Below are 60,948 nucleotides of genomic sequence, written 5' to 3' on the forward strand. Positions count from 1 at the left end.
CTTTATAAAACAAACATAGACAAGAAGAAATCAAGCTTCCTGAGTCTTTGTCAAATAACATAGCATCTGCAAAATATTATTGCCAAACGATATTAAATGCATGAATCTATAACCATAAATACTTCAGTGGTTACAAAACGCCAACCGTTTGGATTATACAAATAGGTCAACGTGTTTTCTTATTTACCTATTATAATTTTTCTGAAAAGGTGCTTTATAAATGTTATAGTAGGCCTATTATTTTGTAGCCTAGATTTACGAGTATAATCATGAGTAATTTCAATACCCTGGTATGTAAGATAACAGATGTGATAGAGGTAGAACGTCTTAAATTGAAGTTTCTAAGCAGACATGAATTTCTGCAATATTCCTCATATACCCCATACCTAACTTTCTTTCTGTGCAATGTTGCTCAATAAAAGAATTGAAAAAAACAACTCAAATATTTATCTTGAGATTCCGTGGGTTTTGAAATGGTCCTCAAGAGATTGTTTGTTGTTTTTCCAGGAATCATCTCCAATGCCATCCAAACACTTGTCATCATGTACTTTCTGTCAAACAAAATTCAAATGACATACGACCTACATTGTAGTTGCATAAAATAATATGCTTTCCTGAATTCCGGTAAAATATTAACCTACCTGTTTTGTCAGTCATCATCTTACAGAATGGCCTATTCCAGTTGAATTTCATACACCCCCTTATAGAAGACATGACCTTAATCTTCCACACAGGGAGTGTGAATTTCAAATGGGGTTACCTGAATGGGTGACTCCATTTGAATTACACACCCCCTGTGTGGAAGATTAAGGTCATGTCTTCCATAGGGGGTGTAAGGATTTCAACAGGAATAGCCCAATGAACTCAGCAAAGCAAAGAAGACGCTGTAGTCAAGATATAGTATAAACAATATTGTTGACATAATGTTTATTACTTATTGTAAAAAGTATATTCACAAAATTACAAAATATAAAACTTGACAAAAGTTTCTAGATACATAAATATTTGTTCTGTGTACAGCTTTGGTTATAATGAAATTTCAGAATTTTATATGGACGGATATTTTGCAGCTTTGGTCCTCTAACATTATGTGCCCGGCCTGTAACTTGGAACATGGCATCATTTCACCTTTTTGGATTTGATCTAGCTGTAAAGAATAGACAATAAACTAAAAAATGATACCAAATTTGTTTTTACACCACATTTTAGACCTACTTTTAAAGATAAGGAAAATATCTTTAGAAAACCCTCCAACTGTAGGTTTTCAGTGTAGTTCTTAAAGAATGATGCATACACATACACAGTAAACAGAATAACTGGTGGAGTATATTAAAGAATAGCACTGTTTGCAAACTGTGACGAATAGAGAGCGAAGCCCTGTGGATCAGATTGGGTCACACATCTTTAAATATTGAGCCTAAATTGGTGCATAATATAGTGAAAAAATTCTGCAAAAATAACAAGTCGTCGGTAACAATCATTTTGATACAGTTTGTATATAAACTTGAGTTATTGTTCTGTGTACAACTTTGGCAGCAATGACATTTCAGAACCTTTTGTTGTCAAGGTCAGGGAAGATATCTTGCACTCCCCACAATGCACTGCTTCCATTTCTATTTTCTGTACTGATTTGCTATCCACTGCAACATGGGTTGATAGTGCCAATAGTACCTCAATGAACAGAGCACAACCAGAGCTTGCAAATCATATTTATTCCATAACTGTCGACCTATGTTTAGCCAGTCTATGCTCAACTTGAAAGCATTATGGGACATGTACAGTATAATAGAAGTGTGAGGTGTCATTTGATAAAATGAGGTGATGTATCATGTTGCAAAGGATTTTGGGAAGGGTAAGATATCCACTCTGAACCAAGGTTATTTTATAAATGGAAATAAAGTGCTTTTCACAATTGCAGAAATCTATAATGAAAATGCTTCACAAATCATTGTACAATGTGATATATAAATATAACACAGAAGAAAGTCCTCACTTAACCCATAACCTATCAGAAATCTAAACTTGCTTATGCAATTTGGTTGACACAAAAGTATGCAGCATCTTGTTAGCTCCAAATTGATACCATAATTGTTACCAAAAGTGCTAAATTGACAAAGATTGATATTCACTGATGATGGTTTACATAATTGAGGACTTTCTTTTTGTATTTAATAGATGAAAATTATCCTAGTTTGGCCTAAAAAAATTGTTTGATTGGCGTAACCCATTTGACCCTAAAGGTAGGCCCGACCCTGACTTTTTTTTGCAAAATTTTTTTTTAAATTTAATAAATAAATTTTAAAAAAAAGAAGAAAAAAGTTCCAAGGGCTTTATCAAACACAAAAATCATGCAATTTACAGCTTTAAAAGTAAAAAAATCACTACCTACCTACCCTATTTTTTTTTTTTTATTCCATTCAAACAATTTTTAGGCCTTATCAACTGAAAATAATAAAAAATAAAATAAAATTTAAATGCTCCTCCTATCTAACCAACTTTTCACATAATTTTAAGCATAATTTTATTAATTCCAATGTGCACTGTGATTTGTCCAAATGCATCATGTGCATTATCCTGCAATAATATGCCCCGATTGCATCTGACATGTAGTCAAGTGCTACACATTCTATGCAGATCATTACATGTGGTTACGCATACCATTTTTCCAAGATATGCAGCCATCACTTAAGCTGTGGATATGCCGATTTGAGCAAAAAAGTTATATCTGCTCTTCAAATTGCACTATTTTTGCAATAATATGATAAATATAGAGAGTGCAGCAGTATCCTTTACACATACATGTAAATAATGTGTCCTTGGCAGTAACAATATTTAAATACATACCTTGCCCATTACAGTGTACAGCATTATCTTCTATTTCTTAAATAAATCCTTACCAAAAAATAAGAAAATAGTAACACCAATAGGAGAAAAACATTTTGATACAATATGATTGAAACTACACTCAACCTATTCAAACTATACAGCAAATAAAACAATTCATGCCAAATAAACCAAACAGAAGGTGTGCCAAAATAACCAGTACAAAGTTAGATATAAACCACAATTTTCAAGCATCATTTGGGTCTGAAAAGCTACAAATCTATGTGCCTTTGTATACTTTTTACTGCTAAAATGGGCCATAATAAGGCCAATTGTGGCTTAAACCAAGCCACAGAAAGATGCACATTACAACTTTTGGTCAATTTTGTCCCAGTATTTCCAGACAATTTCGAAATTTAGGATAGTTTGCAGTTTTTACAATACAACATCATTATTTCTGGCTTATTTACTGCAGGGTGAATTTGACCATAATAACTCATGTCATTTGATTCAACAGCTCAAGTAAATGCTTTTCTAAGTTGATCATCATTGGCCAATTATTGTGATGTCTGCGAGCATACATAAATTTCTAAATTTGGCTGTGTTGCATGCCCAGAGGTTTTAAAGTTCTGTTATTAAAACACAAAACATTATTTCTGTATTCACTGCAGAGTAACTCATGTCATTTAATAACACAGCTGAATTAAGTAAATGCATTTGTACTGTAATTTGATTGCCATCAGACATGCAATTATTGTGTTGCTTGGCTGTTTTGTATGCCAAGAGTTTTGAAGATCTGTTCTTAAAAAACAAAACATTAATTCTAGCTTATTCACTGGAGAGATGAGAAGCTATATGGATAAACAATATAAACATGCACGTATAAGGAAAGTGTTTTCCGCAGCGTTCAGACATTTCAATCATCACACAACTTGTAAACAAAACAACTGCGACTTTGAATGACAGGGGATGTCAGATACAAATTCCGACTTTTATCAAAGTTGTGAAACAACAAAATATACAAGTCAAATTATGTCTTATTTGTTATATAGGCTTAGCTTTTTAATCATGGCTTAAGGAATTGTGTGGGTATGAGTGACACAAAATCCTGCAGGGTTTCATATTAGTAAAATGTTTTAACCATTTATCATTCTAACTGGCAATTTCCAAGCCTGTGTGGGTGGATATTCATCATTGATACCCGAGCATCGACAAGGTCATATTTTGAACATATTCAGAACATGAACAAACACAGATACTGCAGTACCGGTACATATTTGTATGCATACGTCTATGAACTTGACAATATTGAACCGCAAATCTAATGTAGATTGTCTTTTTGCACAATATAATACAGTCTTTGGTTGGGAATGAAATACCCAACACTCACATAGAGACAGTGCTTGAAAGAGGATGGGCCCTCAGACCAAAAGTCTGTGAAAATTACTGTGGGCCCACCAATACACTACCTACATGTTGCTGATTTACGAGTCTGAACACTGAAGTCCTATAAACTGTCAGAATATGGAACAGTGTAATATTAAAATTTTACAATTTGAGTTCAGCACCTTGAAAATTGAAGGGCCCATAATAGATCGGGTTATTCAAGTAGAAATTCATACACCCCAATGGAAGACATGACCTTAATCTTCCACACAGGGAGTATGAATTTCAAATGAGGTTAGCTGAATGGGTGACTCCATTTGAAATCTACACCCCATGTGTGAGAGCTGAAAGTCATGTCTTTCATAAGAGGTGTACGGATTTCAAGGGCCAAAATGGCCCTTGAAGATTTTGGGTTAGATAATGAAGCCACCTTAATCTTTTTGGCTTATTTCAAGGACTGTATAGAGATACATAGCTCTTATATTAATCAGAGCCCTCATGAGCTATTGTAGTTTTTCTTCAATCTGATTTCTTTCTAAACATCCCTACAGTACAATGATATCATATTACCCACTATATGCACAACCTGTATGGTGCATTCTCTTTTTTACACACTACATATCACTCCATTGTAGGATTTCAGAACCATTGGACCGCTACACTACTTTGATCCTCATTGGTTAAATCCAACATGGTCAATTGCCATAGTATTTCTCAAGAGGCTACATCAAACTCTTGAACTCCTTTTCAATTCTTTGATACCTGGATCAGTGACATCGGTTCCTCTCTCCTCATTTTACTTAGTATAGTCAATGACCTTTTCCTAAGTAGCAGCAGTACTATTTGTTGAATTTTTACTAGACTTTTTCTTGACTTTTCTTTTCTTTCCCTTTTTTCTTTTCTTTTTCTTGGCATTTTCAAGAGCTTGTTTAGCATCCATTTCAGACTGCTCCATCATTCTAATGTTAGCATGATCTGAAAAATATTTGTTTAAAAAAGGTTATGAGTTAAATGACTGAATGTTAATTCAGAAAAGGTTATGATGTTTGAAGAAAAATCACTTCAGTTAAGGGCTCGGATAGCGATGTTTTCACATTTTTTTGTGGGACCTGACAGCACATCAGACATATCGAATTGCATTTTGAATACGAAGAATGTTATTCTGAAAAGTCCTAAAAAAAATTTAGGTCTTTTTGGAAAAAACTGTGCATCTTCAATACGAAAGGTCAAATTTTTCAAATGATCGTCAGCTTTTCCTCCTAGCTACATAGGCCTACACTTTGATTAAATATCATAAGATTTATAAATTTTACTTTGAGGACTGTTAAATATCAAAAATATCAATTTTTAATAATTTGCCATAAAATTTGTATTATATCGCGAATTTCAAAAAAAAATCAGAATGCAAGTCGATATCTCTGTTGTGCTCTCGGGCCCCAACAAAAAATACTGTGCAAAGGTGGGTGACCGACCCCTTAAGAGGAAAATGGGTTCTCAGAACAAATAGAGGTTGTGCATATGACGTATCATACCATAAATTTGGCGGACTACTCAAATGCATTCAACAAAAGCATGATTGCAATCTACCGCAACAGTTCGTCTCACACACATAACAAGTCCACCACAATCAAATAGGTTGATGACAACATTTGATTGAATAGACTGCATTGCGCCATGATTACAGTGAAGAACACCAGTTCAAATCCTTTGTTTGGAGCCAATCGATAAAAACATACAGGGCCTCTATAAAATGATAACAATATAAATGGTGCAGTTTGGGCAAAATTATGCAACATGATTTGATCCACCAAGACAAAGGTTACAATATATGATAATCAAGTTACTACCATCATCAAGGCATATCATACTAGGCAATCGCTAGGAGCATAGAATTTTTGTGTGACGTAACTCCTGTCGCTTATCAGAAAAGCCATTGCCGATATCTAATCGAGAAGTCAAAAGCAGTCACTTGAAGGCAACTTTATTGCTACGTTGCTAGCCATGACTGGATGCTGGTAGCAATTGTGAGAAAGCTACCAGCGTTTGATAACTAGGGATTTTTAAATTGCACGCTCTTAATGCTAGTATGATGCCTTTAATTAAGCATAATAATGCTGAAATCCATATATCCCTAGCATACTAAGCTGCAAAGATATCAGCTTTTACATTGCCAATTTCCTTTCGTATTCTATTGTTTTTACATTTTGCTCCCTATTTTTGCATTTATGCCAATTTGACATTAGACACATTTGGCTTGGTTGTTAATTACATCGCAAATAATGGTTAATTAAAAGTTAATCTTAAATCCATTTACTTCTGTATTTAAGGAAAACAAATATATGTGTACTTACGTAATGCTCTTTCTGCCATTTTATACTTCTTAAAAACATCTCCTAGCCATGCTTCTGGGTGATTTAAAAGCCTGAAATTGATAGTATATCATAACAGAATATTAGGCTAAACAAAAATTAGTTTTGGGGAGAAAATTTACTCCATTTAAAAATTATTATTTGAGAAAACAAAAATATTTCATGCATTTAATGCAAAAGTTGAGTTCATTTAGAAACAAGATGAAATTAATAACTTAATATGTGTTTTGACCTAGCCAACCAAAAAAACTGGTGGTGTCACATCACACTATTTTGCATCACTTTTAAGTTTTCATAACATAAGAACAACACAAGCTACAAATGTGAACACGGCCTCAATTTAAAGCTTGGTTTCATTTAGGGGCGTGTTTGAAAAACGGCACAGCGCATTAGTAAAAAGAATAAAAAATACTAAAATTTTCACCAGGGTTCGAACCACTGCCAAGGCACTATGAATGCTAAAGATGCATAGGCTACTGTGCCACGGTGACTGTGTTTAACATTCGGCAAAGATATACATATCAACACGTTTCTAGTGTATTGAAAATCAGATTTTGGTAGGAATACAGTCATAGAAAGACATATGACTTTACTTGTCTGTTTGTTTTTCATTTAAAACAAATTAATTTTGATGAATTGAACTGGTACGACTCTTAGGACTCGTGATAAACGACGATTAATTTTGTAATAATAAAATGAAAACGCTGGGTCATTCACGACGTCATTTGTACTTCATGTCAAAACCTGGGGAGGACCACACACATCCGTGTACGTGCGCAATTGATACTCAATGATCCACAGCTTATAATAGATACCCCACCGTAAATAGCTCTCTTTGTTACCTCGCTGTGCTAGTATATACCAGGGCCGTAGCAAGGTATGAAATAGTGGGGCGGCCATATGGCGGGGGTCTGGGGGCCGAAGCTCCCTGAAGCTCTCGCATTTTGAGGTACACAATGTGCGTAAAACCCGGTATGTTACGCACATTTCTAGAGAAATAAAACACAGACATGAAGTTAACAAATAAACCAAACTTGGCCCATAGACTTATGCATCATTAAGGGCTCAGTGCAGTGTTGACACATAATTATATAGGCCCCCCTATATAAAAAAAAAAACAAAAACAAAACAAAAAAACAGTAACATTTCACAATTTTTGAGAGAAATATTCTTCTTTCGACGATGAAAGTGGTTTTCTTTCAATTGTGGCAACAACATTCTCATTCATGTCATTGGCGATCACTTTAAACTTCTATTTGAGAAAATAAAGTACAGGTTAAAATCCTTGTAATATTTTATACTTGTGGTAAATGTCTTGTACAGCTCTCCGTAATTGAGTTTTCTCCAAGGGGGAACTTTAACTTAGAAGGACATTCAAAAAATATCTTGGTAATGTCAAATTTGACAGCTTCATCTTATGGTCTGACCCATCAGGGTCAAAGACGTAAAAAAATGTCCACTTGGGTTTCATAGACCATGCTTGCTTCAGGTCTAACATTTACGAAAGTGACAACAACATTTCTTATTATTCTTGAACTTATTACATTATTAAAATAAAATTAATGAACTAAAAAAAATTACCTTAAGCTTTTATCAATTTATTTGAATACTGAGAAATAAAAACTTTCAAACTTGCCCTTCAAATGCTAATTTTGGACAATCTTTACGTGGCTGACGTGAAAGCATTACATGTCTGTTGAGATGAAAATGCCTCTCTTCTTGATAATTAGGCCTACAGCTTGTCATACATGATGTCATTTATATGGAAACTTATATTGGACACAGCGTACCTACATTTCAGAAACCATTACAAGTAGGTCTACATGTATAATATTTATAAGACCATGTATTGTATTTGAAATTTAAACAGGTTTGCATTTTTAAAAATATGTTGACGGATTTTATAGGCCTATGTACTAAAGTAGGCCTCTACAGCCTTAATAGGGCTTATTAAATATGCTTACATTGAACTGGGTAAGTATACACCAATTAATTAATAAATATTCATTCAGTGTTTATTACGAATTTTTATTGTTAGTCTATTTTAGTGACATTAACAAAATATTGAAATAAATGTAAAAAGAAAGATAAAATACTTACCTTTTCAGAGTACATACATACATACATATACATATACGAATTTATATTGCGCCTTATCATCAAATATCAAGGCGCATTACAATATACTTAAACTACAAAAGACTTACGCTACAAAAAAAACATGGAATATAAACAAAAACAATATTATGCAACAGGAAATAAATGTGATTTGAGGAGTTCTTTGAACCGGTTTAGGGTGGGGGCCTCACGGATATGCTGTGGAAGAGTATTCCATACCCGTGGGCCAGCAACATGGAAAGCCTGATCCCCTAGGCAGCGGTTTGTATATGGAATGTGGAGTTTGGTTGTATCAAGAGAAGAACGAAGCAAATGATGTCTGGTGTTAACAGATGAATAAAGGTGAACATAATCCTGCAAATAAGTTGGAGCTAACCCATGCACACACTGAAATATGATGGTGAGAAGTTTAAACTTTATGCGTTCTTTAACTGGAAGCCAAGTTTTGTAGGACAAAACACTACAAGAACCCAACCACATTTTTAAATGTTGTCACAAATAGAAAGTTATTGTAAAATTTGTGTTTTTGCCAACATAGGCCTACTGCACAATATTTTGTCAACACTTCAGATATCATTATTTTAGTCTAAGAATGTTTCCGTTTAATGTTTTCAATTTTTTTGAATGCTATTAAAACGTTTTGTACTCTCATACCCTTTATATAACCTAACGTTTGAACGTATTGAGAATCCATATACATTTCAACATGAAATAGCGCCTATACTTTTAAATAACAGATTTTTACATTTAGAAATTTTTATTTTGGACAAACAAAGGATTGTTTGAAAGTATGTTTGTTAACATCAGTGAAAATGTGAAATGATTTTTTTCTTAAACCCACTTTTTTAATGCGCAAATACAATAAAGTTCAAATGCACTAAACAATAAAATATTACTGTCTGATATTGCGATTATTGTTAGCATAAACATAATCATACCGTTATAGAATGTTGGAATGATGTGGTGAAAATCGTTCATGTTTAAATATTTTTCTTGCCTGCAAGAGCTTTTTTCTTGCATGTAAGAAATTTGAAAGTAGGTCATCATACACAAAATGTATTGTGTTTAGTTTTCAAACACACAAGATAAAGCTTTTGCATGCAAGTACAAAATGCAAACACACAATAAAATTATTCTTGCATGAAAGATTTTTGTTGTATTTCCAAAATTCTTTGGAAGGTTTCTCCTTTATTTTATTAGCAATATAAATCGGGTAATTTCAATGAAATGAGGCTGAAGAAATTAATTAAAACACAAATTGCATATTCATGCATAATAACACTAAAAATAGGTTAGCCAAAGTTTTTATATTAGGGGAAATTAATTTTTCTTCCAATGATTATTTACCTGGGGGGGGGGGTTCTGGGTGAGGGTCAAGGATTTGTATAGTTCAGGGTTAAGCCTGTACGGTTTTTTTTTAATGAATGGTTAGGACAAAAAATAAAACAATTATAATTATTGATAGGAGCGGCACGGGCCAGCCTGAAAATGAAGAAATCGACTAGACATGGAGTCTAGTGAGGTGTCCCTAAACTATAATAGTCTATGATCTGATGACTATTTCTCATTGATATTTGGTTGCATAATATTTTCTTCTCGGTGGCAAGGATGAGAGGCTGGTACCGTGCAGTGCACCCTCACCAAAAAAAAAAATCAAAAAATAAAATTAAAATAAATCAATTTTTTTTTTTTTTTTTTTTTTTTTTTTGCAAAAGTGGGGCGCCCGCCTGCCATTCTTGCGGCGGCCCTGGTATATACGTGTAGTGTACACACTTTTGAACCATATTTTGTTCAAAAATAATAGGAAGGGACTATTTTCAGACAAATTGTTGGCTCTCAGCAGATGCTCAATGATACCCGGAAGTGTTGCAGAAAGGCAAGCGTACTCTTTATTTATTCAAAATATTACATATCAATGAATATAAATTGGAAATCCAAAAAGGAAATGTCAGATCAAAATTCTCACCTTAGAATTATTGTGAAATAAAATCAAACCAAATTTAGGCTCCGCAAACAACATCCAATTATTCCCATTGGTGTTTGCTACACGTGCATTATAAATTATGATTTGGGGCTAATTTGAGAAGAGTTAATGCCTCAAGTTTCAAAATACACCGAGTGATGTTTTTTGATCAAAAACATCGACAATTCAAGACGCTGTAAAAACAAATCAAGAATTATCTGGGATAATTGCAACTAAGTATAATGAAAGTTATGATCTAAGCTACCAGATGCATCATTAATTTCCTGACTATGATATTTAGTTGTGGGAAACGATTACTTTAATGTTTTGGCGGGAATATTTCCCGCCAAAAATTTCAACCAAAAAGAGCATGTAGCCTTAAACCTGCTTTTATTTGCTGGGTAAAATTCACGAATTTATGTTGTTACCAATGGTTGAGATATTATTAATTGTATCTGAATCATTGAAAATAACAGAAATGGTGTGGCGGAAGTGTGGCTGGTATGTATAACTCCTATCTGTATTATAATATGCTCCAACCTAGACTACCCCGTAGTCCACTTGCCCATTGTGCATACTCTGGATATTTAATTTAAGCTTAAAACTATGATTTAATTAATTTGTGCACAATTGATAGATTTTCACAACTGATCATCTTTTCAGTCACCGTACTCCCTCTGTTTGTTAGCTTCCCAAGTGGACTACTGACTTTGGATTGTGGTTTACATGCTTAACACGGCTGTCTATGAGCTTCTATGGATGAGATTGTCGGATTCCTGGCCTACTAAAATTGGCCATGATGTAATGCATCTTTAAATGGATCTGGCTTGTGATTGGTCGCACAGATCTCGTTATGGTGTAAATACTCTGGGTACCTGCCATTACCATAAATAACTACATGGTACATAACCATGCGGCCTTTGTGTCGGCGGAACATGAGCGCGCTTGGACCATGGTTGTATTTCCAGGCTTTGTGCGTCGTGTTAAATTGGTTGATAAACAAGTATGATTGACAGTGTTTGTGTTAGGGATCGAAGTCCCATTTAAAATTGAAAGTCCATAGTCTATTTTTAACTGGGACTTATGCGATTAATAAACTGGTAGATTCTAAAATCAGAATTGTTCAGTATTGAAGTGCTTATATAATGACATTATGATGTTGCATTCAATAATATAAGACTACGTATACTTTACTTTTACTGTCACTAATTATAATTATATAAACTTTTTCATAAACATTTTATACTTACTATTATTTTGATGTAATAAATATCAGTATAATTTCGAATTCAACTGAATGCTTTCATCGTGATTAATAACATGTTTTATTTATCAAAAATCGACTATGGCATAGTCTAGCTCCAACCCTGTGCAAGTATACATTTTCTGAAAGGAAAATTCATGGAGAGCTCAAATCAAATGTAGGGGTAGAAGTGTAAAACATTTGGCAATAAAGACAGATAAAGAAAAGGCTGCCGCAGCCTTGACAACTTAACATTACCCTCTACACTTCTTAAAATGGAATATTTGGATTATTCATGCAATTTCTTTCAGAAAATGTATACTTTTCATATGGTAGAGTCAATAATTATATATTAGTGTTGACTTCACCCAAAGGGCAAGTAAACTAGGCACATGACACACAAGGTGGAAAGTTCAAAATGCATGGCCATATTGAAAACTAATCTACAGATTTCTAAAAAGTTCTATTAATCACTTGACAGCTACTCCTACAATAAATATATGGAATTGAGTCAAATTTTGCCACAAATCTTGACACATAGAAAAAAGCTAATTGCTTGGTGGCATTCTATAGACTTCTACTGCAGTGGATGATCAAAATATATTTACACACGCTCTGCAAACACTGTTGTGTTGTTTGCTTGTCACATTTCTAGTGTATAATAATTTTCAAAATGTTACAAAATCTAAATATAGAGTGCTGGTCATGCTATATCTCCATTTGAGATCCACATTCCCCTTGTGGAAGGTTTAGCTGAAGTCTTCCACACAGGGAGCATGTGTTTGAAATAGAATAGAATTTGATAACTTCCATTTGAAATAATCAATCCAGTTGTTGAACACAGGGGTAACACTATAAACCCATAATGTTTTTCAAATTAATTAACCTTAACCAATTCTGTTTGAAAAAACAAAGTCCCTCTATGGAAGGCTTTTTTTTAAATCTTCCAAAGGAAATGTGGTGATTTCAATTGGAATAGCTAGCCCAATCCTGGCACACAGTCACAATGGTTTTGTGCAGCAGGTTAAACCAGATTAAACTCGGCAGTTTATAATGTTTCATTACTTGTATGGTTGACTTACGTCATTGAAGCCTTCTCAGGTAACTGTCCACTGCATTCATCATATCCCCTGTTAGCAGGTGGCAATAAACCCCTAAAAATGAATACAGATGATATCAATTTAATATGAAGATGATTGACAATACTAGAGATTCAAATAAATATATTGTTATTTGAGGTTCCACTCTGCTACTGGCACATGGTAATTGCTTAAAAGCATTTTGAAGTTATCACTGAATTGATCATAAATCCATGTAAACCCGGGGGGGGGGGGCACTCACATGTTAAGGTGGTACGGGTATGTGCGGCGGTCAAGGGTCCCTTTTTCAGGCTCTCCGGCAGTTCCTTAAGCCCCACGTTTGGATCTGCTCCAGTTCTTTGAGCCTCAAACTCTGACAATTATAGCTCTTTAAGCTCAAATTTGGAAATAATTTAGAAATTTTTAGCTCAACAGCCTATCATTTGGCCCTAATTTCAGTTCTTCAAGCCCCTATTTTGCCAGAAAATCAGTTCTTAGTTCCCAAAGCTACCAAAATTTAAGTTGAGTGCCCCGGATGTAAACATGCAGAGGTAATGTGTGGGCTGCAAATCTGCTTAGACCTCATCCTATGAAGGGAGGGGGTACACCCCTCTTGTGCCCCTCCCTCTCAAGTAACTGTCCACTACATTCATCATATCCCATGTTAGCATGTGAAATATATATAAAGATGGTGGTATTATAGTGAGGACACTTGATGATATTTGAGATCATATATTGATATTTGAGGTTCAAATTTGCTACTGGCAGGTGTGAAAACCAAACAACCTCTTGAAAACGAATAAAGGGAGTACCAATGTGAAGGTGATTGACAATATTTGAGATTCAAATAAATATATTGATATTTGAGGTTCAAATTTGCTACTGGTGTTTCAGTGTGAATTGCTTAAAAGCATTTGAAGTTAACAGTGAATTGATCATCGAAGAGCTTGAACAAGAGGTAAAATGTGGGCTGCAAGATTTTGTAGTTAACCCTCATAGGGAATACAACCTTCTCTGGTTTCCAATCCAACACACTAAATTGTACAAATAAATCAGCAAATGATTTGGCATATTTGTAGAATCCTCCTTCATTGTGCTCATTTTAGTGACACAAAGTTTGACCCAACACCTTAACCTTGATAGACTATACATCAAACTTCCAAGGGTTGGAGAGTTGTTAAGTCACAAGATTTTTATTTTTGAATTTGTCAAAATATTCCAATTGGCTATTGTAGATTCTTATTCTATTTTGCATACAATCTGACAGAAATGGCATGTTTTTTCAACCAAAAACCCAAATTTTGGCCAATATAGTTTGTGTATATGGGATTTTGTGAGGGTGCATTCACCTCACTGAATGTCTGTACGAAACACAGAACATCCAGAGGGGTTCCAACAACCTATCCCTTCTTCTTTGGAGGATGTGTTACCAAATTTGCCTCAGCTGTAGGAGGGTTACTAGACAGTACTGCTCACATGTTGATATTTGAGTTTCAAATTTGTCAAGATCTAATTGACTTAACAGTATTTGCTTCAGTTATTTATGTCACAAGCAAATAGACTGTCTTTCTATTTTAGTTGTGCTTTCTGCAGTTTGGTTCATATTATTGAACAAATTTGTGCTTCTATTTCGAGTCTTCATGTACTGAAGCATGGGTCATAAGTTCTTCAGAAGAAGTTAAAAGTTACGAAGTTACAACTTTTTCTTGTATAAGTCAGTACCAACAGATATTAACTGCACTACTACACCATTTCTTGACACTCCCAACATATATACAATGTACAACACACACTATTCCTGATCAAAGTAAGATTCTCGCACCTTCAATTGTTTCAAGCATAAATTTTATAATTCAAAGGACAAGGTCTTATTTGTAAAATAATGCATCACATACATGTACCTGTGTTTGAAAAACAAAATGTGCAATTTTCTTTTAAAAAAATGGTTGTCTTAAATTTTTAAACAGACAGACTTTTGAACTTTCAACATATTTTTGCAATATTTCCCCTCGCTTTGCTCATGTTTTTTTTCAGTCAAAATAAATCTTTTGCAACAACTTATCTTATATGCATACAAGAATTAACAATTTCAATCAAACTCAATCCACTTTTGGCCAAAATAAAACAAACAAAAAAAACGTCTGATTTTACATGTACAATATTCACCAAATGGTTTTTTTAATCCCAAAACAGAAAATATGTGTAGGTCAGCCTGTAGAACAAGGTTTTTTGTCGCCTTATCAATGTTTTGTCATTGATAATTCATGAAATCTATTTTTCAGAATACAATAAATATTGTTAAATTATACATTCAATTTTCAATGTCAAAGTAACATTTTTGGTGTTCCTAAAGATTATTTCCAAATACATGTTTATATGTAAAGTATAATATACATGTGCATAATTTCAAATCAGGAAGGCCAACATTTAATTGTCCCTTTTAGAACAAGATTTACACACACAAAAAAACAACTGAGCACTTTATGTAAACTAGGACCAAATTTTGTTGGCTGCCTTATACTTTGATCAGCTCATAATCGGCGGGATTAGGCTTTTACCATTGTTGATCTGCCTGGACTATATTTTGCGTTAAAGAAAGGAGACGAAATATCCCAGTGGGCACACCCGACGTTGAAATCACGTTGAAATCAGGTTGACGTATCGACGTTGAAATCACGTTGTATTTGCAAATCGACTCTAACCTGATTTCAACCCGATTTCAACGTTGATTCAACGTCGAAATTTCAACCTAATTTCAACCTGAATCCCACGTTGTATTGACGTCGAAATTTCAACCTAATTTCAACCTGAATTCAATCCGATTTTAACCTGATATTTATTTAAATAATTATAATTATTATAGGCCTATAGTAATAAATTTATACGTACCTGTGTAGAACCTCGCCGCTGTGGTCCGTCTGGGAGAATATTATCATGAATTCATGATTATAGGCTAGGCCTGGCATCGCCCCTGGGTAACTGGTATCGCCGTCGTTGTCGGTGCAGAGGGCCGGTGCAGTCGGCACACATACGCGGGATGCAACCGGGTGTGGAGTCGTGGTGAGCCGCGCGCAGTGGTCACGCCGTCGTTGTCGGTGCAGAGGGACGGTACAGTCGGCATCCATACGCGGATGCAACCGGGTGTGGAGTCGTGGTGAGCTGCGCGCAGTGGTCACGCCTCGTTGTCGGTGCAGAGGGCTGGTGCAGTCGGCATCCATATGCTGGAGTCAACCGGGTATGGAGTCGGAGGGCGTGAACGGCGGTCATGTTTTTGACCAAAAATCACATTTTGACCAAAAAAAATCACATTTTTGACCAAAAATCACATTTTTGACCAAAAAATCACATTTTTGACCAAAATCACATTTTGACCAAAAATCACGCTTTGACCAAAAATCACGCTTTTGACCAAAAATCACATTTTGGACCAAAATCATATTTTGACTAAAAATAACATTTTGACCAAAAATCACTTTTTTGACCAAAAATTACATTTTGACTAAAATTAAATTTTGACCAAGATTCACATTTTGACCATAAATCACATTTTTGACCCCTGACCAAAATAACATATTTTGAAATAAAAACACATTTTGGACCAAAAATCACATTCATGACCAAAAATCACATTATTACCTAAAAACATTTTGTCAAAATCTAATTTTTGACCAAAAATCACATTTTTGTTTCAAGATGGCCACCACTGAGTAAACATGCAACTTTTGGAATCTTCTTGGTATCCGATTTTGCTAATTTCTCACCTTTTCATATCAGTTTATCGTAATAGCCTCAATTTGATGATTTGACCTATTTTTACCCTTCAAATCCTAAATAGCTTTCCATAGATTTTAGGTGCAAAAGCGTCGCGTTTTAGGCCATAAGTCGAGTTATTGTCGGTATATATAAAGTTATAAAACGTTATAATAACGTTCTAAAACACTTTTGAAAAATAGATGCACGATTTTAACATAATGTTATTAAAGAGTTGACAAAGCATTTTGTTTACCTTTATAATGCGAGTAATACAGCAATAAATACTAAACAATTCTGGTTTATTTTTTCAAGATGTGCCGCCATTTTTAAAATGGCCGCTGCCTTAACAACTGCCTGAAAACAACAACAACAAACACATGTACATATACAGGACACCTCTTTCACCTATTATTGGTATAAAATCAACCAGAAATATTATAGTGCTCTAGCTGTAGAACAATTATTTTGGATATGAGGTAATCCATTATTTTTTCAAGATGGTATAGCCAATTTCAAAGTGGCTGCCGCCTTTATTTTTAGCTGGAAAACACACACGAAAAAACTGCATATTTATGTTCTAAAGATTCAAAACTAGAAACAGTTCTCTCAACAATTTTTGAATAATTAAAATATGGGTTAAAAAGGATCAAAATTGGGATATTTTAAGGTCCTTATTCAAAAAAAAATTCTGTCTTTAGAACATAGATATGCGATTTCAATAGATTTTGAAATTCAGTGTAAGTTGTTATGATTTCATATTATAAAACATATTATCATACACATCGCAAATCCAAAATAAAATCAGCTCCGTCCTTTTGATTTTCAAGTTACTTTACATGTGTCATACTTTGATACAATTTGTATCAAAACGCATCCTAAACACTTATCTTCAACACTCTAAATGCTAACGTTTAGCTATTAAAGCGACATGTTTAGATAAGTAACAACATCATAGGACTTCTTCTGATGACGATGTGTGTCACACATCGACAATTCAAGGTTACTTGGATATTTGTGCTGAAAGTCAGTTTAAACTTTTAGAAATTAGATATGTAAGCTTTTTATTTGTGATTTGTGATGTTTAGGAGTTGGTGTTGCCAGAAATACCAATCGTTTCGTGAAAATGTGGAAAACAATATTTTCTTTTATTCCTAAGCACTTTAATGAGTCTCCGGCAATTATAATATCATGCCTTATAAATGTTAGAAAGACAATAATCAAGCCCGAATCACATGGTCGCCATGAGTTTGTTTTAGATAAAACCACGTGATTCGTGCTTGATAATTATTTTTCTTACATAGGGCATATTGTTGTGATAGGCGGAGCCTTCCTTTAAAAAGTGTGTATTTGTTTAAAAAGTGTTACGAGCTGGACATTTAGAACTTAAACACATTAGATTTGTGATGGTTCTCAAAAGAACTCGTTAATTTTCAAGAAGTATTTTATGTTAAAGTGTGAGGGTTATCCATAGGCCTATGTACTAGGAGGACACTTTAGAACTTGACCCTTTGGAACCTTTAAGAATGTACTGGATGCAACGTGCCCATTATACTTAACTAGATTTCGTGTTCTCGGTCGGGCGCTTCTCGTGATAGGCCTATTTCTAATTACCCAAACCCGTTACCCATATACCTGCCCTGACTTTTAAACTACTATGAAATGCATCTCTCAATGATCAAGACCCAACTTTACACAACTTAATCAACTCTGTTTGTTTTTATAGGTGTGATGCTTACTTCGGTAGTTCGGTAGGCCTACCCATAATCTGGAAACCCATCATTCGCCTCTTCCAAGCCCTGCCCTGTTACCACATTTAGAGAAACCGAAATTAGTATCTGGACGTGGATATACCCAGCAAACACAAAAACGTTTTAAAATGTTTTAAATAAGTTATATTTTGGCTTTTGGTTTAAGTGAAAACGTTTTAATAACATTAAAATGTCGGGTTATATAAACGTCATGATAACGTTTAACACGTTTGTTATGAAATCACACTACAACAATATTTTTGTCAATACTTAAATAACATTATGTTAAAATATTTGAACCCAGCAAAGACAGAAATGTTCTTGTTGAAAAAAAAACACATTTTAATAACATTTAAATGTCGGGTTACATGAAGGTCATAAAAACGTTTGAAAACGTTATTGCAAATATTTTGGGGAAAATTTTTCCCAAAATAAGATTCTGTTTAGAATGTTTTGTATCGAGTTTTCAAGAATGTTTTTGGAATGTTATCAAAACGTTTTTATACCCTTTATATAACCCGACATTTAGGCCCTACACGCTTTCTGTAAAACATTTTTGTTTGCTGAGCAGTAGATTATCAAATTTTTTTAAGGTTATGAAACCGTTTTATACTCTTAATATTCCTTTTATATAACCCGACATTTAAACGTTTTCTGACAACCTTTTGCGAATGATGTCGAAAATGTTTTGTGTTTGCTGGGTAGGCCGTTACTAAAGTAATGAAATCAATCGCGAGAAACGTGAACGCAAAAACGGTTCATATGCCTTCCGGAAATAGTCATGTTCTGCTGAAATAGGCCTATAATTATTGGTCCGATGAGATGCACGTGTTTGGTGTGTGCACGTGTTCGGTATTGAAATATGTGTTGAAAATAAGGCCTATAATTATTGGTCCGATGAGATGCACCTGTTAGTCACACTGCTTTTCCGATCGCGTGATTGTACTCGCGACACTCCCGTTGATACTCCGCGATAGCGCTATATAGACATGGGATAGCGCATCATGAAAGCACGCTGATAGTGCATCGCGTGAACGCTGAACCGCGCTGGACGCTAACGCCAAAGCGAGCGGACAGAGGGACGGATTTGACGGACGGACACGCCAGTATATAAATTAGTATTAAGATGTTAATATACTTAACGTAAAAATCCTGAGTAAAAATGTCAAGTTTTTCTTCTTTTCACGTTACAACTAACTTAAAACTTCTGATACCATGTAAGGTATCTTTAACATAATTATGGTTTCTAATTCCTGACTTTTGATACACTAACATATAACTAAACTGGAAATTGTTGATAGATTATATAACTGAATACTTCTATTTTTCTCATGGAAGAACTTCACAGAACTTTCTTAGACTGATATACAGATAGTGTGATCAATAGCTTTGGAATTGTTCTGCGTTGCTTCTGCTTCTGCTTTGATACTCCTCAACGCTACATTTGTAACCAGACGAGGAGAACTCTGGAACCTAGAGTTAATGAGTGTATTTTTGAAGTACAGTCAACAGTACCGGGTGATCCCCTGCAATCCACCCTTCAATGTATTTAAAGGATCCTTGTGCTCAGTTTTAGCTGAAGGAGATAAGCATCAAAACGTCAACCCTACCAGTAGGCTTATATCGCATTGATGTCATCAATACCAATATTACTTGAAGAAAATCTAGACCAGAATGTGTATTTGCTTGCTTAGTTGTTCAACTTGTTTCTTTCTATGTTAAGACACATATCATAGAGCTGATGGGTTTGCACATTTTTGACCAAAAATCACATTTTTGACCAAAACACTTTTTGAAGTTGGTCCGTTTCACAGTTCCTGGAATGTGAGGCGTGAGTACATTCCATCTGCGGGCTATATGGAATGAATGATGACTAACAACTTGAGTTAGATCTGATGTACGTGGCAGCAACTGCTTTACGATGGACCCAAAGGCAGAATTTGAAGGAGGGTCGATCTGTGATGTGAATGACCCGCCTCTGGACTGTATCTAGCTTTATTCAGTGTCGGAGTTGTTCCATGTCATGCCGTGTCAGTTTACTCCCATCTTTGATTTGACCATGCTCTTGTATTAAAATTATGGCTCTCTCAATTGGCCAGTTCATCCAAAATCTTTGGCTGCATCTAAACTTTCTTAAGTTAAAAGTCAATTTTTTTGATGCTTTATACATTGTACATTGTCATGGACTATAGTCTATTGCATGGCCAATCTTGTTTTGATTCCATTGTCACGTGGCACAACAACACGTCAGCTGTAACGACAAAAATAACAATTTCGGGATTATCATTTGAAAATACATTTCCATAATTTACACATGTACAGAAAATTCGTATTTGACATAGACATGCAGTACGATTAATATGCTTAATGTAAGATAGTTACTCCTGACTGTTTAGGGTCATTCTGCTGAACAATTCTTAGGGCCATTATTCGGAAAAAAAAGAGGGAAATTGTAAAGTATTTTTGCTCTAGTTTCTTTACATAACTAGAGCGATTACCGTACCATAGCTGAACAATGGAGCTTTGGCAGTATATTGTGGTACATATATATCAACCCTTTATGACCCCTTAATGACCTTAAATGAATTTTAAAATATTTTAAACATGTTTAGAATGTCATAAGGATCATTGCATTTAAATATCAGCTCAATTGGAGCATTTTTGAAAACATGACCTTTGACCCCCTTTATGACCTTAAATGAATATTAAATTATTTTAAACATGTTTAGAATGTCAGAATGATCATTGCATTTAAATTTCAGCTCCATTGGAGCATTTTCGGTTCAAATGACCTTTTTTGACCCCTGTGACTCCTTTATGTCCTCTGATGTTAGGAAATATTTTATTATATTCTTTACTCCTTCCTCTTTCATTTGACATCACTGGGGGTTCATGATTTGATTCATACCTTCGTGGCATTTAAAGTTATGTCCATTTCAGACCAAAAGGTTAGTTAGTAACCTAGTAACATACACTGTTATAGGGCAAAATATAGGCTGATACCATTTCATGGTTCAGCAAAAAGCAAAAACAAAAACTGAGTTCGCTGAGCTGATTTAGGCTTTATACATTGAATGGCAAGACAGACTAATCAAGAAAAATTCCAAACGTCTTTAGTTTCGAACCGGGGTGCAAGAAAGAAAGAAAAAGAACTGACCAAAAACACTAGTACAATGACCTAGCACATGAGCATGACTAGACCTGTAGTCTAGGGGTTCACCTATGCTCCCAGCAGTACAATCCAAGCTAGACCTTGCTGCACGATATGACTAGTCTAGGGCTAGGCCTAGGGCCTAAGTTTGTAAATTATAAAATAAACATTTGCCACCCCCCTCAAATGCCAAAGGCCCAAAAAGTCTTCTTTTTTAACCCCAAAAGTCCCCCTTTTTAACCACAAAATTCTCCCCTTTTAACCCCTGAAGTCCCATTTATGAGCGCATGCTTTCTTGGTCCAAAATGTCCAAATCCGCCCAGTCCAAAAAGGTCTAAATTTTTTTAAAAAAAGGTCCACTTTTTCAAAATCAGCACCCCCCTCCCAAATAAATCCAGACTACGGGCCTGATTGCCCCCAGCAAATATTCCAAACTGGCATGACTGGGTCTTCTACAAAGTACAAGTCATGTCACAAGCATGTCAACTTCAAAGCACTGTTTCGTGTTTCTCGAATGGTGCATTCATGATTGTATATACAGCATGCATGTCATGTGCAGCAGGCATGTAATTTTAAACTGCTCAGTAAGCTTAACTAATTTAACATATCCTGATGATACAAAATGGAAAACCAAGTTGAAATATACATCCAGCAATGTGTCCAAAAGTCAAGTAGACCTTTAAAGAAAATTTAAATGTTTACTAACCTGTTTTATTTGCAAATTTAGGCCTCAAGTTTATGTACGTCATAATGACGCGTGCAACTCCTTTTGCTTGCTGCTGTACATTGGGCAATATCCACTCTGGAAAAGTGTTGGGCGGCGATATCGCACTACTACAATTTTAATCCAAAAATATAATTTTCGAATGTCCAAACATTTATGGTGGATCTAGGATTAAAACCTGTTTTTAAAGGTCAAAATGCGAATATCCAAAAATTTGAAATTGTTTTTCAACATGTTTCTGATATAGGCCTAGGCCGACTAGCCCTGAGACAAGATGATCCAGATCCAGATCCTAAATCAAGTTCAAACAAACGGACACATTCAAGGCATTTGTCATTGGCTGATGCGCCATCCCGCTCGCGGCAGTGGCATAAGTTTTGCACTTTCGCATGTGCGTAGGGCCTACTCACAAACACTTGTGCACGCGTATGCATTTCCTACAATAATTTGCAAATGCGCGTCGTAGGGCCTACCTGTACACACTTGTGAACGCGAGAGCATAGGCCTATACTTGCAAACACTTGCGAATTCGCATGCGTACCCGTAACAACTTTCGCGTACCCATAAACACTTGCGAACTCGCATGCGTACCCGTAATAACTTTCGGCGTGCCCATAAACACTTGCGAATGCGCATGCGTACTCGAAAACACTTGAAAACTCGACTGCGTAACGCAATGTCTTGTGCACGCACGCGAGTGCGTTCTAGCAATAACTTTCGAACACAAGTGCGTACCCATAAACACTTGCGCACCCGCGTTGCGTATTTGCAAACACTTGCGAACGTGCATGCGTGCGCATAAACACTTGACATGTTGAGAACGAGTGCATACACGTAAAAACTTGCGAACGTGCGTGCGTGCATCGCAAACACTTGGGAACGGGCATGCGTACCGCAATAACCTGCGCACGCACGCTAGTACTCATAAACACTTGCAAACTCGCGTGCCTACCTGCAATATCTTGCCCGCAAGCATGCGTGCACATAAACACTTGCGAACGTGCGTTTGTACTTGCAAACACTTGTGTATGCACATGTGTACTTGCAAACACTTGCGAAACGCGCAGCGTGCGCACCCGCAATAACTTGCAAACACATGTGCGTACCCATAAAGACTTGAACATGTACATGCGTACCCATAAAGACTTGAGCCTGCGCAGCGTGCGTATTCGCATATACTTGTGAATGTGTGTACCGGCAATGTACGCAATCGTACCCATGAACACTTGTAAACATGAGTGCGTGCTCGCAAACATTTGCGAACGCATGTGTGTACCGGCGATTTAACACTTGTGCACGCGTAATGCACTGCACCCACCCACAATATCACAATATTTAGAGAGGGCATGCCCACCGACCTCGATCTGCACCTACTGACGCCCGGCTACGCCGCGGCGCACACCACGGCGATATCCGGGCAATACCCAGGCGACATCACATAATCGGGTTAGTAAAATAGAAGATATGCGAAGTTCCAATAGGCCTATTAGGGACCACTCACAAACACTTGTGGGGGGGGGTGATGCACAAACAAATCATCGCGAAAGTTTTTCGCCCCCCCCCCCTTTCAGTTCTCACAAAATTCAAGGCCGCCCTTTTTGACAAGAAAATTATGAGTCAATCCCATAGAAAATCATATAGGCCTAAACTCAATTTTCCTGGGAAAATTTTAGTCATTTTTTCAAGGCCCCTGCCGTAGGCCTACCCATAAGAGGGTCAAAACTAAAGCCCCACCCCACCCTTTTGCCTCACCCCCCCCCCCCCCACAAGTGTTCACCATGTTGTAGGAATTCCCATAATTATCAACATCAGCCCGCCAATTGAGCGGCGACGAGGTCAGAGTAGCATAGCATACCCCGTACCACCCGGTGTTTTCGGGTAAGTCATTGGAGGTAGTGCACGCCAAGCGCCACTTGAAGAAGGAAAACGGAAGTCCGGTTTAAATCGTTAGATCATGCGGCCTGGATATATAAAATGAAATTTGGTAAAATCTCAATGCTCTCGACCTTTAAACATGTTAATATACTTGGCATAGGCATATTTCGTCCTAATAATATTTTATGTAAGGTCATTAAGTTGTGCATTGAAACATTGGTTGAAATCAGGTTGCAATTTCAACGTTGTATCAGCGTTGAAGTTTCAACCTGATTTCAACCTCCTAATTTTGCATTGAAAGTTGGTTCAAACATGGTTGAAATCAGGTTGAAATTTCAACGTTGAAACGACGTTGAAATTTCAACCTGATTTCAACCAATCTCTAGGTTGAAATCGGGTTGAAATCAGGTTAGGTTCGATTTCGACGTTGTATCAACGTTGATACAACGTCGAAATCCTAACCTGTGCCCACTGGGATAGGACTTCAATTAATAATTTGTAATACATCTGGCAAGATGTCACAACACAATTTTCCAAATAAAATAAAATATATTGATATCAATCCGCGATGTTATATGGTTTGCCAATTACGAGCTGATCAAACTATAGATGTAATTATAATTAATTTCCTCTTTTGTTCCCACCAATATTAAAAAGAAACAAAACCTGTTGTACTGATAATGCCCTATTGTAAAAAGCTTCAAATCTAAGATCTCAAATGGTCAAATGTACTCTTTACAATAATAAAAGTCAAGTGTAATTTACACCATAGCAAGTGTCTATTTGTGTTGGCCAATCACAGAAATTTTTACATTCCATATTTACGTAAACCAATCACAGACACTTTTACAGATTCAGTGTTTCTATAATATAAATAAAACATTGAGTTATTCTGTAAAGCTTTAAATCACAACCCTGCCAGCTCATCCCTCGCCGAAGTACCAGGTTCAATTCTTGGCCAGTCTGGTCTATTTTGCAAACTAATTGCTCTTTTTAAGTAAAAAAGTGTAAGTTCAAGATATTGGCATCATGGCAGAGCAACCTAATGCGATTGGTTTGCTTGGAATTAATGACATTAGCCATTGCTTTGATGTGCATGTCAAGATCAGAATTGCTGGAATTAGCTGTGGGATGACCATCTTACCTGGCTAGTGTCTTTGCAGATACATTGACTCCTTTGGCTAGCAATCTCTCATGAATTTCTTGCATCTGTTTCTCTTGTTCACTCATTGGAATCTACAGGCAATCATATCAACCAAATTAAGTCATATATACCCAAACCATCAACCCAAATATCAATAACATGTTTACCACATTGTTGTCATTAACCACCCATGCCTCTTTAAGTGCCCACCCAGTGACTTTTCAACTTGCAAAACAAGATATGATTAAGCACCCAATCAATTAATTTCATTAAGGGGGTACTATACCCCTGCCCAATTTTGTGCCTATTTTTGCATTTTTTCTCAAAAATTATAACGCATTGGTGACAAGTAAGATGTGTATATTATAGGGGCAAGGACTACAACTACTACACTGGAAATTTTATTTCAGCACAGACAACAGTTGTGGAGTTACAGTCAAAAATGAGGGAAAACCAAAATTTGATCAATAAATCAATAACTACTTGCCTTGAGTTGCTGAATTTTTAGTGTAGTAGTTGTAGTCCTTGCCCCTATAATATACATATCTTACTTACCACCAATGCGCTATAATTTTTGAGAAAAATGCAAAAATAGGCACAAAATTGGCCAGGAGTGTAGTACCCTATAAGCTTATGTATTACATTACCTTCAGAGTAAAGTTATGGTCATTCAGCATATATACGAAAACTCTCTGCTAAAAATAATGCTATTTTGTAGTGTTGAAAACTTTTCATGAATGAGAGGATCAAATATATGTTCATGAATTTTTGCACATAAAAATACAAATTTCATGTTGATTTTGGCATCCTTCATCAGTAGTTTTTATGCTATTTTCATCTGTGGTCAACATGCAAGTATTTCCTAGTGTTTCCACTGATGCCAACATTGCCTTGTTTTGGCAGCATTTACTTGTCAGCAAGGCTTATATTAACCAGGCACCCAGGCTTTTTTTACCCCATGGTTGCCCAGTTTTGGCTCCTGGTGTATCCAATATTTTACACTACAAACTATAGGACCAAGAGCCATCTTTGGGACAATGAGCTCTTGGCTCCTGGTCCAGGCATACTTAATTAATATAAGGCCTGCTTTTCAGCCCTATACTTACTTCAATTTCTTCTTCAGATGATGACTCTGATGACTCTTGTCTCCTTGGAGTATATTCAATAACTTGTTTGGTTTCCTCATATGCAACTAAAATGAAACCACCAACACGGTCAATAATTATTGCTCAATAATGAGACAATGGAAATACATAGTATTCCATCTTTAAGGATTTAAAGCAATGATATCTATCATTCATTGCACAAGAGAAATGACATATTCAAACTTTAGTCACACATTAGGTTTCTGTAATTTGGTTGTAAATAAATTATGCACAAAGGTGCAGGTTACAGATCAATTGTCTGAAGGGTCATTAGTCCAAAAACCCAATAACTTAGTTATAAACCCTAACACTTACTCTAACCCAAAATGTTACCCTAAACTTAACCTATAACCTAAGCCCAAATCCTAACCCTGAACATAATAGTTTTAATCATAAAAACTTTGGCGTAAAACAACTCAGCTTCTCCTTGTCTTACTTAAATAATGATGTTGCCCATGTTATATGAGACAATAGATGCACAAGCTGTAAACAGCACCAAATCGGCAGACCACTGAGGAACCTTGCCGACAACTATAATTGTTCAGAGATTATGATCATCAAGTGCATTGAAGAGGCAAAGTCTTCACCCCTTCTATGTGCTCGATGACCAATGGCTCAACCATCTTGTTGTTATGATTGTTGATCAGCCAATCTGTGCGATTGTTTGTCACTTCTCTGCTCGACACACAGCAGATCACTCTAAACAATTAGAAAATTTACTGTGGGGCACCTCCATTTCACATACCAAGAGGAGGGGCCTACTTGGTTGAACACTTACTTTGACCAGTGTATTTCTTCTCTTTGTTCAGTGTCCCTTCTCTCAAGGCTTTCACTGCCGCTCTGCTTCTCTCTTTTTCTTGTGCACTACAACAAATAAAACACCACAATAATGATAAAAGTCACATACTGTCCAGGAAAATGCCTCATATAGAACACGAGTATTGCAAAAGTTTTTTCTTGTTTTGTATGACTGAGTGATATATCATATTCTCTCTTATGAAAGCTCCCATCTAATATAAATGCCCCACCATATTTTTCAACCAAACGATTCCATAAATGCTGAAAATACCATATATGATCACTAATTTCACAATATCCATGTATGCATCCTTCGATATCAACAGTTTTACAGTATAATGTATTTGTAGAAATTTGGTATTGTTTGTGGAGCATCGCAGCACTGCCAGATGGTATTAGCGATGTGTTTAATGTGAATTATCACTGTTGCATGAGGGAGGGGCAACGACACACATTACAGTGTTATGTAAGATTCAAAATTGTTGTGATTTTATTTCAAGTTGTACCTTTTCTTTGCTGGTGGTGTAACTCCTTTCATTGATTGGCTGCCTGGTTGCAAGGCAACATGAGGCTTATCAAGGTAGCTCTGAAAAAACAATTCACATATTTCAAATGGTTGTTTTGTTGCACAAACACAGGCCTTGTCTTTTGAGGTGAGTGAGAGTGATCACTCGCCTTAAATAAAGCTGAGGAGAGCTTTTTATCCCTCGCCTACATTTAGTGTAATAATAATACAAGTAATTAAAATCACTCGCCTACATCTCACCTGGAGAGTTTTGAGGCTAATCAACCTGCGATCGCCATCCACCTGCAATCGCACACGCACAGTCGCACACACAAAATCATCACACTGCGTTCATTCAAATGGAATTCCCACTATAAGTGATACACTCCGGTGTTCACTATGTGATACACATTGAGAATTATTCACATATTCAGTTATTCCCAGAATCATTTGCAAAGAAATTGAGTCATCACTGGGCAAATTGCATAGTAACTGTGTGCGCATCAATTGATGTATTCTTTATCAAACAAAATTTCACTAATGTTGTGCATATTTTGCATGGTGACTTACAAATCCACAAATTTAAGTTTATTTCCAAACTTGTCGAAACACAATTTATTTGAATTCTTTTTTATTTTAATTCAAAAATTTGGGCTTTACACAAAATTATATACTCTGCAATTTTAAGTAGTTTAACAATATACACCTTCACTTTTCACTGTACTGTAAAACTGGAAATTTTCACAGAACATTTACTTTAGCACTTTTCACTTTGTTGTTTGTTTATGATTGTCAGACGATTGAATCAGCCAATCAGAACCCTGTGTTTACTCTGTGTATGCTCTCAGACTTTAAGCAAGTGCTGTTCTTCTCTGCCAGTAAGTGTAATTGGGAGGATGAGACTTACTTGTTTACGTGAAACAACAGCAGACTTAGGTCGTCTTGAAGATACCTTGGATGGGCTTTTTCTTCCACATGAAATACCTCTTCTCTTTACTGGAGCTGACACAGGTCTGGACACCTGCAATGAAAGTAACTGTCAAAGTTAACTTAACAAAATCTTGGTAAAACACATACAATCTAATTAATCCAGACTAGACTAATCTATATTAATCTGATCTAATTTAATCTAATGAGAGCATTATATTACAGCCCCTTGCAAAATGGTACCACAACATTTTAGACAAAAATATGTCTTAAAATAAGTGAGTCTTACTGTCTTAATAATATCCTTTAATTCTATTCTCAATTAATTATGTGATGTAGAATGGCAAATATAGAAAGGAAGATTATTACAAAGTTTCAAATTTTGAAGAATTGTGTATATAAGATTCTTAAAAAGTTCTTTGCTTCATGCCCATGTCCAGTTGCATAGATTTCTTTTTGACATTGGGGGGATGGAGTTGGAAAAAATTTCTTGAAGTATAGTGAATCAAGCACCTTTTGGCGACAGAATATGTTGATGGTACAAATGTGCGGGAAGCGCTAATTTTGCCATATTGAAGCTAAATTGATAAATATGGTGTACAGGCATAACATAACAACATAACATAACAGAAAACTTTTGGTGCGCTGTTCCTTATGACAAGCTCGTAGCGCTTACAAAGTAAAATAAAACATCTTAAGGGCTGGGGTATGAACGTTTGGACAGTATTTATTGTGGGACATGAGAGCACATCAGACCTATCGAATTGCATTCTGAATAGGAAGAATGTCCTTCTGATATCAAATAATTTTGATTTTTTGAAATTCGCAACGTAATACACATTTTATGGCAAATCATTAAAAATTGATATTTTTGATATTTTACAGTACTCGAAATCTGATGATTTATACTTAATGTGTATGTAGGTGGGATGAAAAGCCGACGATCAATTTAAAATTTTGACCTTTCGTGTTGAAGATATGGATTTTTTTCCCAAAACACACAAAAAAAATTAGGTCTTTTTGGGAAAAAATCCATATCTTCAATATGAAAGGTCAAAATTTTCAATTGATCGTCGGCTTTTCCTCCCAGCTACATACACTTTAAGAATATATCATTAGATTTATGAAATTTACTTTGAGGACTGTTATATATCAAAAATGTGAAAAATATCAAATTTTAATAATTGGTCATAAAATTTGTATTATATCGTGAATTTCAAAAATGAAAAATATTTGATATCAGAAAGACATGCTTCGTATTCAGAATGCAATTCGATAGGTCTGAGGTGCTCTCATGTCCCACAAAAAATAATGTCGAAACGCCATAAACGCTCATTTTAGATCCCTTAAGTACACAAACAAAAGCCTTAAATAAATAATGTTATAGAGTACAAACCTTAAATTTACATTATACAAGACATAAAAATATACAGGTCAACAAAGGGAATCAACGGAAACATATCATGGGAAAAAGATGGGTCTTAATCGACTTTTTAAAACTCAAGAGGATTGTCTTATTGTGATGGGAAGTTTATTCCATTCCCGTGAAGCACATAGAGTAAAAGTCCTGTCGCCTGCTCTAAGGTGAGCCTTAGGGTAATCCAAACGAAGAAAATCATTGACGGATCTGAGATTACGGGTTGGATGATAAATATGGAGACAAGTGTTCAGATAATCTGGTGCTAAGTGGTTTAGAGTCTTGTAGACGTAGAGGAGCAGTTTGTAAATAATACGCTGTTGGACAGGAAGCCAATGAAGAGCAGATAACAATGGTTGCGAATCGTGCTTGCGAGGTACATTAAAAACAAGTCGAGCTGCCCAGTTTTGAAGATGAAGGACATGTTTATGTGGAATTGAAGACAAGAGACCATTACAGTAAGGCCAAAAAAAAAAATGTTGTGTTGCCCTCCATGCGCCGGGTCAAAATCGCGAAAATCTGGGCCTGGGTTTTTTTTGGGTTTTTTTCCCAAAAAAGAAAAAAATTATAAAAAAAAATTTAAAAAAATGTTTTTTTTTTTTAATAATTTTTTAACAAATGTTTTTTTTATATCATACATGTACCCCAAGCCTATTCCCGATCCCTGATGTTCACTAAAAGATTGTGCCCCAAGCCAGCACTTTAATTGGATAGTAGGACTTACTCATTGAATCCCAACAACATGGATGTTAGGCCCTTCACAATTGATTTTGAGTTTCCTATTTCCCGCCCGAATCAAAAATTGAGAATTGCCAAATATTTAATTATTTTATTTTTATCTGTCATTTTCTCTGTTAAATTTTTGTTACATTAATTTGCTACTTTCTTACTTTGATCATGAATCCTGAACAAACAAATAACACATATTATTATCAATGTATAAAATCAACCCGTTTGCAATATGATCTGCAGTGCCAAAATGTACCATGCAAGATGTTGATATTGGGCTGTGACCACTTGTTTCAAAATGAAGAAAATAATAAGTAATAAATAACTAATAATTAAGTTACCTCATGCCTTTTTTAAAATCTTTAAATAGTAAACTAAGAATTAATTGTGAAGGGTCTTAATATTAATATTTACTTCAATAAAATATTCAACATTGGGTAGAAAATACAGCCAATATTATGCATATGCCTCTCTTCACTCATGTTACTGTGAAATAGTAGGCATCAAATGGTTGAGTTGGTAAAAAAAAAAAAAAATCCGGCCGGCTGTACTACCAGATTTTAGGCTTGGGAGGGCAACACAACAATTTTTTTTTTGGCCTAATCCTAAGTAATATTGGGGGATTTATCCCCATCATGTCATATAATAGAGTACAGCTGGCGTATTGAACTGCACGGAATGCAAGCAGTGATCTCGCACATTGATGCAGTGAGATATTTTGCATCCACATGTAAATGACTCAATTATCTGGTTAACTGGTAAATTGACTGGTTAAAACTTAAATAAATGGCCATAAAGAGTGGATTTACATGTAAACATGACTTTTTGACTGATCTGTTGAAGAATGATATGTTGCACTAAGAATACTGCTATCTTCCCTGTTATATCAGGTAATAGAGACACAGCCGGGGTTCAAAACAATATTTGATTCTCTAAAAGTTTTGAAAGTTTGAGCATTTTGACAGAGTTTGGAGTTTAAAAAAGAAACATTCCGCATTAGGTTTTAAAATCTTCCCAAGCTCTGAGACATACTTTTTTCTGTCAAGTGAGACCATTTTTTAAGGGGTAAAAACTTATATGAGATGATAGATACATGATACATTCATTCTCTAAGTAAGCCAAATCACTCTACCTTTTTAAGTGTGCTATTACAATCAGACTGCACCTTGTCATTATTATCACTCAAGTTATCATCATCTAGTCTGCATCCCATCCTGGATGACGGCCTTTCCTGAGGCTTGTTAGGAAGCTACAGACAAAACAAAAGTATTCATAAAGAATGTCACAAAACTAATGTTTTGTAGACCTCTATACCAGGCCAGACTTACCTTTCTGATGTTGATAAGACTTCTTGCATGAAGTATCTTATCAACATTGGATAGGCAGTCCGGTGTAGGCCTAAGTTTTGCCAAAAAACTTACTGGAAAATTGCCTATTGGAAAACAATTGATCCTACATTCATTTTTTATGCTCTTGATACTCTTCTTAGCTCGTGAACAAGTCTTGGAATTTGAAATCAGCAAAATTAAAAGCAAGTAAAACTATTTAAATTTATTACATGCAAAAACTAGTCAAATCAGAATTACTACTTTTAAAAGTCTGCTGTGTGTTTCAATTATAAATATGACAGACTCAGTAATCAAAATAAGGCAGGCCCTTGGGCCAAACGCCTGTTTGTTTTAGTTGTTCTTAAGTTTGAGCCGATGAAAATTGAGCTTTCTGAAGATTTTGGCTTATTTGGAGCACAGGGCAAACTACATTGATATGAGGTTTCATAGAGAAAATAACCAACAGCTAAAACCAAAGAAGAAATAGAACTTTCTTGGTCCACGGTTCACCTTTGTTCTGTTCTTGTGAGAATTCAGAGATGCATGTCAGTCTTGTCAGGTAAAGTATCCTAAATCTTAAAATCACATAAATGACAAGTGATAGGTGAGGAAACAGTTACACCCCTCTATAAGGGTAAACAATATATTACATAAACTGAGCATTTGGTTGATTTTATCAATGTAAATTAAGTACTAGTACAACTTATGAAGTAAACTTACAGTTGAATTAGTTCGCATAGGCCTTGTTATCGCACTGTGTGTTCTCTGTATTCCCCGAGTCTGTTCTTGCTTATTCCCTCCAATCCACCTTCCTACATGTGGTTTGTCTGTTACCTGAACCTGGCCTATCTTTGACACAGATTTACTCTCCTGGATACCAGCATCTGTGAAGGCTATAGTCTTTGTGGTTAAAGTAGCTTGAGAAGGTGCTGTTGCAGCTTTGTAATAATTTGTTTTGGAAGACGATTTTGAGTATTGTACATTGTGTTCTTTAGGCTTGTTCGTTTTGCTATCTTTTAGATCGTTCTCTTCATCAGATAAAGAAATTCTAGACATCATCGTCTCTATTTCATGTTTCTTCTTGATTCTGCTTTCTTTGGTTTCAACATGTCCATCAAGTTCTTTGACATCACTTTGTGTACCATAATCAAGTGCAACAGTTGCTACCTTCAGATTCTTAACTCTGGCTGATTTTGGTCTTTGTTTCACTCCATCTGTTGATTTCACATCACTGTGATGAGTTCTTATACTGGTTACTGCACTTCTTGGTCTTGCTTTAGCAGATGGTGGATGTGGCTTCAATGGTTCCTTGCCAACTTCACATCCATTACTGACATCTGTGACATAATATGTATTGGCTATATGTACAGAATGCCTTGCTTTGTTTCCTTCTCCCTCTTCATTAATTTGGTAATTTTCAGTATCTCCTGCAGCGGTGGTGACATCTCTGTTGCTAGGGGTGATGTTGCCAGGTGTGACAGGAGTGGTGGGATGTCTGGAAGTCATGGTGATAGATCTTATCCCACCTGACCATTCGTCTTCATTGGTGAAAGCGCCCTCTACATCAATATTACCAGAGACGTCGCTTGTTACACTTTGCAGTTCCATATCCAAAGCTGATGGGCTTTCATCATACCTGTCAAAGTGAAACAAAATCTTGAATGAATAATGATAATACTTATATTAGGAATGACACATGCTGTCAACTCATGCTGTCGACTTATCACTGGAAGCCTCCGATCAACACCAACGGAGAGTCTCTACACCTTAGCTGCTATAGCCCCTCCAGATGTACGCCGACAAGTGACCAGCATGCAAGAGCGTGAGCATCAGACCACTGATATGAAGCACCCCATGTTCAACCAGACTGCTGCAACCAAACGCCTTAGATCCAGAGGAAGCTTCCTAAGCAAAGTTCATCCTCTTGGGACAGTCTCCAAGGAAGCGGAAAGACTCACCCGGTGGAAAGAGAGATCTCCCAATTCACCACCTATGGGACTGCAACCCAGTGAGCAACTACCACCTGGAGCTGATTCCACATGGCCTGAGTGGTGGTGTCTCAACAGACTAAGATCAGGGGTCGGAAGGTGCAAGGTCGCTTTGCAGAAATGGGGATACATACCAGAAGGACAAAAAACTACCTGTGAGTGTGGAACGGTTCCACAGACTATGGAACACCTGTTGGCTGTCCACAGATGGGGCAACATTGCACACATGAGGACCTAGCTGAATTCAACGATTCTGCTCGTCACTGCGTCAGCTATTGGCTCGGGCGCATTTGACCCTGCGCTTGGACACGCTAAGAAGAAGAAGTAATGACACCATAGCTGATGTCACATTGATAAACTTTCAGGGCCAGCTTCAGCTTTTATCCCATTGAGACTAATGCTGGTTCATACTTTCTGACACTTGCCGCTGAGCGGTGTGACACTTGATCATTCTGCTTGTACTTTTCTGCAAGCAGAGTAGCACTCCACTGAGTGGCAGCGGCATGACTATAAAAGCCAATGTTTCCGCTCAGCACAGCCAAAAATTGTTTCCTGTTCTCATACGTCAGAACGTTGCCGCTCCCGAGTTGACTTGAATTCAACTCGTAGTGATCTGGCATTTTGGAGAAAGCGGTGGAGTGATTGATATATCAGCTTGCCGATGGCAGAGCTGCCAACATTTGAATCTTGAAAAAAGGGAGATTTCCTGTTGCAATAGATTTGTCAAAATGTGTACATCTTAATGGATGAAATCATTTCCTTTTTAGGGAGATGACCAAAAATTAAGGGTTCTGAAGGTTTAAAAGTAGGGAGTCTCCTGCGAAAAGAGGGAGAGTTGGCAGCTCTGCGATGGTCACCGTTAGCATTACTGGTGCAACTGAGCAATGAAGCAAAATTGTTGTCAGAGCGGCAAAGCGACAGGAAAGTATGAAACCAGCATTAAATGATAAATGATAGCACCTGGCAAAAGTTCCAAGTTGGAAGCAAAATGGTATGTGTGACTGGTATAATTTCTTCAACTTTTATTCCCACCTGGGAATCCAAAGGTTATAGCAAAATAGAGTCATATCTTACTCCGGCCAAAAGTTGTTTTACTTTTCCACTAACTGACCAATTAAATATTAGAATAGCACAGCCTGAGGGAAAATATGGAATGCTCGCAGGGACTGCAAAGTTTCTTTATTTGTAAACTAGTTTCCACTAACATAAAACACTTTCATCATAGGCATAATGCCCAAAATGATAAACAAAAATGGATTTTATGGACAAATTTGAATGGTTTAACATGAAAAAGTAGACCTTTGCTTATTTTTCTTTATAATAATTTGGGCCTTCTTGGGTACATTTTCACAATTTTTTCCATTTGAAATGTGGAACTTTTGGTCATATTTTTTTTTGGGGGAGTGTCACACTTCCACACCACTGACTATGGATATGCCCCCATCTTTTCATTGCTAGCGACCCTATGAATTCTCCTGATCACAACTAAAGTCATATCTCTTGAGATTATTGTATCGTATCTTACCTCTCATATAACATGTCATCTTCTTCATCACTGACATTGCCCATCATTGGTATAGTCATGGATAACCTCACTGGCTCTGGTGTAGGTCTGCGTAGTAACTGAAATGCTGATGACTGATGGATAAATGAATGTTCAATATTATCAAAAACAAATAAGGCTATAAAACATGTTTGTTTCCTGTTTGTGGCCTGATAACCAAAATGTGGTAAGCATTGTTATTCTTTTTATTTTAGAGTCTTGATCTATGGCAACATACAGGGTGTATCAAAATGATTGGTACCCATCACCTTTGTCGTCTAATGAAATCATCAGCTGCCAATTCTCCCAAATTCAACATCCGATCCTCTTTAAATGACTGAAATTTAAAGTTGTATGACCTTTTATTACATAAATCTATAAATAAGGTAGATTTTAAACTGCATTTTGATGGGGCATTCTTGTCAATACTCACTGGATATTGATAGTCTATTTATTGATGGGTACCAATCATTTTGATACAACCTGTAGGCCTCAAATCACAAATATCTAATGTTAAATCAGTGCAGAGTTCAAAGAATTTACTGATTTTATATTACTTCTCAAACAAAATGTACAAGAAAAAAACCTTTTGACAAATTCTGTCATTAATTTTTTCTTGCTTAAAAATAAATATTTTATGGATTTCTCAAATATAAAAACAAAATGTGTTAAAATTGTGCCAAAACCAAATTGCATGAGGCCAACAGGTATTGGAACATTGTTTGTCAGTGCATATTACTGTGAACTTGACTAGTTGACATAGGGTGTATGGATTTCAACTGGAATAGCCCAGTATCAGACTAAATCAAATCCAAACCACTGACCTGTTTCACCACATCCTTGCTTCTAGCCATCCTGATCCATAGGGTGTATGGATTTCAACTGGAATAGCCCTGATCAGACTAATCAAATCCAAACCACTGACCTGTTTCACCACATCCTTGCTTCTAGCCATCCTGATCCATAGGGTGTATGGATTTCAACTGGAATAGCCCTGATCAGACTAATCAAATCCAAACCACTGACCTGTTTCACCACATCCTTGCTTCTAGCCATCCTGATCCATAGGGTGTATGGATTTCAACAGGAATAGCCCTGATCAGACTAATCAAATCCAAACCACTGACCTGTTTCACCACATCCTTGCTTCTACCCATCCGTATCCTTTCAGCCTTCTCTTCTTCATCTGATATATCCCCTGTCTCCTCCCCATATAGCATGTGATGGATATCCTCCACTGTGTCTCCATCTAGCATCTCCTGGATATCTGGTGATGTACGGGGAACTGGAGGAGGTGGGGTCAAGGCATCCTCTGGAGCATAGGCTGCTGATAACTTGGCTGTGGGTTCAGATAAAGTCAGGAATCATAAATACTTCTGGTACAAACAAGTGAAATAACTTTCTTCCTCCGTACCTCCGTCAGAAAATTTATTTATTTTCTATATCTACCTCTTGGATATAAAAACATACACAAAATAATAAAAGTTTAGGAAACAGAAATGGTGAACATGTTGCAGGCGGTCGAGCACGCTGCACTCGCTCGCTTGAGTGCTGCAATGCTCAACCGAGAATGAACGAGAGACACGACGAGGCGAGCGAAGCGAGCCACGCACAGTGATGTTACGTAATGGCTCAATGCCTGGGCTCAATGAGCGTACATTCGTTCGATAACGAAAATAAATTGCACGTTCTGTGGTGACTAGGAGATCTTTAGCCTTAAAATGCTATAAGTTTCAAACAGAAACATTAGCTACCCATGGCTCCGGAAGTGGAGTAACTACATAACTCCATGGCTTATAACCAATCAGTATACAATCTTTCTGAAGCTTGTAACACTGATTCTCATGACCAAGGTTGATGAGAATAAGAATTCTTGACAATTGACAAATTCTATAAGACTTATAAAAGTGGAGATTTCCCACTTTTCATACATCGTGCTAACAGCAGTCAAGTTAGCTCAATCGATAAGGCATTCGACTATGGTGCGAGAGGTTGCAGGTTCAAACCCTGGCGGCGTCTCTTGTGGTAAAAATTGAGTTAGCTTGAAATTCCCTTGGACAATGAACTTACTGCTAATTTGTCTCGTTGTAACCCGAACGAAACTCGGGGAGCTGATCCTGGTTGCGAAGGTTATTTGTGGAATGTCTAGGGTGTGCGCTCTTGAAGCAGCAAAGTCCCTGGATTGTGGTTAAAAATGGTTTATGGAATGATGTGGGTCCGTTAGTGGTCAGTGACAACCTGCAAAGTGTGCTGAGGCTTGTGGATCAACGACTAGGCGTTGTGCCTGTGCGTAGCGCACTATAAATCACTGCGCTTGTGCAAAATTTTTAAATGGCAAAACTGTTTACTTTACTAGTGCGTACATGTAGAACATTTCTGACTATTACTATGTATTGTTTCCTGAAATAGCAACCCAACTGGCAACACTTACCTAGGTCATGTGTTTCACCATCAGCAGCTCTGTAGGAGTTCAAGAAATCTTCTAATGTACTATTCGCAACTCTCTTTGTTATGCTATCATCTACTCTGCCAGGGGGTGCAACACCAGATGTAGGTCTCCCACTTGTGGGTCTCCCACTTGGTGGTCTTGATTTGGGGTCATACTTGGAACCTGTCACTGCAATGAAAAATTTAAACATCAACAAAAGTTTTAGATTTTTATAAACTGGTTGCAAAATGACATGACTGACCATCTTACCAAAAGTTTATACTAGTCCTACTATCGATCCTATCAAAGCAAGTTGCTCATGCTCACCACTACACCCTACCTTGCCTGCCACAATAGAATAAAGATATTAATTAAGGCTGTTCCATAATTCTGAGTATATTCATCTCAGATCAATGAGAAATATTATTATTAATTTATGACCAAAGCATTGCACTTTTAATTCCACATCTGCAGAAAACAATCAAGTTCAAAGTTAAGGTCAAACTGGGGTATTTCAGTAAAAATCAATACACCCCCTATGAAAGATATTGTTTTAATCTCCTATACAGGGGGTGTAGATTTCAACTGGAGTCACCCATTCAGGTAACTCCATTTGAAAATCACACTCCTTGTGTGGAAGATTTAGGTCATGTTTTCCATAGGGGGTGTATGGATTTCAACTGGAATAGCCCATTATTTCAATGACTCATTGCTAGACTGGAGACCATCTAGAATACCGGTTTAGCACTGACACAAGCGGTCTTGGCATTCTGATTCCCTGTGCTATATTTTGCCTTTAAACTTTAAAGTCCCCTTCAAAACAAGTAGGCAAGTGGGCAAGGGACAACCTCCACTTGTTGCCCCTTGCCCACGCCTTCAGCGCATATTTTGTGGATGAGGATTGGGATAAGGATTTAGATTTAAGGTTATTAGGCAAGGATTCTGGAGTATTAAGTAATATATGAACTACATGTACTATTTAAGATGAAACACTCGTTCGTGCAAATGAAGTCAGTCACCAATCTCGGCAACACCATTGCTAGACTTGGATAAGACTGAGTGTCATAGAGCATGGGAGCCTACATTAGCGAGAAACGCAACAAAAGTAAGTCAAATATAGGTTGTTTTAAAAAGTTCCCAAATGCCAATGAAGTGACATAAGTAATTATGGACCAGCTAACCTGCAATAAATGCCTTGAATTTCTTATCATCTTGTTCTTGTTGTTTGTCAAGCTTCTGTCTAGTAGGACTAGGTGGCACTTTGCGGCCACTCCATGGTCTCCTTGGACCTTTTGCACTGGCCACTCTTTGCTGTCTCTCTCCCTGTTGCTTTATAAGATTTGGTACAGAAGGGTTGTTGTTCCTGTATATGAATATGTAAGAGCACTGACTGTGTTAAATATACAATTGATAAATAATGAGTACAATAAGGTAAAAAAGTAGGCGGTATTATAAAAAGTTCATTTAAATGTACATTTCCTAAATAGTCATTAATCTTAATATTTCTGCAAAGGTTGATGCAGAAATCTCCAACACTGCTGTATTCAGAGGATTTTTTCTCAGTGTTTTATCATGATTGTGTAATAATGGTTAAAAAAGCAGCTGAAAATGATGTAGGGCCTAATTGTTTTCATCATACTGCGAAAGGTAAGCATGTTGCTTATGGGGGACGACGATAAGTAAGGGGTGCATTAACCAAAGTCTTGGCCTTGTTCATAATCTTACCATGATGACTGCTGTATATTCACAGTTGACAATGGAGGTTCTGTTTGTAGATTTGTGTATAGCGCTCTCTGGCCTCTACCTCCAACAGAAACAGCCGAGGCTGGTCTTAGTACAGGCTGATGGGTCTGGTTTGGACTGATGTTGTATACTGCTGCTTTAACTTGATCAAGCTTGGCCAGAGACACACTGCTAGCATTAAACCAATCCTGAAGATAATTGTTAAATTGAATATACGCTTCAAATTAAAAACATGTGGAAGTAGCATACCGTACTATTATTATACTGGCATTTTAACAATGTGTTCTCTGTTTTAACAATCAAAGACTTGGTGAACTAGAACAATGATCAAAAATTAGTAGGGCCTACTTATGCACCTCATAAATTCAAATTATTATTTGATTTTGTGATTTTGAGTCCTCTTTGTTGGAAAATATGTATTCTAAGGACTGAATCCAACAGATCCTACACATTTTGGGCACCAAATTTATTTTGATCTCTGCAGAAGTCAGTGTTTTTGTGTATGATTTTAATGTGGTCCATGTATCACTATCACTCAGGCATTTTTTTTAAATACACTTCATACAATCATATTCCAAATGTTCACCCGTCATTTTGGACATGCAGTTTGCTCTTGGGACAGGCAATATTAATGCCAATGATACTAGAGACTGAATTATAAAAAATAATGCCTAGGAATAAGTTCTGTGAACTCAAAACAAGACCAGACTACCATCAAAGCTATACCAATAGCTATTTGAACTGATTGAACCCAAGGTACAGAGGTCTAGTTTGTGTTTTCAGTGTAACATTTTGGAGGCAGTCTTGGTGAAGATGGCTGGCTCTTGTCAAATCCAAACTAAGACCCTATACTATGATCAGCTCTTAATAGGCGGGAATTATTCGGTTTTTGTTACTGCGAGAGTTATTAAAGTTCCAACTTACGCACGCGTAAATTCACAAAAGCACGCATCATTCACGCAATACGCAAAGCGCAGTTTGCGTAGTTACTGCGCCCAGTTGTGTGTACGCCATTCTATATCAATCCACGATGTGATGAGTCCCTCCGATTACGAGCTGATCAGAGTACATGTATATATTAAGCAACCCAGTGGGCACACCTGACATTGAAATCATGTTAAATTTTCGATGTGGAAATCAATTTCGATGTTGAAATCAGGTTGAAATCACGTTGTATTTGCAAATGGACTTCAACCTGATAGAGTTCAACCTGATTTCAACCCGATTTCAACCTACATGTAGAGGTTAGTTGAAATCAGGTTGAAAATTCAACGTTGCATCAACATTGAAATTTCAACCTGATTTCAACTAACCTCTACGTTGAAATCAGGTTGAAATCAGGTTAGTTCGAACGTCGAAATCCTAACCTGTACCCACTGGGATTACATGTGTTGTATGTTGACCTTACTTCCTCAGCTTTGAATAGCTAGGTCCACCTATCATTTTGGATTCATGGGCAGTTTGCTCCAGGACAGGCAAAATTAATGCAAGTGGCATATGGTAATTTAAAAACAATGCTTGAATAAGTTCTGTGAACACAAAACAAGACCAGACTAATATAACAAGGCTAGAGCAAAAGCTTTTTGATCTGACTAAACCCTAGAAGGGACAGGGGTCTGCTTTTTGTTTTCAGAGTCAAATTTTGGACAGGCAGTTTTGGTGAAAATGATGGGCACTTGTCATGGGCCATAGGCCTACTCTACACCCATCTTATGTGTAATGTGAGTCACAGCTTTTGACAATTGGACAAGCCTATATGGTTATACTGGCTCCATACATTTGATGTACATATAAAAACATGCTCTAGCATCGAATGTGCAAATTTGAAGCTACAGTTTGTCCACTCTGAAGTACCGACGCGGACACACACAATGTGCCGACTTTGAAGGCACGCATACTTGCAGCAGAGACGCAGCACTTTCGCACTGTTAACGCTGTATACGCTGCGTTGTCACTTTGTACTTCAGAGTGGACAAACTGTAGAGTTCTTGAGTAAAGCTGCAGGCATAGCTGTTGAGTGTTGTCAAGGCAATTGCAAAGTCAGATTTTGTCAATTGGTGTGCATTGTTCTTAGTTGAACATTGGGAAGTACGCCGTCATCAAATCAAAGGTTTAACTTATTAAAAACTAAGTTTTTTTATTTAATTTAAAGCAAAATAAAATGATTTGATTATATTGTAAATGTGTACATCCATATCAAAACAATGCACTTGTCGGTTGCTACATGTGTCTTATTTTATAATAGCTAGGAATAATTTATCCGACTCATCTCCGAAGTTGAGGTCACTTCAAATCATCCCAAGTCACATGATTTTGGAATACAGAGAACATTCCTAAACCATGTGACTTGGGATGATATGAAGTGACCTCCACTTCGGAGATGAGTTTGGTATTTTATTCCTAGCTATTAATATGTGAAATGAGACACATGTAGCAGCCGACAAGTGTATCGTTTTGATATGGACGTAATGGACGACATTGGACGTACGGTACACAAATATATATAGTACCGGGGTACCAGTAATTAAAATAATGAAATTGTTACAGTTACATTAACATGTTAAACTGAATAGTCCTGCAACCAAGACTTCAATCGACTTTATCATAAACATATAAATGACATCCATCACATGTCTGCATGTCTGACTCTGAGATACTGAGTTTATACAATTACTGGCACCGGCAGCCATTGACTGGAACTATTAAACAATTAAAAACTGACCCTGCTTGCAATCTCATGAAGTTGCTCGTAGTTTTCCATATCAATCATTCATTCAATGCTGCAATCTTTGTCGACATCATTATCCCCTCTGGCTGCTCAGCTGAGATGAGACCTGACCTGACACACACACCTGCAATACTGTTTTACAGATGTTTTAAAAGCATGATTGATAAGCTTATACAATTTACATCCTGCATATTGTCCCGAGCGAAGTCGAAACGGTAAGCTTCCTTCAAGTCACATGTCGGAAATGTTCAGAAATGCTTCATTTATTTTGATCGAATCAAATATAAATACTAATGAAATAAAATAATTCTACGCCTCTTCTTTTTCAGATCTGTCAAATTTGAGTGAAATCATGAAATACTAAAAATCATGAGCAGGAAAACATCGGCGGAATTCCCAAATATTGATTAATCAGTGATTCCAGAACGTGTTCAAAATTTCCCTAAGTTGTTAAAGAAAAAGCTAATCTGACTTTTGTTTTATATCAAAATTGAATTAGAATAGCTTTACATTATTGAATTTAGTTGAAGATTAACATATTCAATGTATGATGTCAAATTAGTACTTTAAACGGTACTTTAAATGAAATATTTAAAAGGTGACAAAAAACCTATTTTATAAACGCCAGTAACCTGTGTACATTGGTTACGCTGATGAACTGACACTTCAATCGCCAGCGACGATTTGACAGTCGCTATTCTTTTAGCGACCAATCATGCAATACTTATTACAGCACAAAACACATAGCATGATTGGGTCCTGCACCAAGGTCAAGCAAGTTGTTCATGGAAATTGTTCATTTTAAAAAAGCATATACCTTGGTGATCGTGCATAATTGGGGGGGCTGTGTAATAATTATGAGCCATGGGGGAGAGTAAAATTGGGGGGGGACAAGAAATTTTTGGCGAGCCGAAAGGGTGGGGGCAAGCAATTTTGGCAAGCCGAGTGGGGAGGGACAATTTATTTTTGGCACACATTCTTGGGGCGCCTTTAAAATAAAACGCTCTAAAAAGGCTTAGGAAAACCGTATGGAAACACTAATATGCAAATTTTCATGCTCGATGCGCTCGCAACATGTATAGACCATTTAAGGTTTGCAAATTGGGATCCCAAAAATTTGGCATGTACAATTGGGGGCAAAGATTTTTTGGCGGGCCGAGAGGGGGGCAAGCGATTTTTGGCAGGGCCGAGAGGGGGGGGGCAAGCGATTTTGATGAGCCGTTTTTTTTTGGGGGGGCTCATAATCATTGCACAGCCCCTGGAATGTTTATGCCCGGGGTTTATGCCAAAAATAAGGGGTGGGGGTCATAATTTTTTACACCCAAAACAGAGGGGAGGTAGCCCGAGGTACTCACACCTCCGTCACTACGATTACCACTGGCCTTCTCCTTACTAATCGTATAGTGACGAAGGAACAACGTAGGGACATGATGTGTCGGACTAGAGTGGAGGGGGCTGGTGACTCAAAATTTTCACACGCTATGTGTGCATTATTTTACACTTAGGCCTACAATCAAAAGTTCTTTACACTTACAATCAAAGTTTTTAACGCACTCTGGGTCATGCTAAAGTCGTTTTGGAGTTCTGAATAGGGGGGATTAAAAAGTTTTGGGTGTATGAAGAGCTATGAAGCTTGGGTAGAATAAAGTGCATTGGGGGGTCATAGAATGTTTATACCAAAAATATTGGGGGTCATAATTTTTTACACCAAAAATAAGTGAAAAGGGGCTGGTGACTCACACGCTGCGCGTGCATTCTCTTACACTTACAATCAACATTTCTGAGTGTTCCATGCCCTTTCTTTACACTTCAATGCAATCAAAGTTTTTGCACACTCTATGAGCTGGGTTCCAACAAAGGATTGAATCTGTGACAAATTTTCAGCCTGAGATAGGGGGTTAATTAAAAAAAATGCCAGTCACCGACATATTCAATGAATAATATTCATGACCCCCCATTCCAAAGAAAATGACATCCTTACAATCAAAATGCGTGCATAATCTTTTGTTATGTAATAATAAAAAAAATTGAGGGGGTCATATCAATGACACATTCATGACCCCATTCTGAAGAAAATTAGTTATTTTAAAATGCCAAAACACAGATTCTCAACCCCAAAATCCAGAGGAGGCTTAAAGGCATTCCTACAATGCACTATGATTGGGAAATTTGATCAATATAACCTAATTTTAAAGGCAAAGTCCCCATTGCCACACACACAAAATGGTAAATGAAAATTACCTGTGGAAGTTTTCGTTCTTTTTTTTTCAATTTTATTTATTTTTCTAATTTTTTTGGCAAAAAAAAAAAAGAAAAAGTCTAGGGTCGGGCCTATTTTTAGGGTCGGTCGGGTTACGCCAATCAAACAATTTTTTTTGTAGGCCCTAAATCAAAAAAGTTAATTGCCTACGAGCTTTGCCGTGGTACAAGAGTAGGGCTGTAAATAACAGCTGAAAATTAAAAATGGCGACAGCAGAAGAAATCGCTAAGGTAAGCTTAAGTTTTAATTGCATTTCCGTGGGTAATATCAAGGTTGTATACCAATAGAGGCCGTCAGCCTTTCGCCATCTTGTGGGTACAAATGATCTGTGTGTTCATGCGTCGGATACTACGCGTAGGGCGCAACGTGCCACGCAGCTGTAATCGCGCCTCAACGCGGTGATTTTGCTGCTCACGCATGGAGATCGAACGACCATCTATATGCAGGCCGCTCACTATTGACGGGTAAATTTGGTGTTCAAAAGTACCAGCATCCTTTGCCACAATTCGTTGTAAACGATGATGTCAGTCACCGAGCCGGGGGCCACAAAATATATGGGTCAACAATTCAGTACATCATTACATGAGTAAAATTGACACAAAAATATATGGGTCAACAATTCAGTAAAATTGACCCACACGTTGTTAAAATTTAAAAAATACCCTCTAAGCAATGTTTTAAACCCCTTTTAGATGAAAAAATCACAATTGAAAGGGTAGAAAAAGTTAGACTTGCTTTCCAGTCCTATATACGCCGTACCTAATATGTACATGATGTATATTAAGGACTGGCTTACGCCATTTTGGATGTCAATGGGAAATACACACTTAATGATTTGCGCCGGTTAGAAACTTGAAAAAAAATCTTTAAAATGTTATCAATGTATATAAAAGTGGTACCAACATTATTGTGCTTGCTAATTTAAGACTCGGTTGAAACAAAATTAAGGATCGAATGCATTTTAGTGTCCAAAAGGCAAAATTATCGTCAAAGTTCTGTCGAAATCGGCACCCTTATGCGAAGGGTTCAGAATTGAATCGAACGAAAATATCCGATCTTTGCGATCAAAAACACAAAATTACAACTTTAAACATACTATTGGCAAAAGACATTATTACCAAACAATATAGAATAGAAAATTTGACATCATTTTCTCAAAATATTGAAGAAATTTGCTCACTAGACATCGAAAAAGTACGCAATCCAATTCCCGTTAAAACGTGTGAGAAACTGAAAGCGCATAATCCCGACTAGAAAAAGTGGAATATACCCCTTCGCCGGCAAAATGCTTGAAGAAAACCCTGGTACCATGGGTACATGTACACACTCATGAAGAAGGAGTAGTAAGTGAAGGATACATTATAAGTCTATAGAATTCTCACTATACATTGGTGTGCCTCAAGTTATGTAGTGATGTAAAAACCCCGGGTAAAACCACTAAAATCCAATGATTTCTACCGATTTTGAGTTGAATGAAAAATCAACAAAAAAGAAGAACATGCTCAAAAAGTGCTGCATGATGTTTGTTTGAGTCATGGATCTCAAATTGTTTATAATGTTTCTTACTCAATAGAGGCCATCAGCCTTTTCCGTGGGATCCACCATCTTGTGGGTAGGGGCCTACTGCCATTCTGCATGTCATGCGTAAGACATTACGCCCCCGAACCCTGATTACGCGGAAATCGCAGAGCGTGACGCACCTCTTAAGTCAAGCGTCAACATGGTGATCTTAGTGCCGTTGACGTCACAATGACTACCTCTATTCTAAATTACAGCTGATCAAAGAAAGATGTCAAAAATCATGCAGTTCATTTTGATGTACTACCGATACTATATTTTTTCTCTTTCCGTAGTTCAATAAAGATGGGTACCTCATATGTGACAACTTCTTGGATGCAGATGAGGTTGCAACCCTTCGTAAACAATGCCAGCACATAGTGGAAGACATGAACCCAAAAGAACATGCACCAACTGTGTTCTCAACCATCAAACAGGTAGATTTATCATGATATTGTCACTAACACTTTATGTTTTTGTGGCAGTTTGATAGAGATGGCTATCTCATCCTGGACGGTTTTCTCTCCCAGAAAGAAGTTGACACATTGCGTAATCAGTGCCGACAGATCGTGGAGGATATGGACCCCAAACAGCATGCGATAACTGTGTTTTCTCCTCATCATAGGGTAGATGCATTTCTTTAAATGATTGATTACCGACAGTAGTTAGTTGGTTAGTTCATTGATCAGTTAATTCACAATTTGATTGATTTGACAATTATGTTATAGTCTAAACTGATCAAATTGACACCACTATCAGTGGTCCTTCTCTTCAAAGGAGTAAAATACTGTCAATAGGGTATAGGCTTTTCTTAAAATGATTGATTAGTTAGTTGCTGTGACATAGCCAGGACTTTCTCCAAGTTAAAAAACATTTTTAAAGGGAAAAATTTGATGAAAAAGATCAAAATTTACTAAGAAATACAAAAAAGGCCTAAACATCATAAATATCAGGGTGGCCACTGGCCAGCAGTCCATAGGGAGGCAAGAGGGGGGAGACGTCTCACAGGGGGCAGCTGCCCATCTGGCTCTCCCTTGGCTAATCACTGGTTGGTTGGTTATTTGATTGATCTAATCACTAATCACTGTCTTTAAGATTATTTACTACTTCTTAATTAAGGAAATAAGTATCAGGATTAAATTTAAAAAATAAGAATGATTTTTCCACTCATAGTGGCATCACAAGCCCATATAATGTTGTGCCCTTTTCATTTGTGTCTGTTGCAGACTGACAATGACTATTTCATGAACAGTGGTGATAATATCAGCTTTTTCTTTGAAGCAGGTGCCGTCAATGACAAGGGTGAGTTAACACCATGGCCATAATAAGGCTGTGATTTTCGGGTAACCCATGTAATTTACGGGCAGGTATCTGGGGTACAAGTATCACCAGTGATCAAGTCAAAGTGGAGTGCAAAATTTGCACTTGTTTTTTTTAATAGTCTTCAAACAGTTGTATGTATACAGCAATGATATTTATTGAAAATATATGCCTGCAAAATATTTAATGTAAACAAGTTAAACAACAGTTTTGTTTGACATTTAACTCTGGCCTTTTGTATTGGGATTTGTGGCTACTAGGACCACAGGGACCAAGTTTATCAACTCACCAATGGCTCATTGAACTTTGCTGGCAATTTTTTTTCACAAAGTGGGTCAGGGCAAGGCTCATAAATATATTAAATAATGTCCATCGGGTATTGAACAGATGTTATTGTTGAATACCCCATAAGTATTACCTAATGCTGATTGGTTACAAGAAGATTATTATAATTTATTGAGCCAATCGGCATCATGATAAGAATGGTGATAGGGCTGAAGAGGATTGAGCTTAGATATATAGAAGCTGTATTTTGATTGGTTACTCAGGTGAATATATCACATAATTAACCAATCAGAAATGTATTAAGAATAGAAGTACTTCTCAGGATTTAAGGTTATACACTTTTTTGCAAAAAGTTTAGATGGCCAGAGGATTGATTTTATCATAATAAAAAACTATTTAAAAAAACGAAAGATGTTTTGGAGTAAAAAATTGTAGTGTTATGTAGAATGATGTAACCGCTAGTACCCTAACCCTTAACATCATGTTTTTTCTGTTAACAGGCGAGCTATTGGTGGAAAAACACAAGTCACTAAACAAGATAGGACATGCATTGCATGAGTTGGACCCAGAATTTAAGAGAGTTACTTACAAGAAGAAGATCCATGTAAGTAAGATTTTAATTTCCATAGACTAGGTCTTTTTGTATTCAAATCATTATGGCAGACAGCCAAATCTGCATTCCTGTTTTGGTAAAATTATTTTTGAATAGGTGAACAAGGGATCAATGTTTTAGATAATAGAGGGCAGCATATCAATTTTGTAACATGGTCAGCATTATACGCCGTAGAAGTGACGTCATAATCGGATTAACTACCATGGCAATAGATGAATATAATTTTTGAATATACCGCACTGCACTGCAGCAGGCTGCACTCATCACCTGTCTTCAATCATGTAATAGATAGAATACAATACCGCTCTTTTCTCAGAGAGTATTCTTACAGGTGCAAATGATTAGCATTTCCTTGGTATCTATAGTTCAATGCATCGGTACCGCATGAACGTTGTAGTACGGGGCGATATAGCCAAAATTGTATTCATCTATTGCTATGGTAATTAATCCGATTAACTACGTCACTTCTACGGCGTATAGGTAAGCAAAAGAGGGCAGCATACAGGGTTAGCTAAATTCATAACTATATGTAAAATTGTTGAAATTGATCAAATCCAGTTAAATATCGTACAAAATTGGCCTGAAATTTAATAATTTTGTTTGGTATTCCAAAATCTTTCATACCTTTTCCTCTTTTTATAGATGAAAATGGATGGATCTGGACTAATTTTAATCATTCAATAATTCCAAAATCCTCAACAGTGGGTTGTGGTTTTCAAAAAGAACAGCCCATTTTTGATCACAGATGTGTGATGATTTATTTAACATACGTAAAATTTTGTTGTATTTTATGTTGTTTCTTTAAATGTATGCCATTTGTTTTTATATTAGGATATCTGCAGAGGCCTTAGTTTCAAGAAACCAGTGATTGTACAAAGCATGTACATCTTCAAGCAGCCAGGAATAGGAGGCATTGGTAAGTGTGATGACACACCATCACCTTGAGTTTGTCAAAACCTTAGATTAATAACACACAGATTGGAATATTCCATGCCTGTGCTCTCTAAACGTACTTGAATTCAGCTGATGCCGGTACAGCGTTCAGACCTTGCAACAACGCTCATCGCACACGCAAACCTGACTTAGCGTTGACCCCCCATAGGCAACATGCCATGTTTCTGTGGTATGGTCAAAACAGTTCCCAGAAATAACCCAACCATAATTAGTACAATACGCTTTGTAGTAGGTCACCGTTGTTCCTTCCATTGGAAAGAAACTTTTCCCATTGTTAGGAGCTTTTTGTTGAGCATCTATGATCTTTGCAACGAGCTCCTGTTGCTGCTTGTGCATTTCATTCAGTGTTTTTGATTGATATGTTTGGACATCTGGTGTAGAAGACATCAACTCTTTCAGCTGATTCAATATGTGTATAATAAGTATGCAGTTAGCAAATGTTCGGCAAATCAGCCAAACTTATCAGGAATGTGTTTTAGTGCCTCCAATAGACCCATAACATCAGTGATGCAGGCGCAAATATCCGGTCTACTTTCATTCACGACTGCAAGCTCATAATGCATGACCTCTTTCATATCCAGGCTTCTGGTTTGTACAATGAAAAACAATCTGGCGAAGCAGTTAAATCATCCTTGGGAGGTTTCCAATCCATGCTGTGGTTTTTTCTTATCCAGATGTCATAATTGGTTTGTATTGTTGTACATTTTTTCTCTTCAGTGACTCCACATCAAGATGCCACATTCCTACACACAGATCCTCTCAAACTTACGGGCTTCTGGATTGCACTAGAAGATTGTACACTTAAAAATGGCTGCCTCCAATTTGTTCCTGGTTCACATAAAGGTTGGTATTAAGCTGAAATGGGGTGTTCCAGTTGAATTCCATACACCTAATATATGGAGGACATGACCATAATCTTTTACACAGGGAGTGTGACTTTCAAATGGGGTTACCTGAATGAGTGACTCCATTTGAAATCTATGATCCCTGAGAATAAGGTCATATTTACATAGTAGGTGTATATAGTGGGTGTATTGAATAACCATATCATTACAAACATTGATTACCCGATTCTTGTCAAATTTGAACCCATATGGTCCCATAATTACAGGATTTCAGACAATTTAACCTGGTGGGTACTTCATGTTGGCTTGGTTGAGGATGGTCAGCTGGCTAGGATTCTGTAAACTCAACCCTGAAATTATACCAAATTTAACGCACACATACACCCACCACCACCCATACAGTTTCATGCTGCACATCCCAGTATCCACAATTCCACTTAGACACTCTCTCCCCAGCATTTTTTATGATGTTTCACACAATTTCTTCATATAACTGGCGCTTTTCTAAAACATAGTCAGTCCACAAACCCAGTGTTATAGGATTACTAGGTCAGGCCCAATACTTTATCAAAAACTGAAATGTTTTGTCATTAAATTGTGGAATTTGGTCACAATAACCATTTCAAAAGCAATTTTACCTACATATTTTCTTATTGTTTTGTTTAACCCCAACCCCCTTATAGTGTTTCTAATTGGTTCAATATGTGATCCATTCATCTGAATGATCAATTGAAAATACAGCTTCTAATTATGTAAGATCACAGAGTGAATAAGAAATAGCACTACATTCTGTGAGCAAAGTTCCGCTTTGAGTAATAATAGTTCAATTTTCTTCATCATGATTCTTACCATGTTGCTGATTTGCTCAATAAATCAGCTATAGCCACCTTGTAGCCAATCAGCAAGTAGTATTCACAGTGGTTAATTGTGAGTAAGTATTAAGTTTGTTGTCATTTCATTTTTCTTTGCTCAAACTAGTAATTGTGAATGTTTGCAGGGATGATAATAACATGAGCAGGAACTCTCCCCAAAAAGCAGCTAAAACTGGTTTTCACTTGTGAGAAGAGAAGTTGCAATCTTTCTTCCTAGTTTGCATTCATGCTTATCTACACCCTGGTCTAGAGATTGACATGGAGTGCGAATGTGCCCTAACTAACCCATGCAGGTGTGGTTTTAAAGAGATTGCAAAGTAAAAGATGTGTATGGGATTTTACTATTATATTATATACAGATGAACTAGTTACCCAGATGGTTCGTAACGATGATGGTAAAGGGGTTCACTTCATCAAACCAGCAGATTTGGTGAAAGAGAAATATGGAGATCGCTTCATCCCAGCAGAAGTCAAAGCAGGTAACTAGGATTTCATTGGGCTATTCCATTTAAAATCCACACCATCTCAATTCCAATTGCACATTTGGTCAATTTGGCTAGTTTTATGTTAAATTTGAGTAGAAATGTTGAAATATATAAACTCCAGTTAAATTTTGTACAGTTTGGCCTAAATTTACACAATTTTGTTAGGAAATCTAAATCTTCCACACTTTTATGACATATTATGTTTGGATCTAAAAAAAATGTAATCTGTTGAATTTGGTTGGAATTCTACATTCTAACATAGTGGGGGTCTAGTTTTCAAATAGAACAGTGCATTATGTCACTCATACATAAATTCAGTAGCTGATGGTCATTCAATATTTTGTCAGCCACACCTTGACACTAATATTATTACACCTCATAGATATTCATGAGCAAATCATGTCAGTTTGTTCTTCAATCGCAAATGGCAAAAGTCTTTCCATGTGCGATATGTACTGGATAACATCATCTTCATAGGCAAAGCTTGGTGTAATTATGAAATAGGGTGACTACTTTTCGCTAGGTACTGGTATGGCTGCAAGAATCAAATTTTAATATTTTTGCAATTTGAGGTGAAATGGGCCAAAAGCATACAAACTTGCAAATAGTCTTTCAAAATTCAATCATAAAATTCAAAGATTGACAAAAGTTTAAGCGTTCAAAATCTTAAGAATAGTTTACTCATGATTTTGATATTAATTTTGATTTTGATAATAATAAAAGAGATTAAAAATTCTAAAAATTAGAATGCATAGCCTCGAAATTAGTCTGTACTTAAAGTCTTTAGGCTTGATTGTCACAGCCTACAAAAACACCCAATAATGCATGTTTTGTTTTGTTTTGCTCTTTTTTCCATTTTTTTGTATAATCAGGAGTAAGTCCCCTTTCTTATTGATTATGGACTGCCTCTCTCTCTATCTCTATCTCCCAGATAGCTTCCCAACCACCTTTCCACCTTGTCTTCATGAATGAACAATTTACCAAGATGCAGAGTTGTTATTACTCAGTAAATATGTAATTCTTCTTCAATTTCACAGGTACATTAGTTGTAATTGATGCTAAATCAGTTCATATGAGCGAACCAAATAAGTCTGAGAAATCTCGACATATCTACACATTTCACATAGCAGAGAGTCAGGATACAGTATGGAGCAAACGGAACTGGTAAGACATGAAACATATTTTTGCTGATTAGATAAAGGGGGCTGTGGCTCTGTTTATCTTTTCTGTAAAAGAGCACAGAATTAGCATATCGCAGAAATCTTTATATTAAAGATTATACAGCTTTTTTCCAAATACGAGGGTGGGCCAGTATGTAATGAGAGTTGACCTTTGACCCCATATCTATATAAATAAAAGGAAGTCGCTAAATCTTGTCCAGAAGCAGGCTCCGAGATGCTTTCACTTTCAGCTCTGATTTATTCGTACATTGATCGGGTACATATTGCCATTAAACCATCTGACGTTCATTTTTGCAAAACGATTTAATCACTATGGAAATAACAAAAAAAAATGGTCGGTTGCTAGGCCATTGAGGTCAATAACCTTATGGGTCAAGTCATGACAGCAACGCGTCAAATGCAAGCGGTGTCCAACACGCGCGGTAAGTGGCGAGTCAGGCACCTGCGCGTACACGGCTCCATGGTTTCACGCGCATTGTGGCGCATGGTATGGACGCACTTAATGTTGGCTTGCCGTGCGTAGGCCTACGCATAGACATATCACCTGTTTGTCTGGGGGCCTAGGAATCCAGGAATTTGGGAAGGGGGGCCGGGCACACTCGAAGTTTTTGCCGACACCTTTTTGAATGGCCACGAAGCATGCACCATTGTGTCCTGCGCCGTGCGCTGTCTGTGTCCCCTCAGAATTGGAAACTTGGTTAAAGGAAAGGCCTTGAAGCCATTTCGGGGGATCATTGGGTGTAAGCTGATGAAAAGGGGGGTGAAAGATTTGCAAAAAAAATCCACTTTTCAGAGGGAATGGGTGAGCCCACTTTATAGTGGAACTAGTTGAAAGTCCACATTTTGGAAATTCTGCGGCCCCCGCAAATAAATCCTGGTTATAACGTAGGCCTAGCTATTAACAACACGGGCTTGCTTAAAATGTTTTGCTGCAAAATTTAAACATGTTGCTCACATGTTTTATACCATTATAACCCGAAATTGAAAATGTTTCTAGCAACCTCTTCTAATATTAATGTTTTATGTTTGTTGGGATAAAGTTCAAATCAAACATTTTGTCACGAGCTGTTTCAAAAGGAATCTGAGGGATTAAGTGAGTAACAACATTATCACAGGTCTGGATATTCACTTAAAGGTTAGCTTCTTTAATATGACAGGAGATAACATAATGATTATCAAGCTAACGTGATCATTACTATAGGGGAGACCGGGGCAAAGTGGAACACAATTTTTTTTGTCCAGCCCAAACAGGATTACGAAGCAAGGCAAGGCAAAACGTAAGGTTTATAATCTTACCTTAGGACTGCAACTAACAAATGACATTAATAAAGTTGATCAAAAATGCAGTTGTATTAAATGGTGTGAACTTGAAAAAGGTCGTTCCGCTTTGCCCCAGGTCCATTTGGGCTGGGGTAGAGTGAAACGTTACAGAAATGCATCCCCTTCAGTTGTGTCTTCATTGTCAACAACACTTAAGGCCTACCTCCTGGTATATCACTATTATCAGTATATTATGGCCGGATAAATTTCTATTGCATAGTTCTGAATGGGGTCTGTTTCCGGTGTTCCACTTTGCCCCATCCATGTTGGACACTTTCCACTTTGCCATGGTCCACTTTGCCCCGACCAAGTGAGATTTCTCCCAACACGCATCACTATCATGTACGCTAATGTATACTACCCCTGTTACCATGCATAGAGTAGATCTATCATTAATATGACTAATATCGAAGTAATTCAGCAAAAGAGCAGTACTTTGGCAGATAATAATATTTCTATAAATTATCGGGTTTTATATATATGAAAAACAGACATTTTCTGTAAAAAGCACACATAACTCGATCACCTCCGGCCACAAAATTATGCTGCATGAGTGTGATGTTCTTATTACATGAGCTTGGCGATTGAGGGCCGCATATACAAAAGTTAATGGGGTGTTCCACTTTGCCCCGTGTTCCACTTTACCCCGGTCTCCCCTACTGGATGAATAATCTACACCAAGACACCATGATTATCATCACCGTTTACTATGTTTTCTAACCACCCCCGTTTACTAACCGCTCACCTTTACTCAACTAGCGGGGACCCGCGCAAAGCGCGGGTCTCCCACTAGTATTGAATATTTGGATAGAATTTCTTTATGATCCCATAAAGACTGTACCTTTGTCTTCCAAACCATATATGTGTAAATGTGTGATATAATTTTGATGTGTTGTTTGAAAGAGAATGGTACAGTGTTAATTAAGTGATCATAGAGAAATGCCATGAAAATAATCCATATATGGGGTTACAAATCAACCCTCATTAATTACTGACTGTCCCTCGTACTGCATAATTCCTCAATGGAGTCTTTAAACTGGTCTAACTTATGAATATCTTTCACCCATTTCTCGTCAAGCTCTCGGCACCATATTCTGTATTTTGCTTTCATTTGTTGCATTGTTATTATTTGCTGAAATAAACGAGTATAACTTGGTATTTGTAAATAAATAAACAATGTTCTGTACCCCAAACATTCTGCTATCTTTTCATTATTGCCTTGGTGCAATTCAAAGCTTATCAGGAGAGCTATGAGCTATTCCAGTTGAAATTCATACACCCACTATGGTAGATATGACCTTAATCTTCCACACATGGGGTGTAGATTAATTCACACTCCTTGTGTGGAAGATCATTGGCTTCCATAAGGTGTGTATTGATTTCAACTTGAATAGCTCATTCTGTGTGTCTTTATCTCATTTTAATAGACAGTGCCTGCTGAGTTCCCAACTGAAGATCACTAATAATTTCTATTTTAATTTGCAGGTTACAGCCAACAGAGGCCTTACCATTTCCTGAGCTGTATGCTGGTAAAGAACAGTGAAAAGTGTAATAGGTAGGAATGAACTCAACTCAACAAAATGCGGTATAATCTTTTATATCACTGATTGAAGTATTGACACTATGCAAGCAAAGATCTATACTAATGTAATTGTAAAAGCTATTCTAATTTGCTTGAATTGCCTGTACATTCCAATTTCTGTTATCTGGCCATAATGGCACTAAGCCTTTTTAAGTGAAAATCTGGATAAGTGAATTACTTGTAATTTTACTTTTATTGTTCAACATGTTTTAGCATTATAGCCCCAATAGATACTACATGTATTTATGTTCTAATAAGTACTGGAAGTAGTTTTGTAGATAACAAATGAAGATCCTTCAAGAGTTTTTAAGCAAAGAAAGTTATATGGTGTTTTTAGAAGATATCAGTAAGATAACAGACATATCCACTTAAAAGAGGTTTGTACAACTGAGGTTGAGTTGGTTTGTGAATAAGGTAGGTCTCAGAGTCAACATGTTTTTATATCTTTACTGCAGAATTATTCCTGCAGAATTTCAAAAATAGCTTTGGGCTATATATATTTTTTCAAAATGTTGCCAACTTTGAAGCTAGCGCTATAGTCAAGATTGCACATCAGATGTGCACCATAAAGTAGACAGTATTATTGAAGCTTTTTCTTCATGTGCCACTTTATGCTATACTGTCAGCGGCTACTTGTACCAAGAGATTGCACTTCACATTGTCCACACTCGCAAAAGACACTTTGGTAAATCCACCACATTAGATTGCCATGTACTCGGACCATGCGCTCTATGAATGACACACACTCTTTAATCAAACTTGTGCACATATATTAAGTATGGTTTCCACCTTCTGTTTTCAACACAAAAAGCAATGTTTGTAGCTTATTAATTGTAGAGGAAAATTACAACACCAGTAAACATTGTAAATATGCGCAAAAAAAAGAAGAAAGTGGAAAAAGTGTGGACCACTGCAACTATTTGCATTATTTTTAACTGCAAATTATAATTAGTGATGAAGTTATGTGTATTCAGCTATTCTAGGTCATATATGCTATCACTAAACTTGTTGTAACTGACATTTTGCTGCTTAATGAATACTATAGAAAAATTATTTAATTTGTGTACATCGTGGAACATACTCTTTGCGTAGCTGTGCGTAGTAAGGTGTTGTATGCAGATAACCTCGCATATATGGACGCGCAGAGTAGCGTTGTACGCTCGTCTATTAGCATGAATAGTTGCAGAGTAACAAGCGTAGTTGAATGTTCCACTATGTACACGAATTAAATATTTTTTCTATAGTACTATACTTTGTCTCCTGTCAAGTTTGAGTGTCAGTGCCTTTACCACGATTGCATCGCAGGTGTGGTAACAAACCACTCTTTTACTCATGTGTATAAGCTCTGCATGAGTAGGTGAGCATGCACAATTTGACAGCGTGACCAGCAAAATATGTACCTATGTCAAATTTGAGGTGATACAAAATTTAGAAGCCTGTATATATTTGCTTTGAAAAATATATGGGAACATATTATGGTTGACCTTATGGTGATGAATTCTAAGAGATACAAAATATAGATTCATCATTTATTTCCATATCAAATAAATACATAATTAAATAGAAGCTACCTGTCCACCTTGAAAAAATATATAGGGGCGTATTATGGTTTACATATAGTGATGAATGCCAGACTTGTGTAAACCAGCCATTGATATCATATCATAGGAGAGTGATGTTATCAAATTGTTTGTAGCGGAAAGCCAGCCATTTTTGAGGTTTTTTTTAAATGTTCCACGGCTTTGCCAAAACTAAGGGTATTAAAATACAGACCAATGATCATACATGGGTGTAACTAAATTGCACATTTGAGAATTCAGAACTGTACAATTTTACCATAAGTTTGTTGATAATTTATTGCTAAACCTGTTTTGGGCAATGAACCATTAATACTTCAGTGATTTGGGAATTTGAGTGGTGGGCGGGAACACTAAAATCGTTGTTTAGTGGTGGGTGGCATTCATTAATGAGTGCCAGGTGACACCGCCCATCATAGCTACTATCCTGGTTGCTACACTTGCTTAGCGGCTTGCATAAGGCACTTCATATTACACAGGGATGAGTTTTTATGATCATTTATTTGTCCTTTTGAAGAAAAAAACTTGACATCCTCTTTGCAGGTTGCAGAGAACAACAGTTTTTAGCTCCACTGATGCAGACTTATAATAAATACACAGACACAACTTATTTGGCTGAACATTGCAACTTGTTTTTTATTCACCAGTTTATAGTAGAAACAACATGAAGAATCCACAATATACCTAGAATAGTTTCTACACAAGAAGCCATAGTGTATTCACATGCACTTGGCCCATTTTGTAATAAGCCAAAGTGTGTTCAAAGTCACTTGGCCCACCACACAAAAAAATATATAAATAAATTACAATAAGGTGAAAATTTCAAGTAAAGTGAGTTACTACCCACACTAGTTCCCATATTAACCCTACAAACACTACTGTCTTCCTTACAAAGCTCTTGATTGGTTAATTACATGATGTAATCATCTGACTGACCAATCAAAATCGTTCTTAGAAGCAGATAAATCATCATAAGATTAATGTGAACTCACATATTTGTATTTTTGCAGGCTTCGTAATTTTACAAATCATAATATTCAATTTGCAAAAAGTAATTTTTCTTAGTCTTACAACAGCCTACTAAAATTTACAAAAGTTACCATGACAAATTGCCCATTTCCATTTTGTGAAATAAATTGTTGCAAAAAAGTAAGTGGTTTAGACAGTTGTGTGAGTACGCAATGGCTAGTGCTAAGAACAAACTGTAGGACATTCATCTTAACATCCTGACATTTTTGTTCCCTATTATTATACAAACATTACAGAATTAAAAGATAAAGGTGTATTCAGCAAATTAAAAAAGAATGATCATAAATCCTGTACAATTGTTGATAAAGAAAGTAATTAACTGTAACCCATGGACGCTACTGGCTTTCTCACAGCACTCCTGATTGGTTAATTACAGGATATAATCCTTTGAGTAACCAATCAAAATAGAGCTTTTAGATCTCATAGCAATTGTAAGCTTAATGCCCTTCAGCCCTACTGTCTATTTTTACAATATCTCTGATTGGCTCAATACATGATGTAGCCCTCTTTATAACCAATCAAAATAGCTCTTAGAGGCTGATAATTTGGCCAGTAATGTCCATGGATTTAATAAAATAGAAAAGTAAATTGTTATGTTACCATCCCTATGGCAGAAGGTTATGCAATCCTACATGCATATTTTGTTGAGAAAGAGTTGCTTATTTTTCCTAAATAAATGACACAAAATTATGAAGCACACATAAGTAAGCGGTACTTAAAGTGGAAGTAAGAAAAAGGATGCAAAATATTTTAAATTATATTTACTAAGATTTATGGGTGTGTACTTTTATGTCAGCTAAGAGTATTCTCAGGGATGCAATACACATTACCATGGTAATATTGGACCCAGTGATATAAGTAAACATGTTTAGCATTTCTTTAAGTTATTGGTAAATCAAGTCACCGATTCACACTACCAAAAATATTTTCTAAACAATCTTCTATTTTACCATGGTTATGTTTGTGGCATCCAAAGAAAGGGGTTATCCTTTGTGTAAAACTGCATGAAATAAAATAGCACAGAAATCTTCTTTTGAAGATCAAACTCATGGATATCTTATACAAAGGATATACCAAAGAAAGGCTCTAAAATTGTAATTATGTAACGAATGAAGTTCATTTCATCATAAATTTGTAGTAGATAATAGTAAAAATTGTGTATTGAAAACAAAATGAAATATGTATATAATTTTTTAATAAACTATTAATTAACAAGAAAAGATATCAGGTTAAAGCATTTTGCATATTTGTATTATTATTAAATTCAGTACTCTTTATCAGTATTTTAAACCAGTATATGTAATTTCATGTTTTTAGTTTTAAAATTGAACATAAGTTTGATATTTTGCACCCATCGAAGAATGTTTTTGAAATTTGTTTAAACAAGAGAACAAAATACTATCAAAATCTACAATCGTAATGAAAAAACTGAAAGGAATGGTAGGTTGCTGAGTAAGGTCAGTAATAAATAACAAATAAATAACATCGACAATAACAAACTTTGTACAATATAATAACTTCTGTATAGAATGTTAAAACTTTGATTTTTTTCAATAAATATTTTATATCAAGAAAATGACAAAAACTATTATAGCCTTTGTGTTTCAAAACGGGTTATTCCATATAAATCCACACACCCCCTGTGGAGGATTTCACTGCAGTCTCAATACCAGGTGCATTATGTTCAATGCAGTTAGAAATTGTTGCTAGTTTTATGTGAAATTCCAGCTGAAAACTGTTGAATTTATAAAAAAGTTGAAATTTACACATGAAAAAATGAGAACATTTTGTTTGGAATTCTGAATTCTTTGATCTGAAATTATTTAAACTTTTGAATTTGGTTGCAATTCCATAAGTGTTCTTCCATGGAAGGTGTGGATTTCAAATGAATTGGCCCAATTGTTCATTAACTCTTTGTTTTTTGCTCTGGAATGAAATGGTTAAAAACTGGTATTAACTGATAATCATAATAATATCATTATTTTCCCAATTTTTAACAATCTTTTTGCCAGAGCAGTTGTTAGTTAACTCTTTGTTTTTTGCTCTGGAATAAATTTGTTAAAAACTGGTATTAACTGATAATCATAATAATATCATTATTTTCCCAATTTTTAACAATCTTTTTGCCAGAACAGTTGTTAGTTAACTCTTTGTTTTTTGCTCTGGAATAAATTTGTTAACAACTGGTATTTAATAATAATCATAATAATATCATTATTTCCCCATATTACTGGTTGTCAAGGTTATAATTTTCAAATATCACAGTTATAATTCCTTGAGTTGTCATTTGTTCAAGTACTTTTCTATAATTTGTTCATGTACTGCTCATTTTTTGTCTGATTTGATCTATCGCTGAGTTGTATTTGATTACTTAAACTAATTTGTTCATTATGATATATAGGGCTATTTGAAT

At 36.4% G+C, this 60,948-nt stretch overlaps 2 protein-coding genes and 1 long non-coding RNA gene across 4 annotated transcripts; 1 reads left to right on the plus strand and 2 right to left on the minus strand.

The window, feature by feature from the left end:
- Positions 1-4,098: 4,098 nt before the first annotated feature.
- LOC140138048 (uncharacterized) lies at positions 4,099-42,785 on the minus strand. Its single transcript, XM_072159888.1, has 16 exons — positions 42,650-42,785; positions 39,910-40,115; positions 39,366-39,547; positions 38,188-38,373; positions 36,884-37,095; positions 35,739-35,851; positions 32,946-33,861; positions 32,030-32,146; positions 28,732-28,845; positions 27,826-27,905; positions 27,300-27,385; positions 26,483-26,568; positions 25,377-25,468; positions 12,985-13,056; positions 6,561-6,631; positions 4,099-5,184 (listed from the first exon to the last, which is right to left on the minus strand). The coding sequence occupies exons 1-16, from the start codon at positions 42,686-42,688 to the stop codon at positions 5,033-5,035; spliced, it is 2,724 nt and encodes a 907-aa protein (XP_072015989.1). The 5' UTR covers positions 42,689-42,785; the 3' UTR covers positions 4,099-5,032.
- On the minus strand, positions 20,655-22,389 carry LOC140138482 (uncharacterized). The gene is made up of 2 exons (XR_011857013.1): positions 22,340-22,389; positions 20,655-20,733 (listed from the first exon to the last, which is right to left on the minus strand). It is a non-coding gene; the product is annotated as an uncharacterized lncRNA (long non-coding RNA).
- A 2,205-nt stretch (positions 42,786-44,990) lies between the features above and the next one.
- LOC140138049 (phytanoyl-CoA dioxygenase domain-containing protein 1-like) lies at positions 44,991-59,757 on the plus strand. Of its 2 annotated transcripts, none has more exons than XM_072159889.1 (9): positions 44,991-45,145; positions 46,769-46,909; positions 47,699-47,774; positions 48,578-48,681; positions 49,522-49,606; positions 50,362-50,487; positions 51,721-51,840; positions 52,884-53,010; positions 55,833-59,757. In XM_072159889.1, exons 1-9 carry the CDS (start codon positions 45,119-45,121, stop codon positions 55,888-55,890), a joined length of 864 nt encoding a protein of 287 aa, XP_072015990.1. In that variant the 5' UTR covers positions 44,991-45,118; the 3' UTR covers positions 55,891-59,757. The 2 variants fall into 2 exon arrangements, with proteins under 2 accessions (XP_072015990.1, XP_072015991.1); XM_072159890.1 differs by lacking the exon at positions 46,769-46,909 and adding an exon at positions 46,958-47,098 and having other exon boundaries at positions 45,028-45,145.
- Positions 59,758-60,948: the final 1,191 nt, after the last annotated feature.

The sequence above is a fragment of the Amphiura filiformis genome, chromosome 17, assembly GCF_039555335.1.
Source record: "Amphiura filiformis chromosome 17, Afil_fr2py, whole genome shotgun sequence".
Taxonomy (NCBI): domain Eukaryota; kingdom Metazoa; phylum Echinodermata; class Ophiuroidea; order Amphilepidida; family Amphiuridae; genus Amphiura; species Amphiura filiformis.

Bases quoted from the DNA above. Each gene is read 5' to 3' on its own strand.
- LOC140138048 (XM_072159888.1), bottom strand. From the start codon at position 42,688: ATGGAAAACTACGAGCAACTTCATGAGATTGCAAGCAGG. The intron at 32,147-32,945 runs GTAAGTTTACTT...TTTTGTCTGTAG, and splicing joins CTATGCGAACTAATTCAACT to CTTCCTAACAAGCCTCAGGA. The intron at 25,469-26,482 runs GTAAGTATAGGG...GATTGCCTGTAG, and splicing joins CATCTGAAGAAGAAATTGAA to ATTCCAATGAGTGAACAAGA.
- LOC140138049 (XM_072159889.1), top strand. From the start codon at position 45,119: ATGGCGACAGCAGAAGAAATCGCTAAG. The intron at 45,146-46,768 runs GTAAGCTTAAGT...CTCTTTCCGTAG, and splicing joins CAGCAGAAGAAATCGCTAAG to TTCAATAAAGATGGGTACCT. The intron at 48,682-49,521 runs GTAAGTAAGATT...TTTTTATATTAG, and splicing joins CTTACAAGAAGAAGATCCAT to GATATCTGCAGAGGCCTTAG.